The sequence below is a fragment of the Amblyomma maculatum genome, chromosome 6, assembly GCF_055883805.1.
Source record: "Amblyomma maculatum isolate TAMU_Amacu chromosome 6, ASM5588380v1, whole genome shotgun sequence".
NCBI classification, from domain to species: domain Eukaryota; kingdom Metazoa; phylum Arthropoda; class Arachnida; order Ixodida; family Ixodidae; genus Amblyomma; species Amblyomma maculatum.
Window position 1 is genome coordinate 92,965,973 of NC_139349.1, and position 61,083 is coordinate 93,027,055.

The following is a 61,083-nucleotide window of genomic DNA, read 5'->3' on the forward strand; positions in this document are numbered from 1 at the left end:
TCAAGCGCATCTGTTTGATGCATCTTCGCATATAGCACTGCCAATTACGCCATGAATTCTGCTTCTGGCTACATAAGATTTGTGCACTTCCTGAATAGCTCGACCTGGCTGGAACCAGAGTAAAAAGCTGACAGTAAATAAAGGGCCGAAAATTGCGCCAGAAATGTATTCTTAAGCAAACAAAAACTGCTTTTGGTTTGAGCTTCATTAGAAACAATGTCCTAGTCACTGAGCAGTTGCTACAATGATACGCGCAAGAGTTTGTACTGAACATTATTGGGCTTGGCATGTTAGCCAGCGGTGGAATAATGATTATTAGTGGCGCTACCTTCAGGATGCTGATAGTGGCTACGATGGATGCCGGAGCAGTGAAGCGCTCAGTTTATTGGCAACAAAAGTTCTCTTTTAGTTTTTTCTTTTCTTTTCGCTACAACAGCAGATTTTTGCAAGGATTGAAATACAAAAACTGCGTCAATGTCGGCCAAAAGATGTCACAGTACGGCCGGGACCGATCCAGAGAGTGCACGCGATGGTGGCCATATTTAACATACCCTAGAATGAGCTACACCGCGACCTTTCAAAGGATTTTATGCTGACAATTCTCAATATTAACTATGGTTTATAGCTAAAAAAAAAAAGGAAAAGAAATAGCATGTAACAAAACGTTTTGTTACTGGTTCTTAGTGGATGTAGCTACCGCATTAAGTCTTCCGGTAGCTTGTAGCTGTCATGTACTAACTGAGACTCTTCCTTCTTTTCATTATTTACTGAGCTCTGCAAAACGGTATTACGGCGAAGGAGCCAAGTGGTCAAAAAAAGTTGTAGTTCTGAAAACGGTGGAGTAGGGAGGGGGGACAGAGGAACCATTACTAACATGTCCAACATGCTTAAACTAAAACAACAGTTAGAAAGGTACCACAATAAGAGGCGAAGATGTTCGAGTCGTTTGAAAACAAAGTTCAACAAGCCGAGCGAGGAAATCGACATCTAGTTGCAAAGCGGAATACATTCCTCATTCCCGTGGCCGTCGACTTCTTGTGCAGTAGTTCACTTCCAGTTCAGACACGAGCACGTCTACGCTGAAAATCATGCTATGGAAAGATTGGTTAGTCTTATTCTCGCCTACTCGGCTTCGCGCTCTCGAAAAATCAGTTTAAATGCCACAAGACATGAACCAACTTTCTCCTCCATGCTAAGGTATGTTCACGGTGAGAAGAAATGCCCGTGAGTACATTGAGTCTCCTTGTTCGTTTATGTGATGACATGCACAAGAACTTGTTTCGAACAAAAAATATGCCTTATATACATGATGCTTCACTTATAGGCCATTAGCTTAACGCGGCGCCGTGCAAAGTAGTGATAAATCAGGTGAGGTGGCAAGTGCATGAATTAGGAACGTAGAAACCGCACAAAAAAATATATAATAATAACACTGATGGAAAGAAATCCCAGAGCATTCACTGCCATTCTGACCTACGTCATTCTAGTTCACAGGTCATGCAAGAGATCCCTACCGGGTGCCAATATGAAACACCATTTTTACTTTTACGTTTTCGTATTTGTTTTTCTAACTTTATGGTGGGCTAAAGCGTCGCTGTTCACTGAGCTCCAGACTTCCATTTGGTTCAGGCTCGAAGATGGCAGAAGCATTGTGTCGCTTGAATTGCTCGCACTATTAAAGGAGAACAAAAAGAATGCAAAGTGAACAGTCCACTCTATGGGCCATAATGTTGTTTCGCATTGCATGTCATGACCGTGCGAGCGTATGCTCAGAGCGGTAGCGCTTGGATTTCGAGCTATGCGACAAATATTGACAGAATATATACCTTCGTACAGCTTGCAGTTCCATCCCCAGAGATCGATCCCTCCAGGAAGTCGCTCTATAAAAATATAACACCAGCGGTGACGTGAAACCGTGAGTTGGCGTGTATGAGGTATTCAAGTGACGTCATGGCCCCATTTTGTGTTGGAGGGCACAGCTTCAGCAGGGCATGCCGGAGCAGGTGATGATAAGGCGATTAGATACGCTTGCAGCATTTCGCAGCGCTAGATGCGCGATAAAATGTCCGCCACTGTGACGTGGAGGCATACTCCCCATAGTGTACAAGCTATAGCAAGCAGGCGGAGACAGGAGCAGCCCATGCTTCCAAAGCAGTTACTTCAAATGTAGTAAGAAGAGTTTTCAAGTATACAGCGTCGCCCGCAAACAGCAGAGCTTCTAGCAGCTGCTCACGAGGAAAACATTCACCCTGCAATCATTCAAACATCACACATCACCGGCATGGGTTCGGTTTAAAAACCGCCTTCTGAAAATCCTTCGACAAAGCGGAGTTCTTGTGTGTTCTACTTGGTGAAATGTTCAGCACTCGCAATAGATATAATCAGAAACTGAAGAATGTACGCTTCAAAGAAAAGCAGCTTGCGCACAGTAAGAGCACATGTCCTCACCTCTGTTCAATTCAGAAGCTCCCATAATAATTCATAGGCCTCGTGATTATAGAAACGATATTCCAATAATTTTTGTCAGTACTGCTCGACACTTGCAATAAAACTTGCGGCCCCACTGTAAGTGCATATGCCTCCACGTTCGCAAGTTCCGCCATTTATAGAGTTTAAACCGATACAGAGTTTGCATTTCCCAGTACCCCCATCATGGCTAAATCGCCATTAAGAAGGCCGCCTTTTTCCCTCTAAACACGTATTTTCTCTTGGCCATATTCTTACACCATACTGTTACCTGTGGACACTAAAAAACTTATCGGGTTCTAATATTTCATGCTTACCTCTGCACTTATTTACACTAACCCGCAACTCTTGCTATTTGCTGCGACTGCGCTTGAAGAGTACCTTTTTACTTCTTTTTATGTTGTAGTGAACGTATCAGCGAACAAATGTGCCGCAATAGTCAGCCCCATTGCCAGTGTTTAATGAACCCGTGCCTTCCGTTTCTTCTTACAAGTTCCTTTTCCCTAACTCTTGCGTAGCCTCGTACGAATCGACAGCTTACATAACCGGAAACTCAAGATGAAGCCTTCGAGCCCCTAACGACGTTTTCCCGGACACAGGCAATCAACGAAACTGTACCTCGTGGTGTTTTTGTTTGTTTTTGTTTTTCTTCGCCAGCTGCGGGCTCTAAGAGAACTAAGGGTTACTCTCACACGAAAGAAGTCTACACTCAATGGAGTAAGCACTTAGCCAATCACCCCTTGTATTGTAAATGAGCTGGAACAGACTGCCGAAATTTCAGAGTTCCCGCGAGAAATTGCTTTACGTACTAACACCCTCTTGGGAGCATTTATTATTTCTTTTCTTTTCCCAATCTCATTTAGAGGCAACAATAGATGATCGTATACGTGTTAAGGGCCCTTTCTCAACAAAGGTCTGTGGAGAACTTGTCACATCTGGACCGAACGAACCTGACAAGGACTCCAGAATAGAGTGGTAGTTTTTTATGGGGCCCTCTTTTACTCGCAGCCCGTGGAACAATCGCGAACGGAAGGAAAACCTATAAAACACAGGCGATCCCCGATATCACCCAACTTTTGATTAGTACCAACCCGCTTCATGCCCAAGCGACACTTATCGGCGCTGTATAACATGCCAAAAAGCGCAGACGGCCTACGGATAAGTAATCTATCTTTAGAGGCATGAAACCAAAAACACCATGAGCAATTTGTCTTCGGGCCGCCTTCCTTCAGACAGTCTATCGTATTCTTTCAATTGTTGCCTACTGCTTAGTTGTACCTTTCTGTTTCTGCATCCCTTCGCAACCCAATGAACGCAGCACTGAGCACTCAAGCAACATTGGCAACAGCATAGTAGCGTGTAAACAATGGTCCGCAGTCATTTCATACGACGTGCCCTTGCTTTTCGATGGTCAGCGCGATATATGCAGGGAAGTCCGCTGGAAACTGCGTTTGGCTTGCGCCGACTACAAGGTCATAACAGAAGGCTTTGGGAAAATAAGCCTAGCCGCCATCTTCATCTGGATCACAGATGCGCGCGTCGATGGGCGACCGTACAGCAAAGCAAGACAGGAAACCTTCGGCGAGGTTCACCGAATCATTCGCGCCGGCCGGCACCCGAAAAACAGCACAAGCGGCGACATGGAAAATACAGCGAGTGAGATGAATGCAGACCTACACCGCGGCGGGTGCGGGCAATCGGATACGCTATTCGGGACCGACTCCATCGCTACCCTGTATAGAATATACGTACACACCACAAGGACGAGCGGGCCCTTTTGCTGGCCGTCAGCAGTACGACGCCGTTGCACTCGCCGGAGCAACACATAGGAGGGGGGACGCAATCTCCCTATTTTCCCCCGGACATGAGCCATCCTCCATTAGAGATAGCGATATCTTTTTATTAACAACAAAAGATAAGCAGGAAAAGGAGGCCGCCTCTTCTTCCTTTCGCAGCGCGCACAGGGCGCCCCGAAAAAAGGAGGGAAGCAGAAGTTCTCTATCGGCGGACAGTCGGGCTTCAGTGCAGCGTAACCGAGGACGACGAATCGTAAACATGCTTCTCCGTTGGGGCTGTCTCTTGCTCTGTTCGATGTTCGCTGTTTGCTGGACGGACAGTGCATTAGGAAGTGAGTACATTTGGGCGACATCTAATATGCCCTTCGCATAAATGCCGAGGTTCAGAAGAAATGCCATTTTCGTTTCTATCTTTTGTGCCCAGATATAGTGTTGGTGCCATGAGATTATTATTATTATTATTTCTTTTTTTTTTTTGAAGACGTGCTTGCTACATTTCATTTGTTTCACTCTTATGCGCTCCCTTGCTTTTTCGGCCCCTAACGCCGTGTGCGCTTTCTAGCACACGTTGCCTAAAAGGCAACTTGTCTTGTGCAAGCGCTGCTCGAGAGACGGCGCTTTACAGCAGTGTGACTTATAACAGACGTAATGCCGACCGCTGTGCAACGTCTTTCCGTTCGGCGAAAAAAGAGGAAATATTTATGCTGTGCCTAGGAAGTTGCTCTGGTACGGCGAGGTTTAATGAGCACATATGAACATCTCAAACTGCACGCAAAGGGGAGTCGCTATTGAGTTGCAATGCATTACAGCTTCAGACCATACCCGATGGCTCATATGCTATAGACTTCGCAAAAGTACATTTCCGAACTGCGTACCCTTAGAAAGGAGTAATTGCACAGGAGTACTGTTTATGGGTGTAGCCGACGCGCATTATATGGCCGTTTCTCGCAGCTGATGACGTCTTGAGAGTGCTACACGTCTCGCTATTGGTTCAAGTAGCAACCAGGAGACCAATTAACCAGCCAGCATGGGCTGACGCTCTAAAGTCTGACCATAGCAATTCTTCTTTCGTCGTAGCTTGTGATGTTAATTCGTGTTCATTACTTTCTTTTTTAATTATTTTGTTCATTCTCTTCTAAGTGCCCCAGGTTGGTATCAGAGAGTTCTGTTTTGGTTCGTAGCTATAGGTCCACGTCACAAAAAGGAGGTTAATGGAGTCGACAGTTGAACAGAAATCAAAAGAATCGTTGCAAACGACACCTCGGTGTGTGTGAGTACCTGTAAATAAATGTTACAAGTGCAGAATGCCATTGCTCCCAGACCAACTCATTTGCTTTTCTTCTCTCCCATAGATCAAGTGGAGGAGAATCTCTGCAAAGGAGTCTGCATCGCCGCTTTCGAGGCAACACAGCTCTGTGACATCGTCTCCACAGCTTCTCGATGCCAGGAGGACGGTCAGTTGTGTTGCTTCAGCTTCAGCGTACCCGACCTGACAACGGAACCCGGAGGTGCACAATCACCGGAGGTACATGGTCTGCGTCAAGAGAGTGGGCGGCAGTTCAGAAAAGTATACTTGGACATCCTGACCGTGATCGCGTCCGAAGCCCTGAGGGCCGCTGTCGCGTCCGAGTACGAAGCTTTCAAGGAGAAAGCTGCATTGTTAAACGCCACGAAACAGGCCAACCTATATTCGGCCCTGGTCACTGCTTCGCCGCAAAACACAGGCACCCCTTTAGACGACCTGAGCCAAAATTCCACTGAACGTTCGGTTTCAAACAACGCCACCTCTGAGTTCCTCCCTCCTTACAACCTAGCCAGTGACGCTACCACCGAAACTTTCGTGTCATATTCCAGCAATGATATAAACGTAACAGGTTCTACTTCAGCTGAAGGAGATCTGTCTTCCTCCTCTTCGGGAAGCCTGACAGCGGGCTCGGCATTTGATACCGCCCAACACTCCTCCTCGTCGACTGCTTATGAAGCCGTCAGCACTGCGGAAGAGCCGGAAATTCCTTGTCAGGGACACTGCATTTTCAGCTTCCTTTCCTGGTTCTGCGACCACCCCACGTCGGACTACAAGTGCCCTCAGGGCAGCACTTGCTGCGCCCCAATCACGACCACTCCGGAGCCCGAGGTTCCATCCTGTTCAGGAGCTTGCCTGCCCGCTGCACTCACAGGCCTCTGCCAGAGACCCGCCCGCCTCCTTCTCAAGACAACCACGTGTAGCCGAGAAACCATATGCTGCACCGACACCCCGAGGATTTGGTAGACTGTCCTCCATGTGATCTTAGAAGCGAGGAATCGGCATCGCCACTTCAGCTTTAATTTGCCTGTTGCAACACCGGCACGTAACAATAAAGTCTCAAGGGTCATTGTTAGTGATGACGAATTTCCAGTCGAGGCTACACTTTAGCCTGGTTGTCTGACGTCGGTGCGAGAGTTGCGCAGCATTCCTAGTATCTACTAGCTGCTTTTGACAAGCAAGCTTCGAATAAAAGCCTATTTTTAGCATCATCTTGTTTCGGACAATAAAATGCGTCTCCACTACTTTTCTTTGAGATGTTTGTGTTACGTAACGGTTTGTCTATCGCAAATTTGTAGCTGCTGGAAGCTGTAAGAGTGATATCTTGAGTCATTAACATTGAAATAGCAGAGCTAAAATAAATACAGTAAGCGTATTTGTGTTAAGTGTGTGTCGCAATATAAACTATTGCGCTGTTCAGCAGTGTAATGCACTTAAGCTAGTAGTGAATGTTTCCCTACTACCACGAATTTGTCACGTTGCGCGGAAAGCAAATTGCAGTCCCTTGCGATGGCAAAATAGACAATAATGTGCTCAGTTATCGCAAAATTTTATGTGGAGTGTTGTCGCGAAGCGTCCGCTTTGATTTTCTTTTTGATTGAACAATAAAGTCGGTTGTAGAAAAACGAAAATCACGGATGTAATGACAGCCTTCTGAATGCAAACGTCTTTTCTCTCGCAGATCGAGCTGAGACAAGTTAGGGATGAGTTTATGACCCTACCGGCTCAGATATTATAAATTTTACACACGCATAAATATTCTGTTAATGTGTATTGCACGCATTTCGTACCTTCTGAGACGCAAAACGAGTCCAACGAAGACTTGTCAAAGACAGTCCAACGTTCGCCAATCGGCACGTATAGGACATGGTAGAAGAACAAATGGTAGCGTAACTCCCATAGAAGCCTGCGTGTCGACTCTGAGCGAGGCTTTAGTTTCCCAGTGCCCCCTGCGAACTGTGAGGCACAACAAACACGTGACGTTGCTTGTGACGTCACAGTAACGTACTTTTGGCGGGGAATTTGATGGTCTTTTTACTTATGAACGAAAAACAAGGCCAACAACGACGGAGGCAGAACGATGCTCAGATAAGGCAGAAAAATGGACACCGTAACTGTTCAGCCAACTTGACATGGATTTCTACAGTCAAGTTTTACGTTAACTGAAATGTTACGGCATCTTTAACCACCTTATCATAGCATCGTTCTGCCTCCGTCGTCGTTAGCCTAGTCTTTCGTCGCGCGTCATGTAAACGCATTCTGGGGCTTCGGCAAGCACATGGATAGAATCACATGGCTTGAGGCATTTCACTAAGGGCATAAATGAGTGAAGCTGTGCTGCATAGAAAGCCAGGCTTTATTAATTCACGATTACTTACATGGACGATTCACGACAATGAAATCTTTAAGTGTAGGAAAGCGACCACCGCTCATTCGTCACGGTCTTCATGAAATCCTCGTGATAACAAAATGACCTCAGCGTAGGTCTCCTAACGAGACGCGGTGAGATTATAAAAGGGTAAAAAATCTTGCTAACAAATTACATATCAGTGTCAAAGAACAACAAAAACAAACAAACGGAATAACTAACGCTAGCGCTAGAACGCCAACCTGTAAGAGCTTAGGTAAGCAATTCAAATTGGGATTACTAGTATTTAGAAGTTAATGCGGCTGAGAAGTCAAAATATCTACGATATAGCTTTTCTCCAATAAATCTCGCCCTGTTCATGATTCCCATATTTTACTCGCGCTTCATTTGCCACTGAGAGGAGTCAATGTGAGGTTACAAATTTACAACTTAAGCATTTAACATGTTCATGAGAAAGATGCCATTGACAATAGGAACATCACTGTAATAACAGCTAAAGCACGTTCAGCGAACGTTGGTGCGGTAATACGACGCAGTAAGCAAAACACGCAGCAAAGGGAGCGGAACGGAAGGCTTTGAGCAATGCGACACGCATCTTGGGGGCAATGAAATCTCACCTTCACCGTTCAATTAAAACATGCAGCGATACGCCGCTCATGCAGACGTGTATCCGTAAAACAATTAAGCCACCTCTTTTGCGACATGCCTGGGAGGCCGAGCCGAACCGCCGAGCTGTGACGCAGCATTGTCCCATCGTCCGGAAATGCGCACATGCAGCGGCAATCAGTTTCTCATCGAGCACACACAGTCTTCGCCTTGCTGTAAAGCTCTACCACAACCAGCATAATAAAATACTGACTGTTTGTTACAGATAACCCACTCTGTACGCAGCGCGCAACGATGAACGTTGAACCGGGGCCGATGACGCACCCATCCCGCGGATGAAAAAAGCCTACTACAGTAGGTCGTGGTCTGAGCTTTGGGCAACTACGCAGCGGATAATAAGTGGCCGAGAGAGGCCGTTAGAAACAAGTTAAAATATTATTAAAAATGTGACACGTTTTTTCTTACGCAAGAAACAAAAACTGCATTCATTCCTGAGTGAGAATATTATGTTTACTTTCTAGTTCTTTGGAGTTCTGGCTGATCTTATTTTCTGTGCGTTAGTAATTTGCCTCACAGTTCGCAGGAGCCCTCATCATCGAGTTGATGCCGCTGGCAGCAGGCAGCTGCACGCGTTTTCTTCCAAGTTGCGCGACCAGTTGTACATTGACCTTGTATAGGACGAGGCAGGCAAAATTCAATGTTGCCTAAATTTAAAGATGTTTTTAACCTTGATAACAGAGAGTTTGAACATGCCTTATCGTTTTCTTTTTTGGCGGCGATTGGTACGTATACGTTGTGTTCCTACGGTGTAAGCGCTATAGGCTTGCCATCCATTGCCAAAAGAAGCATCTTAAACTGCAGTCTGATGAGTTGAAAGTGCACTGCAGAGTCGATGCTAAATTGTGCTCCAGATGGCCTTGTCAATGAAGTACCTCCTAACCACGTGACCTTGCAGGGGACAGAGGTCCAATAGAGTGTCTGATGAATACGGCTATCGTTGCTACTTCCTGGCGCTAATGAAATGAAAAAGAACTGAAATATTTCTTTTTATATAAAGAAAGGGTGTTCAATTCCTTGAGTCCGTATTTCCGTTCCCTGACTTCTGATTCCAATCTATGTCAGAAGTGAGAAGAAAGCATGGCATCGAGTCTACAAATCTTGACAGGTGAGAGAAGATTTAACCATGAGCTTTCTGAATCCAACAAAGACTAAATGTGTTCACGCAGCGCAGGAGCCTTGATAATAAATTCATGTAATGAGGTTCACCGGGATTAGCCATGAGACCAATGCGATTCCCGGTTTGCCCTATTCTGTCTGGTCCCAGGAAGTATGAAGACACTCTTTTTCTGTTTCCTCCATACAACGATTTAAAGCGACAGTCGATGCACTCTGCGTCGATCTGACGACTGCCCAGTGAAGCTTTTTTTTTTTTTTTTTTTTTCGGCAATGCGTGTCCATTCTCAGTCTTCGCTCCTCTTGAAACGAGAAGCTAGTGTCCTGGGACATAAATCACGCAGCAAGGGAAACAGGCTGCATTAAAGGCTGCCAAACTTACGGGTGAAGAATGGGCGTACACCACTAATTGTGTCCACCGATCACTGCGCGCTTTTCCCTCGCCACGGCCAATGCAGCGGCGTGCGCTCCCTCGCCCGTGTTTTTTTTTTTTTTTTTTTTTTCGCGCACGCAGAGTATAACGCCCCACCTCCCACCAAACGCGGAGGAGAAAGGGAAATTTGTCTTGCGGAGGCTAGACCACCGGGCAGAAGAGTGAGAAACCTTTGCGAGGGAACGGGAGGAGAGAAATACGATAGAATCGGGTGATTGCAGCGGCTGTAACTGCGTTATTAATTACTCTTTTCAAAAACATTTCGCGCCCTTGCGTTCTGAGGGCGAAGTCTCACAGTCACCGGGGAAGAAAATATTTTCGACCGGAGGGTGGACAGTGGGCCTTTAAGACCACATTTTCCTGCTTCCTCTCACTCGGGGTTTATATAGAGAATGAGCATAAAATAAAAGCATCACCGTTAAAGAAACTGTAAGTAATACTTTATTTATCCCAAAGAGAGGCCCTGTATAGTTACAGACAGAAAAGGGGGAGAGCGGCAATTATCGATCACCGCAGAGGAAGGAAATTCGTGAGCTTCAAGATCGATGCGCGCCGCCACAAAGAGACACAATTCCTGTCTGGCCGGAGCCTGCGCCTCCCGTTCTTTCGGTGGCTTTCCTCCGGGGAGTTGCCACCTGGTTACCGCAGTCATCAGCAAGAAGCAAAGCGGGGCAGACAGAAAAGAAAAAGAGACATGGAAAGTGGCGATTCGATGAACAGAAAGGCGCTCGCCAAATCGGAGTTGCAGCTGGCCCGATTTCCTTATCTCCTTCGCTCGGACACTTTTCCGCCCCGATAGGCAACGATCTGCTGCCTTGGGCGACAACGAGGTGTCTGCGGCGAGAGCTGGTCATTGGAAGACCTCGATTCTGCCACGATAGCGATGATGTGGGCTTGGCTTCGATGTCATTATCCATGCAGTTCCCCTGCCCCGCGTCCTGTCACAATGCGGCCTGATGGATTCTTTCTTTTCGAGTCTTTTAGCTTGGTTGGTGTAATTTTCCTTTTTGTACACATCGGCAAAGCCGTTGTTCCCCTTTTTATTTTCTTAGTTTCTGCTGCATCAATTCCAAACTGGGAGGAAGGAAATAATTAAATAATAAGGCTGAATGACCGATGGTGTACAGAGAGAGAACTGTAATTAAACAGGGAATCTATTCGGCCCGACTGTTACTTGCAACTGACTCACCATGAAAATCGTTTATTTGTGCATTTTTGTACATGTTCGAGTTTGCGTGTAAGACGTTTCCGTTCTCTGTTCTCTTCCTTATGTTTTTCCCCCATCTCTTTTCTCGTCTGTGTGAGATAACAAATCAGACGTAAGTATCCGTTCACCTCCATGTCTTTCCAACTATGTTCACATCTGGCTACCGCGCAGGTCTCGGGATGAACACAGAAATGCTAGTGACCAAGCGCTGATTACAAAGACACAATACTTGCGTGACTATAATGCATGAGGATATTTTCTGAGTTTCGAACAACTTAACGCAAAAACTGAAACATCCACCAATCAACTTCTACTTGTAGCCGGGCAGTTTCCGCTGCTCCGCGTTCTTTCACAGTGCGACCTGATGGGTTCTTTCTTTTCGACTCTTTCAACTTGGTTGAGGGTAATTTCCTATTTGGTACCTATTGGCAAAGCCGTCGTTCCTCGTTTCTTTTCTTAGTTTTTGCTGCATCAATTGCAAATTGGCAGGAAGGAAACTATTAAATAATAAGACTGAATTAGCGACGATGTACACAGAACGAACTGTAATTAAATAAGGAATGTATTCGCCTCGACGGTAGCCTGTCTCTGACTCTCCCTGAAGATAGTGTATTTGTGCATTTTTGTGCATGTAAGCTTTGCGTGAACGACGTGTCCGTTCTTTGTTCTCTTTTCCTTATGTTTCTTTCTCCATCCCTGTTCTCGTGTATGAGAGTTAACAAATCGTAGGTAAGCATTAGTTCACCTGTGTGCCTTTAACTATTTGCACATTTAGCTGCCGCAGGTCTCATAATGAACGCAGAAATGTTGGTAACCAAACGCTGCAGGACCACGAAGACACAATACTTGTGTGACCACACTGTATGATCATTTTTTTCCGAGTTTCGAGCAACTTAACGTAAAAACTGAAACATCCACCTATCAACCTCTACTCCAAAAGAGTCTGAATTCAACATATCACCGGCTGGTGCAAAGATAGTCTAAGACGTCGCAGTTACCTCAAAACCGCCTAAAGCTGAGGCGAACTCTCTCTCACCGTAACTTGTTGACCGAGACGTAAAACGCACAATAACAACAGCGATAAATAATTATGAGTAAGGTTTGCGGCCTCGCCGTGGCACAAAAAGATGGAATGTATACCGGAGTATTGGCAAAAACCTTATCTTTATACGACCTCGCGTTCTAGATCAGTGCCCATATATACGACGAATGATGAGGCATCGGTTGCCAACGTAGCATTGTTTTTCTTTTTCTTTTGCTTCAATTAGTGGATAATGAGCCTGCAGCAAAAATTGTAAATCAAAATAACTACAACTGTTATCAATCTCTTCGTACAAGACTGAGTCCACGATGCCTGTCAGGGCAGTCTCTGTCTTGAAAGTTCTATGAGGCTATGGGTTGCTTCTTGAGTGTTATGCCAGTGTGCATCGTTTCGTCCTTACAACGGTCATCAGAAGAAGTCTGACGGTTCACATTTATAAACAGGGTAACATTTCTAGTTGTTTTCTATCAAAGTGTACTTCCTCCTCACTGGTGCGCGGAATTTCCATGGGTTCACCAAACAATCCTTGAAAATGAGGTTTCTTTTATCCCAAGCCTAAAAAACTGGATATTAGAACGTATAGAACGTGAAAGTGGAATCTCGTTTAAATTTTCAAGCTATGCCCGCAACGTCTAATGGGGTCGTTGCATTGTTCTCTGAATGCGAAATAAAAGAAAATCCCATCGCGGATGCCCTATCTGCTTCAAGCAGCGCCGATTCCAGGCACACAATACGAATTTCCATGTACCCATGCGGACAAAAGTAAACGGAGCACGCCTTTTCTTTCTAATATTTTTCACGCTTTGCATAATTGAAATTCGCAATCGTGGTTTGTGTGAGCCGGTACTAGACGCCAGTGTCTTTTCACTAGGATAAATATTGTTTTCTTGTCTCAAGTGTAGAAGGCGTGATTCAATTTGAACAAAAAAGCGTACTCCGTTTACTTATGCCCGCAACTGTACTTCACAGCTTATTATTTTCCAGCTATGTCTGGTTTGTAATGGGTGAGCAATTATTAATTATTGCATTTGTTCTCTGAATTCAGAACTATGCCTTCGCCCACGCAGACTTCGAGCAAGCAGCGCATATACTGTTTGTTCTCTTATAGGGCCAAAATTGTATTAAAAGCGGAACTTGCTTGAAATTTACTTTAGCCCCAGGGTTGTACTGAAAGCGACGCGGGAACATGCAATAGGCAATAGGCTTTGATTAGTTTACTACATAACTAAGCATGTTAATTAATCTTAACCTTTCGTTTTCTAGGACATATTGTGATTCCAGAGTTGAGACGCATCTTCCAAATATATACGGTGTAAAAACACAATTCTAGCGGATGTTACCAGGAGGATAAGGTTTCCTTGATAGGCGGTTTCACATGGTAACACAGCGGCAGGAAGTGCGTTTGACGTCGATTGCTCCGCCCAGCGCTGTGGGTCTATTGAGGTTCAAACATGAGAGCGTCCGTGTTGTGTTATCAGTATGGCTTCACCCGCGGCCTCTTTCCTTTGAGTCCGGATTGCAAACGCAGTTACTGCGGGCGTTAGGCAGCCACGCTACTTTGGGTACTGATACAGCGGCGGTCAGCGTGGCAGCTGGCGAAGGAAAATGAGACATCTACTAACGCATTACGCGCACTAACCGCCGACACTCGCACATATGCTAGGGCTCGATGTGCTGGTGTTTTGGCAGATGATGGGCACGTGGAGCGTCAGATCTTTGTGCCTTGCAGCGCGCTAGAATTTTTAGATGAAATTTTTTCTTGGGTTGTAATACTCCGGAATTCCGCCAATGCAGTATACCCCAAAACAAGAGTTGTAGAAAATAATTAATGCATTTAGTTAATATCAAAGCAACTACTGTATTCATTCAGTATTTACCGGGCTCTATATCTGATACCATACCTAAACGGCAATAAAGAAAACGATGTTGTGTTTTTGTGTCGTGTTGGGTTTTTTGGCGCATAAGCAACTAAGGCTATCATGCGCCAAGAGCAAGAAATGATGGATCATAACACAAGGAAAGGCGGGGGGGGGGGGGGGGGGGGGAATAGCAGCTGTACAAAAACACGAATTATTCTGTGCATAGGCAAATGTTTATATCCGCAAAAAGAATGGAAGAATTGACGAGTTGTTGACCCGCAAGCTGCCCCATACTTCGGTTTATACGTAAGCATAATACTGCGGGTTGCAACTAGTCTTTGAAAATAGAGTTGAGCATGAAATGGCTGAATATCTGAAACCTTTCTAAGCCTGCGTTGAGCTTACAGGTATTCTGCCTACTCGTAACGGGCATCGTGAATCTAACTGCCAATTCAGATCTCTCACTCTTTTTCTCTCTCTCTTTTTGCCCACAATCTCCAACTGGTGCTCAGCCAGCGTCACCACCACGTTTGATCCGATCGTCAAAGCAAAAACTATTCAACGCAAAGTAAGATTTGTTCGTAATCTAAACTGTTAAGTCATCGGGGAAACCACATGACAGACTGTCATGTGCAGTTGCTGCATTTGACGAGGTCTCGTTTCAGAAAATGGCGTGCACTCGTTGTGTATATGCGGCTCGTAGTCAGCCTCCCATAATGTCGCATCCTGAGCATGTGTATATATCCTGTAGAACACGAGCTACAAGAAAAAGAGAGCTATAGTTGGCATGATGACGCATTCGAAACCTGTCCTATCAATTTCTAACGCCTCTACTATCTCCTGTGTGATTTGCAAGGGCTGACGTCAGCACGCCATCTTTCCCAAAAAGAGATGCAGTATCTGTGCCACGCGACGTTACTTTAGTTACAATCAACGTTTTGTTTGCAACAAGAGAGCTTCGGCTTCTGGCACGAGTTATCCCTACGCCAAAATGAACTTCACCCATTCCAACCTGTCAGCTCCATACTCTTGACCTTTTGTTTTTTTTCAAGAGTACCTACGTGTTTAAGAAAGGAGAGGGGGGGAGGGAGGTAGGTACGGCTTTCCTCGAAAGACGGCAATGGCCCTTGCCGCTTCCCGGAAGAGTCAAGGATCCATGATACCACCATTTCAATCACCAATGCACACGTGCAGCTTATTGGTTGCATTTATGTATGCGCACAGATAGCGTGGCAGCGACTGGCGAAAGACAGACATAATTGGACGTGGACTAAATTCGGCTGCATGAGGAACCCTCTCATATTATTAGCATGGCAGAGCTCGGCGTGCGACTGTTCATTCTAGGGTGAGACAATCCCGCCCATCATCTGCCTTAGTTTTCGATGCCACGCACAATGCTTGGTCCTGATTGACTTCTTTAGGCCACCCAGACAGCAGACTGTCTACGCCCGGTAACTTTCTTGTACCATTCCCTTCCTGTTTGATGGCGCGCAAAGGCATTCGATTGGTGCTGCAGTACCCGAAGACAGCAGCTTTTATAAGATAGGTACAGGCACGAGTAGCAGAGATGAGCGCAATGATGCGACAGACGATCCAAAGGCCGGAATCACATATAACGCGGTGATTCTTCGGTTCGCGAGCATGCTGGTATAGCGACATTACCAGGCTTTTCCCGCGTTTCCAGCAAGGGAAGAAACTTTTTTCGAGCGCTTAGCTTTCGAAGTCTTGTAGTGCCTTTTGCTGAGTTAGGTGTTGCTAGACCATGCCTCACTCTGCACGTAGCCTTCCTTTTAAGTTTTGTCCTCGTGATGCGCTTAGTCTTCGTTTCTATTAAGGTCTTATTATGTTTTAGCTTCCCGCGTTACTTGCGTGTAGCAGAGAGTCCTCCTCTTAAGTATTTCCTCAAAACAAAGGAGAAAAAAAAAAAAAAGAATTCTTCACAGGTGGTGGCTGAACTCCCCAACTGAAAAATTGAGAATGGCTTGACACTGTTTATCGTCCTGTCTTCGATCGCAGCGCCGCGCGTGGATATTCCGCTCCTCCAGTGGTCCGTCATTTATGCTAATCTTTTCTAACTCGGCCCTGTGCACCTTCATATCTTCGTGAATTTCATTTCTCCTTCGCCCTCCGCCTATCGGCCATTGCTTTCGTTACACTGTTACCTCTAGCAGAGAAGCCCGCAGGATGGTAGTCTTGCTAACAAGTTCTTCTTTATCCGACTGTTTCCTCCCTCGAGATTTGAAGGCCCTACTTGGTTCACAATATCAAAATTTTAGGTATGGCTACGCAAGGAACAAGAAGCCTAGCGCGCACGCTAAACATGCTAAACGAATATTTTTTCAGGTAGCGGTCGAAGTAAAAAAAAAAAAAGATGTCATTGTGGCACAATTCGCAGAAAATGGATTCTAAAGTCGCGATGCTTCGATATTTCACTTCACCTGAGGAGCATGGTTTTACTGCGAAAGGGTTACGAGTGCCATGGAGGCAAAGTGTCCACTGTGTGCCTGAAGCCTCTTCCGCCTGGCAGTTGACCGCCTGTCGCCTGCACGCTTGGCAGGCGGCAGAATAGAGAGGGAGGTAACCCTTATCATATTCTAGGGAAAGGTGGGAGAGACTACTGACTCGGATATAACACATACCCAGAAAATTTGGACATTTTATGAGAAGAGTTCGTGAATGCAGTTTGTTTGTTTTTTTCACTTACTATATAGTTTGACGATTACAATCGATATCTTCACAAGTATTCCCTCGACATGCTAACAGATTTTTTGCCATGAATTTGCAAGGTGCTTCTATGACTTTCTATGGCAGGCTCAATACTCGTTGTGAACGCACGAGGAGATTAAGAATTAAAAGTTTGCGATGCATCTAAATATCATACCATATTTATCAGTATGTACGTAAATGTACTTTTGCAATGCTCCACAGTTGACTGAAAAGTGTTTAAGGGTACACCTCCATGGTTTGTTACGGCAAGTTTAATTACCCGTCGTCAGCGCAAAACCAATTTAAAAAATAAGACCTTGCGATGCATTGGAAGCTTAAACTATTTCCATTAATATGTTCGTAAAAATGTCTTACAATATTTCCCAGTCTCCTCACAACTATTTTCGAAAACGCATTCGTTTCCTTTTCCATGGGAAATCCAACTACTCGATGCGAGCGCAAAAAAAAAAAAAATACATTAAAGGCATATTTTCTTCATGCATGGGAAGCTTTAGACCATTGTCATCAACATATGCAACGTGCCACAGTTCCCTGAGAATTAAAGTTTTCAGACCTGAAAGAAATCCTGCACTTGGAAAGTACTTAATGTGTTCCAAATTGCTACATCAACGGAGTCGAAAAACGCAGACTTTCGATTTTATGCCCTCTTATCAACCAAATTTATAGCCCTAATATTTTTTTTTTTTTATTTTTTTTTTTTTTGCGCAGCACAGCCAGGAGGGTAGAGGTTCTTGTACGGAGCTCGGTGATAAGTGCGATGAAGCCTCTAGACATTTTGCAACTGCGGTATCTGTTTGGACGGGTTCCAGGAACGGTTCACCGATCGGTTGAGTAACGGAAATGTTTGGGGTTCTCAGCTGTAAAAAAAAAAAAAAAAAGAGGAACGGAAAGAAGTACAGTGCTGCAGCCCCACCGTCAGTGCCAATGTCAATTCGCCGTCGAAATCTAGGCCTTATCGCATTTGCGTAAATCAGTATTTGAAATGCAAAAAAAAAACGAGACACTCGAGAAAAGAACAAAAGCATTATTCCTGTATTAAACCGTCGTCATTATCGCAATAACAGATGCAAAAAATTGTTAGTTACAAAGAACAATTCTGTAATGATTGGTTTGAGCATAAATCTCGCTGCTTAAGGTTTGCTGGCTGCAATTTTTGCGAACTGGACGAACTGGAGATAGCATACTACTGTTTCTCAGCATGGGTGGAAAAATGAAGCCCGACGTACCACCTGATAAACCTGATCCAATGACTTTAGCTCCCTATGACTTCGACTGGTTAAATATATGTTTGTTGAATTAAAAGTCAGATAGGTCGGCCAGAAAGTTATGCATATGACCTGACTCAGCACCAGGTGAGGGGAAAATGAGAAGAAAGAGGGTCGTGACGGGTGACGATGAGATGAGAAGAGGTATAACGTAAATATACAGGCACAGTAATTTGTCTCACAAGCGCGAGTCTAGTCCCAGGGTCGCTCAAGAAACGGCAGAAAGTCCGCATTGTCTGTACAGCTTTTAACTTGTCCGGCCAAGCGCCCACTAGTAAATATCCTCCGAGAGAGGCCTGCTGTTCAAACGCTTAAAGGAAGTAGCTGGCCTTATCCTAGGGGCCGCATACACTGGGCACACCACTAATATATGCTCCACGGTCTCCGTAATATCACAATATGAACCTTCTGAATTTGCTGCCTAATGGTTTTAAATATACAGAGGTTTTTAAGTCCAGCTTTGAATTCGGTTGCTTGAGTTCTAGTATTCTGCTCCCTTCTCTCTTCAAATGTCCTTTTTCCAAGGATAGTGCCCTACAGCATATGACTTCGTTGCCATAGACAGTAAGTCTTACAAGCCTCACTTCTCTTCCTAAGAGAATATGTACAAAAGTATTCTCGCTTAGACGCCCCAACAGGTCACCGGTGAAATATATATATATATATATATATATATATATATATATATATATATATATATATATATATATATATATATATATATATATATATATATATATATATATATATATATATATATATATATATATTTTTTTTTTTTTTCAATCTCTGCCACCCGCGTCTGAGAATGAAAGCGGACAGCTTCACAATTGTTTTACGATAACCACAGGTCAAGACGCGAGAGGCCCCGAACGCTCGACACGCTGAAGGATTAAAACGTAAGCTTGCCTTAATCTGTAGGCGACAGTGTCCTAAGGTTAAAAAAAAATACAGGGGTACATTTAAGTCTGCTTACTTGCAGAATTGCGAAATCATTTAAGTTTCGTGCCTAGTCCCATTGTGAACACTGCGTCTCGTAGGCCAGTACTGCTGCTTAGTTACCTTTTCTATTGGAATAAGTGAAATTACGGGTCTCAAGGGACCATATTTTGGGGATGACCCACCCAAATGTGAACGACTCCATTGAGATGACTATACTAAAATTACGTTAGACACCAATTTTGGCCAAATTCGGACGAAGTGAAATTTCGGGAGTCCAAGAAGGCCGAATTTCGATGTGGCCCATCAAAGTATAGAGGTCGCCGCTGAACTAGCCATATTGGAATTAGGTTAGACATCGATTTTGGTCGAATCCTGATGAGGTCGAGATTTGAGGATCCAAAAGGATCAATTTTAGGGGTGGCCCATTGCCGATTTTGAGGTCACCACATAAACTGGTCATACTCAAATTAGGTTCAATATCAATTTTTGTCCAATTCCTGCGAGGTAAAAAATTAGTGGCCAAGAGGCCAAAGCTTGGAGGTGGCTCATCCCAATTTCGAGGACACCAATGAAGTGGCGTAGTAGAATTAGGTTGGACATCGAGTTTGGTCAAATTTTTAGGAGGCGCGGCGATACTGGTGAAACTTTATTAGCAGCAGACCCAGAAGAGCGACCCCAGTCCCCCCTCCCCTTTCCCCCCGCTTAGACGACGGTGAAATGTTAGGGGTCCAGGGACCAAATTTTGGGGGTGGCCGGCTAATGAAAATTTGGAGGCCTCCCTAAATTGGCCATATTCGAAAAGAGTAGAAATCAATTTTAGTGCGATTCTGACGAAGTCCAATTTTGGGAGTCCGGGGGGTCAAAATTTGGGGGAGGAACATCAAAATTTCGAGGTCACCACTGAGTTCGCCAGAACCTAATTGAACTGCATACAAAAACTGGAACTATTATATTAACTGCACATGCTATGTATTATTGGCAGTTTGTGCCGACACACTCTGACAGACTGAAAAGCTTTATTGAGATATAAGGTAGGGGATATGTGGTTGGAGCCCCTACTGCGCAGCGGCAGCCGTTGCTATCCGCGCGCGTGTCGCTAGCTATACCGGCCCGCTCGGCCGACGCGCTCTGGTGACGGCATTCGTAAGCCAAGAAATGCTCTACGCATTAAGGTTATAGGGACACTAAAGCTCCGTCTAGAGGGTATGCCTCAATAGCGGCCTGTAACCATGTGCGCTGTTTCCGCAATGAGAAATTGATGTAGACGTTGAGGTGGCACTGAGAAAACAGCTGTTAAACTCTGTATGGGGAGGCCGGCGCTACTGTCATGGCAACGACGTATCAGGTCTCGATGTAGTTCCAGTGGCTGCCGCATGTCGGCGCACGAGGATTTTTTTCCGGCACATTTTTAAAGCGATATCTAAATTACGGGGTATACAGCGACAAATTTTCTCACCTTTGAGCCCAATAAGCTATCGAGTAAAAGTGCCGATCGAGCTATGCGATGAAATATAGGAGTTATTTTCATTGCTTTTTCAGTATTCGTGTTAGAGCTTTTGTAGAAAGGCAAGGCCGACGTGAAGTGCTGACTTTAGGGCATTTTTATAATGCTACTTGCTTACTATAATACTCTTTTTCTTGCCAAGTGTAAGACGTTACACCTGTACTCCCTCTCTCCCCTCCAGACTCACCACCCGGCATTTTTTTTTTGTTTATGTCGCTTTTCCCTTTTTCTTAATCTGAGTGTTAAGAAAACTCGCATATATTCTCCCGAGACATGGAGAATGAATGGTGCTGCACAATTGCCCACAGGAATAAGACAACTATTTTGTTCCAGAAACATCTGGCCCCGAAACAAGAACTTTCACTGCGTGCTAAGAAATGTCCAACACCAACAAAATTTGTGAAAATTTCCAAAGCAGAGCAAAATTAGTGCTACTATCTGGTATGTGTATACACAGGGTGTTAGGCTAATAGTATTTATATAGGTGCGTAAAGTGCTTCCCCACGTATGCAAACACTCGTGAATCCGCTTTTTTTTTTTTTGATAATGGAGGCAAAAAACGTCTCGATTGACTCCTACCTTTTCTAGAGTTGCTGGAAAGGAGGGAAACGATTAGGCTATAACCATATTCACAAGACCGTGCGCAGGTCAAAAGGGGTTGTTAATGCAGTGAAACTGCTTGCACTAACACGGCGTCTGCTATATGCATGAGTGGTGTTTTCTAAGTCGTATAACCACTACCAACTTAGCCATCATGGCCTTTTCACTATAGCTGACATAATAGGAAAACAATTCCTTCAGCTGACAGTGAAAATCGTTTATTTGGGTTATGGTTGGTTCCACAACGCATGAAAAATTAGCTGTGAATTGATTTTGTTGCTTGGGGTTCAATCAGGTCACAGCCCAATTACCTTCTCTTAAGTGATGTTAGTCAAGAACAATCTGACTTTTTAAAAAACTCATAAGAAATGGGTTGCAAATGTATTTCTGCTGTTTGAATTTTATTTAAGTTGTAGCTAATTAACTTTCTATTGGTCATATCAGTCAATAAATGTAAACAATTTTTCTTGTTTTAGTTTGAATAAAGCAAAGTTTGTTGACTTTATTATTTATTTGTTTGTTTATTTATTTACCCTCAAGGACGAAGGACATTACAGAGGGGAGTGGTGGGAAAACAAAACAGTAAAATACCAGACATCAAAAGATAACTAAATTATAAACGCTCATTATACGATAAATATTCCCCAATGAGCAACAAGGTATCAATGTGGAAAATTATCAGCAAGGAAGCAAGGTAGTACATATGTTAAAGGAAAAAAAAATGAACAAGAAGAAAAATCATAGCAGAGATACATTGTTAAAGACAGGGGCAGAAGAGGTTGATGACAACAGCACGAAGAGCAATGACGCTCGAAATTTTAGCAATGGCACAAAGAAGGTAATTTTAACTGTTGGAAGTGCTGGGAATCTAGGATTCATGACAACATTTGATGCGACATTATACAGTTCCTACTTTGTTTCTAGTATGGCGTATCAATCAAGCACATATTCGCGTTTTATAGACTAAATTGGAATATGGCTCTGAGTATTTATGGACTATTTGTAGACTCAATAAGTACTAAATAAAGAGTTAACTGCACATAAATGTGTATTTTTGTACGGAGTATTAGACAAATGTCCCCTAGTCGGACCTCTGCAGGACGCGTACTCAAACGTTGCTTCACCTATGTTGCGTTACGGATATCTATAAAAAACAGAATTGTCGCATTCTCAATAAATGCTACATCGGTTTATCCGCCATAGCCCTTTCTTTCTGTGGGATATCGCATCCCCAAGCAGGCACAAATCTACGAGAACCAACAATCATTCTACACAAAACACAATTTCTTTTACTTATCAAGAGTTTGGTCCAACTGCACAAGAAGAGCCCTGGAGCTGCACGGAGGATGGAAATTCGGAGCTCTAAAAGACTCTCGGCGTTTGTCCTTCGCGTCATTCCCTCCTGCCTTTTTTCCGCATGAAATGATTTTTATGGGGATAGCAGTCCCAATGTCAAATTTGGCCGGTCATTTTTCTTTCCCCAATTTTTTTTTCTTGCTTGTGTCTCTCTCGAATGGGTGCCTCCTTTTAGTGACTCTAGCTCCCGCACCGATGCGCCCCATGAATTTCCAGCGTTTCAATCAGGGCCTGAACTTCAATTACTCCGACAAATCCTCGAAGTGGACGCACGCTATCTCCCGTCTCGGTCGTAAACTTTACAAAACCAGCAGCCACCGCCGATGCCCGCAATTCTAATCCCTTCGCCGCCAGAGAACGCCACAAATCACGGCGGAAGCGATGGGGATTTTCGTTTTTGCGTAAACAGTATACGGGGACAAACTAATGAATGTGTAGAAGAGGGCTGTGGAGAAGGACAGAACCGGATGCACTGTTACGGTCTTTGACATTTGCTTATGTCACTGTGTACCATGTAGAGAAATAGGTGGCCCGCCCACTGGAAATCTGAGCCATTTTATTCTAATATGAGTTATTTTTGTTTTCTTTAATCTTGACTAACGGTGTACGGCTTCATTGTACTTTCCAACAGTCGCTGAAAATGACGGCTGTTGTGCGTTCTCGAAAACAAGCCTCTGTGCAGAAGTATTTATATTGCACTATGCCTGCATATACATCTCTGTTTTACAGCAAAGCTCAGAGTGGTACGTTCGAGTGGCGCTGCTTGGTTTATCTCCGGTGCAATTTCCTAAGTGGCTCTAGAAGCGCCCGTTTGCATTCATGAGGTCGCTGAGCGGAGAGCCCGGCAATATTTCATTTTTTTCGTGAACGCGACTCCTACGCACACTGCTCTTTTTCGATTCGGCCAAACGGAGTACGTGGTATAGGCCTAACTTGTTTATCCCATCGCGGTCTCCAGCTAGCGTACACCGCCTTGGCTCGGTACGTTTCTAAAGAATTATTCTTTAATTTAGCGGCCAAATTACACAATAACGATACAAATGATATGCATTGAACTTTTGTTCCAATAGCATGAATGGTATGGGGACCAGAGATACAAGTCATCATTATCATCAGCAGCAGCCTGACTACAACCACTGTAGGGCGAATGCCTCCCTCATATCCATCCAGTTAAGACGGTCTTGTGCCAGCTGTGTCCATGTAATCACTGCAAACACCTTAACCTCATCCGTCAACCTATTTTTACCGCACTTTCTTACGCTTACCTTCCCTTAAGATACAGTCTGTTAGCGTTAGCGACCATCGGTTATATTGTGTTTGCATTGTACTCCCTGACGATGCCCATTCCGTCTTGATTTCGACAAATTGTCACTAGCTCCCGTTCGCTCTCTGGTCCACTTTGCACACGGGCTTCTAGTCTCTAACGTTACATAGATCATTCAGAGCTCCACTGCTCACTGCGTTTTACTCAGTTGAACCTTTGAACCATTTTGTTACTCTCCTCATTCCGGCCTCATAGGTTTATACCACTAATATACAGCTGTTATACATTCCCTTATGAGGGATGCTGGATATCTTCCATTTATAATCTGAGGGCTAGTACTTGCCAAACGCGCTTCATTCCAATCTTATTCTTCTAGCCATTTTCGTTTTGTGATGTGGATCTTGAAGCTTGAATTTATACTTCTTAATATGCTTAATTACGCTGCATGTCCTCTTATCGTTAATGCCATTGAGCCTCTTGTGGGATACCAGCTATACCTTATCGATTAGAAATCATGCATCTATTCTCATTACTTCCTAGCAGCAGTGTGGAAGCTACCTCTTCAGCCCATCACAGGACGCTTTAAACGTGTTCCTCCGCACCCCGTCGTCTGTGCGTCGACTGCTCGCGGCGCATGCAAATATTCTTTGAAAATAGTATAAATAGAAGCTGACTACGTATGAAATCTTGAAAGAACATTTGGGAGTGTTAGAACAGCGTTTTGAGTAATGTTACGCTGTTTCCCACATCTGCGCTCTTAGTTCAACGTACGCAAATGAAGCTGTGGCTGCAACTTCGACCTAGTGGCGCCATCTTGTTTTTCGGAGTGATATAACCCTTGCTAACCAACCCACTTCTTCTTCTTTAGGCATAGAAGAGACAAAATAATCACCGAAAAATGAAAAACAAAGCAAATTTAGACGCATATGGATGTTGTAGGTGAGATGAGGTCAAAAGAACGCCGATGCGCCGGTGAACATACTCAAAGGCCCAGTAACAACGACGATTTGACTCCGAAACGAGGCATTCTGCTTCGTAGCGCGACGCCATGTTAGCAACGCGATTTCAGCATCCACAAGCGTCGTGAACGTAAACTCGGAAAATAGCGTAAGTAACGCGAGGATGAAGCCGGTTATCTCACATGCTGTTGTGGCCATTTTATACTGGCACTACATTCCGCAGCGTGGGAACGTCGATTCTGCACTTATAGCACCTTAGTGTTATCGAAGGTGCTGCTGGTGGGTGGTCTTACGCGGTAACCTAAAAGCGATTTCGCAGTTTTAGTGCGCTAGAGCAAGGGCTGCCACTTAGCCATTCAGCCATTGTTTGATGTCTGACACACCTGCTTCACTTTTGAAATGGACATCGCACCAACCGGGAATATTGGATTCCGAGTCTAACGTACTGCTTCTATAATATGCAGGCGCGTTCATACGGCTTGGTTTAATGCGGTTGTATGTATGCCGCGTGGTGTTTTACACAATGCGGCAGATTATGACAGTATTTTAATTGATATATTTGACCTGAAAAAAAAAAAAAGCGAGATGAGTACCAAAGTGCAATTAAGTGCACCTAATTGGTATGGGGCCTAACTACGCTAAATCATCCGTCATTGGCCTTCTTCGCAGCGTTGTTGAGGCTACCGCTTAGTGTGGAAGGCTATGGTATAAGGCCGTAATCAACTGCGTCAATATCAGTCAGTTTCAAAGGACAGTCATGCATGCCTCCGCAAAACCTAAATAAAAATCCTGGGCCAGTTAGTCTTCTTCAAGTCCGCAGCATATCGTTGCGCGTATCAGAAGGCCAGAGGATGGAGGAAATCACAATGACCACCCACAGAAGAAAAACCCGCTCATGGGTAAAACGCCTGGCGGTATGCAGTCTAGTAGCGAGCTGCCGCGATAAATGTGGTTCGTGGTGAAAAGAAGCGGTGTTTTATGTGCCATATGATCCCTTGTTGGGCATCGCTTTTTCCCTCTTCCTCTCGGTTTCCTTTTCTCGTGCTGTTCTTTCTGTGACTTATTTCGATGGAGGCGAAACGAAGAGGCGTCCGTGTGCTGTGAGATGTCAGTGCACGTTAAAGATCCCCAGGTGGTCGAAATTACTCCGTAGCCCTCCACTACGGCTCCTTTTTCTCTCTTTCCACTTTCACTCCCACCTTCGTCCCTTCCCTTACGGCGCGGTTGCGGTGTCCACAGAAAACAAGTGAGACAGTTACCGAGCCTTTCCCTTCCTCTAAATAAATAAATTAGTTTCTGTGACTTAGACACAGAATAATAATAATAATAATAATAATAATAATAATAATAATAATAATAATAAGAATAATAATAATAATAATAATAATAATAATAATAATAATAATAATAATAATAATAATAATAATAATAATAATAATAACAATAATACTAATATTAATAATAACAATAATAATTTGTTAACGGGAAGGGCAAGGCGCAGTATCTGTCACACTTGCTCTGTGAACACCTGAACCGTGCCGTAAGGGAAGGGAGGAAAGTGGGAATGAAAGTGGAAAGAGAGAGCGATAGAGGAGCCGTAGTGGAGGGCTACGGAGTAATTTCGACCACCTGGGGATCTTTAACGTGCTCTGACACCACACAGCACACGAAGTGGCGTCCGTGTTTGTCTCCGCAAGGAACCCACCCACGAGTCAGGACGAACTCTGGAAACATACACTAAAATATGTTGAAAATTATAGACTAGCGAGAAAGTAGCTGCCACCACCGCACAGAATTCTAAACAAGTATACGCTGTCGCCTACTGGCACCTAGTAAAGCATAGACTGGGTGGCAAATGTAAAAACTGCGGAGAGAGCGGAATTCTTGTCACATGTTCAGGTACTTTGGGAGCTAGGGAAAATATCAATAGTAGAGAAGAAGCCTGCTGCGGAGCGAGGCCCCCACCGGCCAGCAGCAAGTCGTCCTCCTTGCGGCAGAAGCCGCGAAGCAGCAATGTCTATTTGCCAGCCTTTAATCGCGAAGAACGCCGGTCTCCACTCCCTAAGCCTGCGTCCCGGAGCTGGGAAGTAGGGGATATCCTGTATTGGTGGGAAATAGTCTTTACCTACCACAGTGCACGCGGGACAGACTACATGGCGTTGCACTTTCACCATTGATTGAGGGTGCGGAGATGCTTACAGATTGGGTTTTCTAAAGTGGGCCAGATATTCGAGATGGGCAAAATTAGAGCCACAGCTCCGAGAGTAATCGCGGTTTCGAGACTATAAAAACCGGTTTTTCTGTGAATGCTACCGCCTGCAAATCTCTAATTACAACTATAGTTGGAAACCTAATTGCAACTAAAGCACTACGGTAAATGTAAATTACCGTGAATAATTTACCAGTTTATTTAATGAAATTACTTCCCTGTTTTCTGACGTCCGCCAACACCGGTATATTTGTGCTGCAGAAGCTGTACTCATATCTTAAAAAGCTTATAATTAAAAATTAGAGGTCGGCTTCCTTGAAAGAACTGATACATTGGAGCACATATATGGTACCCCTAAAGAGCAATGTGCTTTTGAAGGCCAGATTTTAGAATCTCAATTTAGAACTTAAGAGGTGGGTCAAGTGCATTAATGAATGGCAGAGAAGGGCAGGCACTACACGGATTGAGTTTATTTTGTATAACTGCCTGTAAGTACGTGCGCGTAACGTTTAGACTCAGGATCGAGCGTTTGTGACCGCTTAAGAATTTCGACGACCTGGGGATAGAAAACGAGCGCGCTCCAGAGAAGAACACTGTTCGAGAATAACTTTACCAAATTTCAAGATAGGCAGAGGGGAAGTTGTTTAAATCTGGACTACCGCACAGTTAAGGAGGTGGGGCTGACCATCGTTAAAGCGCATTCACTCTCATGCTTTTAATGGTTTGCGCTGCCTCCGTTCAATTTTAATGCGCATTATACAAGCCTGCTCTTGTACTCTTCGATGTCAAAGCATGTCAAAGACCCACAGGTGGTCACATTTCCGTAACCCTCCACTACAACGTCGCTCATTTCCTGAATTGTGGCCAGTCCGTAAGTCTAACTATTACGTCTGGATAACCAAACGTAATACTTAAACTTGAAGACTGGCCGCGACTGTTCACTTAGTGCAAATGAGGAATGGTACCAATGCGCTCCTCGCTGCAAGATACTAAGGGAGAGTGAAGACCCATAACAGCCGATTTCGCTTTAGTACTGCGGAGTGGTGGCGTCTTCAGTTATGCTTAGCAAGCTATGAGAATCTAAACCATGATTTGAAGAGTAGTCGGTGAAGCCTCATTCAGATGGCGAAGAGTTAAGTGCCTTAAGAAACTACAATAGCATGAAATACAATGGCATAAAACGCGACAGCAGTGTGTGCCACGGCTAGCATAGATAGAAAAAGAAAAACGTATGAGTAACAATAACCTCATACAAATTTCTCATACTGAACTCATACAAATCTCATATGTTTGTGATGACATGAGATTGGTACGAGCATAGTATGAGTTTAGTATGAGAAGTTTGTATGAGATTATTTTGACTGTTTTTTTCACGTGCTGACATGTGAACATTGGACATTATTCGGCGTCTGTTAGATAATCTGCCGTTGCCACCCTTTGTATGTCTATTTGCTACGCTACAGGAGAGCGAAGATAGTGGCATTTTCCGCTTACTAGCATAACAGCGGTTTTTAGTGGTGAGACTGTGCGTAGTCCCTATATTTTCACCTAAAAAATATATACGACACGAAGGAGTTTGGACACCCGCTTTTTTTTTTCCTATTTTCCCTCGAAGCACCAGCTCTACACGCATGGCACAAATGTGCACATGTGCACGCATGTTCCTTCGCTAGCGCGTGGTTCTTCAACGCGTGAGCGGTGGGCATGCCTTGTTGCGGTGCATAGGCGAGCTTGAGGGACAGCGCCAAGCGTCTTGGAAGGCGGCGTGGTTGGCCAGCGTGACGTCCACGCGCAGGCTCGTGGGCACCTCTTTGAAGCGTCGCATTCTTTTCTGTATCTGTGAAGCCCTGCACAGAGTCATGGCCCAGTGTATGAAGAAGTACTGGCGCGCCGAGTAGCGGCCTAGCTCGGCGGGTGGTGGGCTACGTTCGAACAGCGTGAGCAGAACAGACGGCTGGATCAGTTCGCGCAGCCGATCCGGCATGTGGCTGTCGTATTGGGACGTGCCCAGGCGACGCGCCAGGCACCGCATCTGGACCGGCGGCATACGCAGCAACTCGTTCGGCTCGCCCGGTAACACGACGCGGAGGAGGGCATCGACCAATGGCGCAGCCGCTTGCACTTCCTCCAGCTTTTGCAGCGCCGTCGACAGCGCCGGTGACACGTACACCACGTTGGGTTCGGGGAAGTAGTCGGCGCGCATCGAGAATGGCTCGACCTGGTGGCGCGAGTCGAGGCCGTCATCGGGACTGGCCGCCAGCCAGAAGGCATTGGGCCGTGCCGACTGCACATGAAGGAGCGATTCGAGGAGGCCACCCTTGGCCGACCACAACGCCTTACACTTCGGAGGAGACAGCTGCGCTGCCAGTGAGCTCTGGCCCCGATCTAGGCGAGTCTCGAGCAACGACCGGGCCCGACGCATTGCGACCCCCTTTTCCCGCCAGGGCAAAGTTTCAACCACAGCGGCCGTGGCACGTTGCGCGGCAGCGAACAGCCTGTCTGCGCGGTCCTCTACTTTGGGTTTCAAGTATTGCTGTCCCGGCTCCAAGGCGGCGAAGAATCGCAGGGCGAACGGGTGCACGTGCGCCAGTAGCCGCAGGCAACCGGCAAGACGGGGAGGCGCTACGTCAGCCCACGGTGCCAACGGCAGTAGGAAATGAGCTGCGGGTGGTAGCAGCGGCGCCAAGTGCACGATGGTGCGGTAGCCCAAGTAGTTGAAAACCACTGCCGCGCTGGCGTTTCCCAACAGCTCTGTGGCTAGTGTCAGCTGTTCGGGCTCGTGTACCAGCAGGGTCAGGTTAGCCTGTGACAGCAGCGATGAGTCGTCGCGTACGACAGCCACGTACTCGGCCCATTTCCAGTGGCGCGATCGCGGCAGGTCTCCCAGCCGGATGAGCCGCGGTCCGTACACGAATGCGTCGCGGGGCTGCGCGCGCTCCAACGCCTGCTCCAGCTCGACTATGGAGGCGGCTGCAGCCCCCCACGGTTCTTCACCACCTGCGGGTTGAAGGAGACCCAGCGCCCGCTCGACGGTACGCACGTAACTGTTCAGGTCGCGCAACGGCAGCGACAACTGATGCTGTCGCAATGGCAGTGGGGTGCGGTCCAGTTGCATTGTGACACGGCCGTAATGACGTCGCAGTGAGAGGCGTGCTATCGGGAACACTCCAAGGCGTAAGTCCAGCATGCCGGCCAAGTCCCATGGTGAGCGATCCAATGGCTGGGCTCGCGTCAGCGGCCATCCGGCAAGTCCCAGGTGTTGCAGGAGGGCGCCGACCTGGTCCCAATTAGCGCCCTGGCCCATGCATGCGCGGTATAGGTCGAGACCCAGCAGGGCGTAGTGTCCCGGACACGAACCGCGCAGCAGGACCTCGGGGAGCGACGGGAAGCCAGAGATTGACGCGTTCAGGTGCGTCGCGAGCGCCAGGGCGGCTTGGTGATGTGGCAAAGGTTGGAGATGGCGGTGGCGCGCGCACACGAATTCGTAGAACCCACGGCACTCTGCGCCAGCGGCATCCTGGTGGCCAGCCTCTGTCTGGCAGGTCGTCGAATTGCAGCTGGCAGGCGAATGCGACGATTGCTGCCGACTGTGTCTCACACTGAGCGAGAAGAGCACAGTGCCTACGCACGACATGGCTCCGATAACACCGATGGTCACTGCGGTCCGGTAGCGCTTCGGGATCATGGCCGACAGCAGCGGGTAGGTTCTTCTTCTGGAGCCGCGGTGCCTGGGTCACGCGCTATAGTGCGTGCCCGGGTGATCGCGCGGGCTCGCTCGCTTGGCTCGCTTGATGACGATGATGGTGCAGCCTTGCCTTTCACAGTAAGAGCATCTAATTTATTTCTGTCCGCCAAGGTAAGAATAACATGAGCGGGAGGGCATCTCTGTGACAGCCCACTTCTGTCGTGCTTGGTAGGACTCAACAGCACCGGGCGTAAGTAGGAAGTCATTTCTTCTTTCGGAGTGCTCTGTCTACGAGGCACGGGAATCTATAGATAGGCATCACTTTGATCAAAGCGAAAAACGAAGCCAGCGAGCTTCATGCAACGCCCAGTTTTAATTTCAGCCTCATCGGGGCAAAAAAACAAAAACATAAAAGGCGACGTCAAGCATGTGCCGCCATCATCATAAAAATCACTGATTGGTGGCGGGAGCGCAATGTCATAAGATAAGTTTACTTGGCCGAGGTTGCAGGTATCCAGGTCACGTGACCGGAGTGAGTGCGATGACAGGCTCGGTGTGGGTTAGCAACTGCGCTTCGTTGTGTGCAGACTTGTCCAGTCTGCAACTGCGTGTGCAAGGTGATGTTGCTACTGTCGGGCCTTTAAATAATGTTACATACCCACTAGGAAGACTGCCAACACATGAATCCTGCACAAATGCTGGATTCATGCCTGCTGAATTATGGAGCACGAAGGAAGAAAAAGTGCTTATCCACCTAACACCTCTGTTTCTAGCAGTGCATGTCGCACCGACATCAGCATTTCAGATTTTGAAATGTGCCCTACGCAGAAGCGCCGTGCAAGGACCGCCCAAACTTCTCCCCCAAACTAATATCTTCAAAGAGGCGGGTTCTGCGTCGTACCCACAAATGTGGCGCAACAAACACAATCACATGAGAAAAAAACACAGCACAGGCGCACCATCAACTCCCCCCTCAAGCTGTTATTTTCGGTTCTGCGCCTTAAATTGGACAATAACCATGGCAGGTATCACGCTCTTACAATAACATTCCCGCTCCGTATACCCTTCTCCATCGGCTTTAGAACTACATTCTTTGTCATGGTTCCACATACATGTAAAAAAATTTCCAGTTAAACTGGAACTTCTACTTGTAAAGTTCCACTTCTAACTGGACATTATTAACGCGCATGTGGAACCAGATTAAGAGTGCACTCATTCACAAACGTAACCCTGATATTGTGTTTTTACAAGGAACAACAATCGTAAATAATTTCTATGATACAATGAGAATTTTTTAATGCGAGATCTTCAAGTCTTCAGAGCGGATCGAAATACTGGCAGCGCAGACGGATTAGTAGTCATGGTATTTAAAAATATATGTCATCAGGCACCTATCTCTACAAACATTCTGCTCGCTGCCTGTGAACTTTTAGCGACGGATATTTCATCTCCGTAGCGTACTGATATAACAGTACCTAATGTCTATTTTCATTTAGCCATACAAAAAGCAGACTGTTTAGTTAGCTTAGTGGCTGGCGCGAGCAGTGCAGTAATCGCAGGAAACTCCAACTCTTATCATAGCGACTAGAGAAGTCGTGCTGATTCCTCTGGCCAGCTACTTTGGTCGTGGCTGTCTGCAAATGATGTACTGTGCTGCTATCCAAGAGAGATTACCTTTATAAGAGGAGTCGCTCGCTCATGAAATCACTGACTTAACATCATCAACGGGTAGGCTAGAGGCCGCTGATTGGTCTACAGATGACCACTTTGCTATATTCTTCACTATCCTGTTACCCCTGCTCACAAAACGTGGTTTAAGCCATAAATTTGTACCACATTGTTTATAAAAATTTAATGTCCGCCTCATTTTCCTTTATAGCTAGTACAAAAAGGGAAACGGGCGCAGTAGACAGTTTCACATTTGCAAAATGCAGTAGACCACTCAAAGTTCACTACACGTGTAGCAGCCTCTGATAAACTGCGGTCTCCTTGGTGGACACAAGAATGTAAAAAGGCGTATCGTCTCGAAAACGAGAAATCTGGAAGAGGCTATCCTGCAACCAGAGTCCAACTAATTGGTAAAATTACAAATGTTTTTCTGCATCTTTCAAAAAAAAAATTCAAAAGCTGAGGAGGAGCAAAACCAAAATTTAAACATGTTTCGAATCCTTGTGATCCGAAGGCTCTATAGATTCATGGCTGTTGTTCCGATTTCTGTGTAATTCATTTTTGTTTTGTTTGTGTGTGCATTCAGAGACAATTTTTGATTGACTATTGATTTTCATCGTGTTCTATATTGCTCATTTTTCGTTTTGTATTTTCCACTCCTGTTACAGCCCCTTATGGTGTGTCACAAAAGTGGCCGCATTTATATTTCATAATATGGCAATTAACCATATGTAGTATTCTAGAAGAGTTTATTGATATATTTCAGCGTATTCTGTGTGCCTCTGCCTTGTCGGTAATGTCAAGAGCACGCGTACGTGCGCGTTCTCCTCGCGGGGTAGTTTCCGCGCAGTTAGAGAAACCCCCTCGCAGTGCGCGAGCGGAGGTGTCCTCCCAGCTTGTTTTGCAATGTGACCCCTAGCAGGGCCGAAGTTGTTGGCGTACGTGCATCCTTTTTTGGTTGTTTTGTTTGTGACTTACGTTTTTTTCATCCGCAACATGGCGGCCATGCAGTGTGGAAGTTGCGGGGCCTACGTGCCCCTTCCTGCGTGTGCACTTGTGCGTGTTTGTTCTACGGACCCTGACTTGGGGAGGGAACTGTTGTGTGGGCGTGTCTTACGCATTGTCAACCGAAGGCTAGAAAAGAAGCCGACTCGGACCCAACGGCAGTGCGCCTCTCGCCTCCAAGCACTCCGGGCTCCCCGAACCGCCGCCGCATCGCACCACGAAGACTTCGCCCCAGGGCTCCGGAAGGACCATCGCCTTCGAGAGCTCCCCATCTGCGTCGTCTTTGTGAGTGGAGTGCCGCCGCGCTCGTCGGACAATATGCCCGTTTCCTAGTTTCTTCTGAACTTTCTCTACGCTCGTCTTATCTTGTTTTAAACATCTGTGTTCAATTTGCATGTATCTTGATAGTGAGAATTTTGACTGATGTATTTGAATGGCTAGTTTTTTTTCATGTATGCTACCTTAACTGTGTTGTTTTAAATGCTTGTAAATGCTTGCGTCGTATCCTCCTGTGTATAATACTGTGAATATATAGTTGTTTTTCCATCATTGACTTCGTGGCTCTGTTCTCATTCACAACGCTGAACATAACCGGCTAACGCTGGGCGTCAAAGTTCCAACTACCTTTGCCTCGGTTCGAGAAGGCGTCTCGCACCCCTTCCGGAGCCGTGACAAATTCTGGCGTCCGCGACAGGTACTTTGACGTAACAAGTAAGCGTTGTGGAAGGAGACCGAGCCTCGAACCATGAAGTGATCTCGAAGGGTGACATTTGAGAAGTGTGCATTGCTGATAGATAGTTTTCGGTTTTTTGGTAGTTTTTATGCACTTGTGACATGGATCTAGAGAAATTAGTATCCATAGGTGGACAGTTAGGTCTCTCAGGAGTGGAACTGAGAAAATGGATAGAGGAAGAGCAAGCTAGGCAGAGGGACGAAAGGTCTCTCGCTAGACAAACCGCGGAACAGGAACGCGCGGCAGCAAAAGAGGCTGGTGAACTCGAAGCCAGGCTTCTTCAGCTAAGGTTAGAGCTGCGACAGGCGGGAGATGAGTCCGTAGTTAGAGCTGATGGTCGCGACGTGGTAGCGGAACCCAGTTTCCGACTCAACCCCAGCAGATTCCTTGTTTCATTTGACGAGAGAAAGGACGACCTAGATGCTTACATCAGGCGGTTTGAGGGCATAGCCCGTAGCCAGAAGTGGCCTGAAGATCAATGGGCGACGGCATTAAGCACATGCCTAAGCGGGGAGGCGCTGAACGTTTTCGGGCGACTCACGCCGGAAGACGCCTCCGATTACAAGAAGGTGAAGGCGGCGCTCTTGAAGCGTTTCAGGTTTACAGTCGAGGGTTTCCGTGAGAAATTCCGGGGTGGCAAACCAGCCGACGGCGAGACAGCCGCACAATATGCAGCGCGTCTAAGCCATTACTTAGACCGCTGGGTGGAGCTGTCCGAAATCCCCCTAGAGTACAAGTCGCTGCGTGAGCTATTCATTAAAGAGCAATTTCTGAGCAGTTGTCACGCCAGCATGTCGTTGTACTTAAAAGAACGGAAGGCTGAAAAATTGCAAGACATGATCAACCTCGCTGATCAATTCCTGGACGCGCAAGGCGGTGTCAACTTAGCGAGGGGAAGGAAAGAAAGCCAGGAGGAAGCGAACAAAGCAGGAGGCGCCGAAAGGAAGGCCGTCGAGAGGGGAGCGTTGAGATGTTATCTCTGCGGCCGGGCGGGACACAATGCCGCGCACTGCCGGAGCAGCGACTCTGCCAACCATATCCCCCACTGCTTCAAATGTGGCCGAAGAGGGCACAGAGCGAATGTGTGTCGGCAAGGGGCGCCTGACAAAACCCAGGCAGCCTGTTTGTATTCCCCTCCGAGGGAAGTAGAAGAAAACATTTGCGACGGCTACGTTCAACTGAAGAATGGTAGCCGTATTCCCGTTGTCAGCGCGGTGCGAACGGCGCGACAGAAGTTTTTAGTAGAAGGGCTGCCCGTGGTTGCGGGAAGTTTGGACGGGAAAACAATTACTGTGTTGCGTGACACCGGTTGCAACACCGTGATTATCCGGAGAGATTTGGTAGCGGAGGACCAGCTAACGGGGACGAGTAATCCCGTATACCTCGTCGACGGAACAGTGAAGATGCTTCCCGAAGCGCAGGTGCAGGTCCAGACCCCTTATTACAGCGGAAATCTTGTAGCACTGTGCATGCAGGATCCAATATATGACCTGATCCTGGGTAATATAGAGGGTGCCAGGGCTCCTGATGATCCCGTTGAAATAGTCGAAAATACTACTATTGAAACGGATCTGGTCGTTGAAACCACCGCTGCCGTAGTGACTCGTGCTCAGGCCGCAAAGAGGCCTCAGAAGTTCCAGAAACTTTGCACTCCGGACGCGGAAAGGCAATTAGGGGATGGAGAAAGCTATGCGGCCGATCAAGAAAAGGATCAATCATTGCGCTCATGCTTCACACAAATTGGCAAGAATTTAAAGTGTCGAGATGGGGAGAGCGGCATCTTGTTCAAGAAGGAAGGCGGTCTTTTGTACCGATGCTACACAGAGAAGGACGGACGGCAGGTGCGACAGCTAGTCGTTCCCGAACGACACCGAGAAACGGTACTGAAGATGGCGCATGACAGCGTAATGGCAGGACATCTGGGTGCTCAGAAAACAAAAGAGCGGATTTTAGAAGAGTTTTTCTGGCCTGGCATCACGGCGGATGTTAAGAGATTTGTGGCATCATGCGATATCTGTCAGCGTACCACGCCGAATGGGAGAGTGCCACGCGTGCCCCTTGGGAAGACACCAGTCATTGACACCCCCTTCAAACGGGTGGCCATTGATATCGTCGGGCCAATCTACCCCCCGTCTAAACAGGGCAACAGGTACATCTTGACACTGATTGACTATGCCACACGTTACCCGGATGCAGTAGCCTTGCCAAGCATAGAATCTGAGCGTGTTGCCGAAGCTCTGGTGGCGATGTTTTCGCGATTCGGTGTCCCTCACGAGGTACTCAGCGATCGTGGCACAAACTTCACCTCAGAATTGATGAAGGAAGTGGCACGATTGCTCTCCATTCGCCAGCTGCACACCACTCCATACCATCCCATGGCTAACGGGCTGGTGGAGAAATTCAACGGCACGTTGAAGCTAATGCTGAAGCGAATGTGCGCTGAGAAGCCGAAAGACTGGGATCGGTACCTAGCCCCTCTTCTTTTTGCCTACCGGGAGGTTCCCCAATGCAGCCTCGGTTTTTCGCCGTTTGAGCTCCTGTACGGTCGACACGTGCGTGGGCCATTGGCCATCCTAAGGGAGGTGTGGACGAACGAGAGCTTAGATGAAGAGGCAAAGACCACTTACGAGCACGTACTCGATCTCAGAAACAGATTGGAAGAAACATGTCGTTTGGCGCATGAAGAACTTGAAAAGGCAGGAACCCGTTACAGGAAGTTCTATGACCGCAAGGCGAAGGACCGAAACTTCGAACCTGGTCACAAGGTGTTAGTTCTGCTGCCAACTGATAGCAACAAGCTGTTGCTGCAATGGAAGGGCCCATTCGAGGTCACCGCCAGGAAAGGGGACGCCGATTACGTCATCGACACGGCAAGCGGGTCAAAGATTTTTCACGCAAACATGCTGAAAAGATACGAAGAGAGGGGAGACGCACCCGCCAACAGACAGTGCCTGGTGATCAGCAGCATGGCTGAAACTGAGGAGGACAGTAAGCTGCCTGTTCCAGAGTTTGAAAAAACGGAGGGAGTAGCAGATGTGAAGCTATCGCCGCACCTCGATGCCGCGAAGAAACAGCTCCTTTTATCCACGATAGAGAGGCACGCAGCTATTTTTTCCAATGTCCCTGGCAAAACAGAATGGATGGAATGCAATCTACCGCTCACGACAACCGCACCCGTTCACGTTAAACAGTATCCTCTACCGTTCGCAACACGGCAAGGTATCGAGAGCGAAGTGCAAGAAATGGAGAGGCTGGGAATTGTTGAAAAGTCAGTCTCCCCATATAACTCTCCCGTACTTCTGGTGAAAAAGCTGGATGGAAGTAATCGCCTTTGTATCGACTTTCGGAGGCTGAATGATGTTCTGATCGGAGACTCGGAGCCCATGCCCAGAGCCGATGCTGTTTTTGCCACAGCGGGAGACAAGAGATATTTTTCAAAGGTGGACTTCGTGAAGGGATATTGGCAGATCCCGCTGTCTCACGACGACAAGGCTAAAACGGCTTTTTCCACTACGTCCGGACTCTACCAGTTCCGCTTCATGCCGTTCGGCATCAAGACAGCGCCCGCAGTTTTCGCCAAACTGATGCGCAAGGTGGTAGGCGGCATTCACGGAGTAGAGCACTACTACGACGACGTACTCGTCGCCAGCGCAACCTGGGAGGAACACGTTGCTACACTGCAACAGCTATTTGCAAGAATCGAAGCGGCCGGGCTTACAGTGCGACCCAGCAAGTGTGAACTCGGGATGACGGAAATTGATTTCCTCGGTCACCGAATCGGGGCAGGCAAGCTGGCACCCCTGGGAAAAACTCTGGATAAAATACAAGCGGCCGAGCCACCAAGGACCAAGCGCCAGGTGCGAGCTTTCTTGGGATTGACCGGCTATTACAGAGAGTTTATACCCAACTATGCGGAGATAAGCGCACCCCTCACCCAGCTGACCCGGAAGGGCGGAAGTAATTCAGTGAAGTGGGACCCCATACATGAGGAAGCCTTCCGCAAGCTCAAGCATTGTGTATCCAATCCCCCTATTTTGCGGCTGCCGAACTTCAACGAGTCCTTCGTTCTGCGCACCGACGCTTCCGACACTAGCTTGGGTGCTGTGCTCCTGCAGCCATACGAGGGAACGCTGCACCCTGTCGCGTATGCGAGCCGAAAGTTGCTCGCTAGGGAGGTCGCCTACAGCACGATTGAACGAGAGTGTCTCGCTTTGGTCTGGGGCGTCCAAAAGTTCTCGACTTATCTATATGGTGTCGAATTTCTTGTTCAGACCGATCATCAGCCGCTAGCATATATACAGAAGAGTAGGCAACTGAACAGCCGAGTTCTGCGCTGGAGCTTGCTCCTCCAGGAGTATAGTTTCCGCGTGCAACACATTAAGGGTAGTCAGAACGTCGGGGCGGACTACCTTAGCCGACTGTAGTGTTCATAGGATTTTGCATGCATTATGGATTAATGGTTATGTTCCTCTATGTTACCTGAACTTCATTCTTGTTATGTGTTACTTATTGTATAGTGCATGTCCATGAGTTGTATCGGCCTGCGTGCCATGTCAGTGCACGTTAAAGAACCCCAGGTGGTCGAAATTTCCGGAGTCCTCCACTACGGCGTCTCTCATAGCCTGAGTCGCTTTGGGACGTTAAACCCCACAAACCAACCAACCAACGTTTTGTTTGTTTTTAGAATATTATTCTATAATATTCTGAAAGTGGGGGGCCGTGTCACAAAAGTGGCCGCATTTATATTTCATAATATGGCAATTAACCATATGTAGTATTCTAGAAGAGTTTATTGATATATTTCAGCGTATTCTGTGTGCCTCTGCCTTGTCGGTAATGTCAAGAGCACGCGTACGTGCGCGTTCTCCTCGCGGGGTAGTTTCCGCGCAGTTAGAGAAACCCCCTCGCAGTGCGCGAGCGGAGGTGTCCTCCCAGCTTGTTTTGCAATGTGACCCCTAGCAGGGCCGAAGTTGTTGGCGTACGTGCATCCTTTTTTGGTTGTTTTGTTTGTGACTTACGTTTTTTTCATCCGCAACATGGCGGCCATGCAGTGTGGAAGTTGCGGGGCCTACGTGCCCCTTCCTGCGTGTGCACTTGTGCGTGTTTGTTCTACGGACCCTGACTTGGGGAGGGAACTGTTGTGTGGGCGTGTCTTACGCATTGTCAACCGAAGGCTAGAAAAGAAGCCGACTCGGACCCAACGGCAGTGCGCCTCTCGCCTCCAAGCACTCCGGGCTCCCCGAACCGCCGCCGCATCGCACCACGAAGACTTCGCCCCAGGGCTCCGGAAGGACCATCGCCTTCGAGAGCTCCCCATCTGCGTCGTCTTTGTGAGTGGAGTGCCGCCGCGCTCGTCGGACAATATGCCCGTTTCCTAGTTTCTTCTGAACTTTCTCTACGCTCGTCTTATCTTGTTTTAAACATCTGTGTTCAATTTGCATGTATCTTGATAGTGAGAATTTTGACTGATGTATTTGAATGGCTAGTTTTTTTTCATGTATGCTACCTTAACTGTGTTGTTTTAAATGCTTGTAAATGCTTGCGTCGTATCCTCCTGTGTATAATACTGTGAATATATAGTTGTTTTTCCATCATTGACTTCGTGGCTCTGTTCTCATTCACAACGCTGAACATAACCGGCTAACGCTGGGCGTCAAAGTTCCAACTACCTTTGCCTCGGTTCGAGAAGGCGTCTCGCACCCCTTCCGGAGCCGTGACATGGTGGCTGACAGTATTAATAAATGAAAAGAAATGAAATGAAATGAAGAGGTCTACAGTCTCCCACCTCACTAAATCTACAGTGTTATCGCCGCAAAAGGCTAAGGAAACCTCGGAGCGCGCCGCTACAGTGCCTAGAATAGTGGCTTAGTGAGCCGTGCGTCGGCAGTTTCCCATAGGGCGGGGTGGCGTCGTTTGCAATGACTGCCACCAGACGCCGCTTAGGAGTGCTCGCAAAGTAGGTGTGCGGAAGCACACGCTAGCAGACGATTTCACTTTGAAGGCGGCCGCGCTAAGTAAGCGCAGCTGCCATTGCCGTCTGCATGGTGTGTAACTTTTTGGCGCGTGTTCTTTGGTGCGTGCGTATCGAGATGGTCGTTCTTCATGGTAATATTGAAGAGGAAGCATATTCACGGTAAAGCGGCCTTGTAAAGAACAAACATGCTTTGTGCCGATGTGTGGCAGTGGACATCGCTCAAGCAACAATAACGTGTCTCTATTCTCGGCGCCGGCGGACCCTGCACGACTTGCAGAGTATGAGAAGAGCATCGACGAACAGATAGAAGGCTGTGATCGAAGGCGGTAGTCTGCGAAAAACATTTCGAAAGCAGCGCTGCATTGAACGCACATTCGAGGTGACCGTAAATGGCGTCTTTAACGAGATTCCTCCGCGAGAGACCTCGCCTGATGCATGACGCCGTGCCTACGATATTTGATAGCAGCTCAAATAACCGTGTGCTTCCCAGAACAATGAAAAGAGAAAAAAGAGTTCATGTGAGCAAGAGGAAGCAGTACCAGCAAAAATACACAAGGAACATGCCGAGCAAGCCGACTCTATCGAGGGCGCGGTCGACAACGTCGCGGACGATGCCGGCGCATCTGAAAACCAGGTGGATACCACATGTCCTGTTCATACAGCAGAATCTGGAGATATCATGGCGCGTTCTGTTGTGTGATGCCTGCCTTTTAAAACATTTTACTCAGCCGAATCCAAAGCTGCAATACAGACATCGGGGATTCAGGGTGTAGACGAGTCTTATCCCTTACAAAAATGCATGTTGGGTGTCTATAGAAATTCGGACCAGATGTATCAACATACGCTTTTGAAACTCTATCGATAATCATCGACATCTTTGAAGGTGCCGTGGTGACCCCACGTTGAGGTCTTTTGGAATAGTGGCCCATGTGTTTCTTAAGAGCACTTTTCGAATTCGCGCCACTGAAATTCTGTTGATTTCAGGGTCAAATGCTTCAGAAACTCTGCAAGTGACGCTTTTTGATTTTCTGCTACCTTTCCACTCCTGAACAACAGAAAATAGTACACGACCATATCGGTTTGCCAGGAGCAGACACGAGGTGATTTTCATTAATGCATAAGTAGTACAGTACATCTCCTAGCTGCAATAAGTCACCACATTCTATGTTCTGTCCGACCAATCAACAATCCTGTCTGATCAGTGCTGGTTAATGATAAGCATAGTGAGGCTTAAAAGAACAAAACAGATCTTGATCTTTTAAGCCCCATTATACTTACTCACTCATTAACCTACACTAAACTGACTAAATTGTTGATTGGTCGAGCAGAACATAGAATGTGTTGACTGACCGCAGCAAGGATATGTGCTGTGCTACTTTTGCATTAATGTAAACCACCTCGTGCCTGCTCCTGGCTAACCGTTGATCACACAGCATTATCTGTTAATCCGCAGCAGAAAGGGAACACAGAATAAAAAATGCGCGTTAATGAGAAAGAAAAAATATGCATCTTTGGTGAACCCATACCATGAGCTGGGTTGTTTATTTGCTTTATTTCAATTCATGTGCAAGGTATGACGCCAGGCTGTTCTTTGCGTAAAACGCTGATACGTCCGGGAACTCCTCGCATGTGATGCTGAAATAAACAATATAAATCATAATTAAGTTGCGGTATATACTAACCTAAAAATAAAGCAAAGGCATTTGTGCGCTGCTCCACGTCATAGTTCAAGAAATGTCTTGTCTAAAATGAGTTGTCACTGTCTTTCACTGCTAAGACGGCATCGACCGCTGCCTCCACAGCTCGGCAGCACTACCACATCGTTCATTTCTCCCTGATAAACAATATATGCTGCCACCAAGGATCCCATTGTGAATATAAATAGCAAAGCGCAGGTCACAAGCATTACTATCCAGAAACCTTGAAGCAAAATTACCAACTATAGGTACTAAAATGATGGAAACAAACAAAAAAAAAACACTGCAAAAATGGTGGACCTGCACAGATTCAATAATCCACAATGTGTGACTGAGGCATATTATGACCTCGATAATGTGTCCGTCTCAGCACGAGTACCGTATCGAAAGAGTACAGCACTGTGCCGAACAATCCGTCAAAAACGGTCACCGGTTAAAAAAAAGAAAGAAAATGCCGCCACCCCAGCTGGCGTTCCATCGGCCCCGGCGTCCGCGTAGAGACAAGCCTCCTTCTCTCTCTCTCCCCCTCTTTTTTTTTCCGACGAGGCTGGCTTGCCTGCTAGAAATATTTACATGCGTGCTTCACCTTGTCGCACAGACTGTACAAGACTGGCACAAACACGAATAGGAAAAAGTAAAATACTCACCAAAGTGCAGACGCTCCCTCCGCCCGGGCCGGCTTTTCGCCTAGAATCCAAAACGCCTGCGACTGTTCAACTTCTAAAACACGTCCTCCTTGCGCAGAAGCTGCCGCCCAAGAGCGGATTCCTCCGAAGACTTGAATGTGTATGTTCGCGCTCCAATTTAAACAAAACGATCTTCGTGATAATCACCAGCGAAAAACCTACATACGGTGCTTCGCTCACAGTGCAAGATGCGACCACGGTGGCGGGAAAACGCCAACTGAACTGGCACATCACCGCACTCAGCGTACCTGCGTCTGCGTGCAAAGAAAACGGGGCGCAGAAGAACAGCTTCGGTGAAAAGGGGGAGCCGCCGCCCCCGCTGCGCGACTCCGGCTATGCTGCAGCCAAGGTCATCTCCGTGAAGATAAACCACGGAGAAGGCAGAGAGCAGAGACCCAGCGGGAGCAACCTCTTCCCCCCCCCCCCCCCCCATTTTTCCCCTCAACCGACAGGAAGTAACGCTCGACCCTCCGGACATGCTGGCGCCGTTCGAGGGCATGGGGGGAAGATGGGTATTATCGTGAATCACGGGTAGCGTGGTGTCGGAGTGGGGAGCCGCAGTCAAGTTGAGGATAGAATACGGAATTATGAGGAACAAAGTAAAAGAGCTTTATACATCTATTTACAACATGAACAAAGGGCACTCGGAGAGCAGGACGGCAGCCTGCCTCCGTCGACAGCTTCTCGAGCAAGTCTCTCGTCGCTTCTCAACCTTTTCGTCCGGAAACATCCCCGCATTCCTTCTCCTCTGGCCCCGCCCACACAGTCACATTCCACTGTCAGGCCGCAGGTGGTCAGGGTGCAGCTGCAGGTCTCAAGGTCGCAGCCGCAGATCCCGGGACCCATCTTGACGTCGATGGTAACAAGCTGCGCACACTGAAGCAGTCAGGCTGGTTTCCTCTCCCCCGCTTGCCGAGGTCGCGTTCCTCCCGAAACCGCAAACGCAGGGGGAGAAGAACAAAGGCCATCCCGCGACACGGCGGCGCCACACAGCCCGATGACGCGGTGAAGCTTGGTCGGGCCAAATGCCCGAGGGCTTCAGCCTGCCTGGCACAACAGCACCCCCGCCGCCAGACAATGCGCCGGAAGATGACCTGCTCACACGCAGCTCAGCTGGCCAGGCGCGCCAAGAAAATCCTCTCCCTTGCAGGATTCCGCTCCCGTAACGCCGATGAAGTGCAGCCACTGGTCACCAACGGGAGATGTTCGTTCGGCCTCCGAATTTTCTTTGAGGATAGCTTGACGGGACAACAGGCCTCAAGCCACACTCAACGAGAACAAGTGCCATTCGAAAACCACTCATCCCGCCAGACCAAGATATTTAAAACTGCAAGTGTAACAAAAATCCGCGTACATCTGATATCAAAATAAAATTTTGCGAACAAACACAAGGTGTACACCAGGTAAGAAGTTCTGGTCAATAGCCTTCTAGGGCGTTTGACCACGCTCGTAATTCACTAAGAGCCAAGAATGCACTGTTCTCTGCATCTCGGAAGGTATCGGGTAAGGAAGGGACGACCGATATTGCCGAAGCAGGGTTTGAATTTGGCCCCAATAATACACTGAATAAACCAATATACCGTCAAGACGCGCCGTTCTGTCTCCTTGGCCAAGATGAAATAAACTGGAGTTAAGCAGCTCACACATAAAAGTCACTCAACTGAATAAAAGATCACCTCAACTTGAGGAAAGAACTAACATTCAAGCTCTAAAGTAATGCGAAAGAAAACAAAGCAGCCTTTCGATGAAGCGCTTTTCACAAAACATACTTTCAACTCGTTGCCAATCAGCCAGTTTCTTAAAAAGTGCTAAGGCAATGTCGACAAAATGCAAGTCCATTTTTTTTGTTTAGCTGAAAATACAATTGCGATGTAATATATCTACAACTAATTTTACACTGACTCTCGCAGAGAAAATCTAACAACTTTCATGGACTTGGCATTGCGCTTCGCTTAGGTTTCCCTCAGTCGCGCCCGTCTGGGTCGCGTTACGAGTGCCTCTACTAGATTCCCGAGGAGGTAACGAACAGTGGAGGTAGTCCTGCTTTTGCCTTTCGGATACTCTCGGCTCTTCGCTGAAACGTCGCGACAGCCTAGACTGGACAGGTGCCGACAGCATCTGCCACATGAAAACGAGCCCTGAATTAAGCGATAAGCTGTTCTTTGCTCTCGTCGCAAAATTGCTTTTACAGCCCTCCGAAACGAACGTGTCCCGAAAGATAACCCCTTTAGTCTATGGCGTACCTTTCTTTTCGCCAGTCGGAGAGAACTTCGCCTAGATGGCCGGCCCTTACCAACGGATCCCCGCGCATGCAGACGCGAAATGTAGCATGATCTGGCACCTCCTGATCTCCAAGGCAGCCCTGTCATTTTTCTTTTGGACATGGTGCCCAGACGGCGCCCTCTGGTTTTTGTCGCAAGATGATCCTTGTTCAGGAATTTCCCATTGCGATCAATAGCCGATGCATCCGCGTAGGTCATCTGAGCGGAAACAGCACCCGTTTGTTTTCTAAGCTCTCCGCGGTAAGGCTTTTCCTTTGGCCCGCAATTCACCACTTTGTTATTTCCGAAAAACAACCATTCTTGATCACCGATCTTAGTCGATTCCGTTACCGTAACAGTTGGGCATCTGCCCTCAAGCGTCCCACTTCGGTCGCCTTCCTCCTCAACCCGCTGCTCTAGCCTGTGCGGATTAATTATATTTGGCTTCTCGCCCTCCGCATCTGCGCGGTTCAACAGCGATTTGCTGTTTATCTCTACATATCCGGCAGTATCAGACCGACAATGTTCAACGTCTGCAAACTCATTGCCTTGCATGCCATTTGCATTGTTCTCGAAGCAGAGCGTCAACTTTACCGAATCCAGAGCATCTGACGACTCAGTTTGCACAATAAGCTGCTTCTCGTCAGTTTGCGTTCGGTCTTCTACCTCCACAACAAATTGCTCTAGCACTGGAAGCCGCTCGTGTGAGCGTCCCTTTGCATCACAGTGCTTCAAGCAAGATGAAATAGGGGTTAGCGCTGAGCTGTCCGCATTAATCTGCTGCTCTCTCTTCTCCGCGTTAACGGATGCTGGTTGGATTTTAGGAGTCGCAGCTGGTTCACTGTTTTCGGGGCTCGGCTGTTCGGGTCCGCAAGATGCCCCTGATTGATCGAGGGAACGGCTCGATGTCTGCTCATTCACTCGAGCACATTCACGTTTTTGCGACAGCTCTAGTGCTCTGGAGTTCGTAAGTGCAGTACTAACCGAACCTGTAGCGAATGAGAGACCTTTCTCGCTCAACAGCTGCTCTGATTGATTCGAGAAAAGGTATGGCAAGTTTCTCGGTAAGTTAGCGCTGACAGCTGCTTCTGTGCGTAGTTGGCCAAATGGTCCTTCTACAGTTACCTTCGCGATAGGTAAGCGCACGCTTTTGTCCTCTGCAACTTGCCTAATCCACGCGCATTCGCCTGTGTAGTCAGTGGGGGAAACACAGGAAGGGTGCGCAATGTCCATGGTTGCGGCGGTATCGCGCAGAGCTTTATATTTCTTCCCGTTTAACAACACTTCCTGCATGTACGGCTCTAGAAGTTTCATGTTTCCATCTGACTCTCGTATGCTATAATAAATAAATAAATTGGTTCACAAGAAGGGAAAGGCGCAGTAACTGTCACACTTGCTTTGTGGACACCCGAACCGCGCCGTAGGGGAAGGGAGGAAGGTGGGAATGAAAGTGGAAAGAGAGAAAGAGGAGCCGTAGTGGAGGGCTACGGAGTAATTTCGACCACCTGGGGATCTTTAACGTGCGCTGACATCGCACAGCACACGGACGCCACTTCGTTTCGCCTCCATCGAAACGCAGCCGCCTTTCGCTGCTTACAGTTGGAAGAGATGTGACCCTGTCTATTGCAGTTATAACATACTATGGGCCGCCGCCTTTCGAACACGCGAGCCGCATCGTCCTTTGGCTCCCGTGGTTCGTTAGATTTTGGTGACTCCGGTTCGTCTTCCATATCTGTGCGCTTCTGACCCGTATCCTCCTTCCGGTAATTTCTGCCTGGTAGCGGCAATCTTTGCTTGGGTACATTCTTTGAAAGGAAATCTTTTCCTGACAGCTCACCACAAGCTACCTTGCTCTGCAGATTCCTACGAACGTAGTACTCCTCAGCGAGCTGCGCTGCTTTGTCCAGGCTGGTTTCCGTGAGCCTGTCCAGCAACCATAGCCTCAAGTCTTCTGGGATCACGCTGTAATATTGTTCCAACGCAATGCACTCTACAACCTTGTCGTGATTGTTGTACACCTCAGCACTTTTGAGCCACTCCGTTAGGTTGGCTTTGAGCCTGTACGCGAAGTCGGTGTGGGACTCTTCACTTTTCTTACCCTGGCGGAACCGCTGTCGAAATGCTTCAGCAGAGAGCCGGTATTTCCGAAGCAGCGCACTCTTTACTTTGTCATAGTCGTCGCAATCACTGTCCGAGAGACGCGCTATGACTTCAGCTGCCTCGCCGGGAAGGAAAGGAAGCAACCTCTCTGCCCAACCACACTTATCGATATGCGACTTTCCGCATGCACGCTCGAAATTTACAAGGAAAAGTGCGATATCGTCCCCTATTCTGTACATTGGGACAGAATCCTTCAGTGTGTGTCTCTCCTGTTCTCCGGCCAAGGATACAGGGCTGGAACGCGCCGTGTCCGTATGGCTTGAAGCGTTTTCAAGCTCCTTCATTTTGAGAGCATGCTCACGGGCCTCTCGTTTTTCCTGTGCCTCGCGCTGCTCTTGTCTTCTCTGCTCCTCGCGGAGCTCTTGCTTTTCCCGCTCTTTTTCCTGTCGGCGTTCTACAATTGTTCCCCAAGCCTCTCCGGCCTCCTCAATCGTCACTGCCTCCCGACTCATAACCTCCAAAATGTCTTTCTTCCGTTTTGCAGAACACAGCGAAATTCCCAACTCGTCGCAAATTTCGAGCAACTCCTGCACCTTGAACTTCTCCATCGTGGTCTTACACCCTGTGTTGTCAAACCGCCTATGCACTTTGGCGAAACACAACAAACTCAAAATCCCCTGAAACTCATTTACCGAAAATCACAATCCCTCCTAACGATTTACTTTGCTAGAGAGGTCTGGCGAAATGCGAGGTGAATCTCAGGCACTCACCCTGTCGAAGTAGCTAGTAGCCGTCAGTCCCGTTGCTGCCGAGGTCCTTTGGAGCCGTTGACTGAGTTGTTCATCCCTAGCTGCCATCCAGTTATCGTGAATCACGGGTAGCGTGGTGTCGGAGTGGGGAGCCGCAGTCAAGTTGACGATAGAATACGGAATTATGAGGAACAAAGTAAAAGAGCTTTATACATCTATTTACAACATGAACAAAGGGCACTCGGAGAGCAGGACGGCAGCCTGCCTCCGTCGACAGCTTCTCGAGCAAGTCTCTCGTCGCTTCTCAACCTTTTCGTCCGGAAACATCCCCGCATTCCTTCTCCTCTGGCCCCGCCCACACAGTCACATTCCACTGTCAGGCCGCAGGTGGTCAGGGTGCAGCTGCAGGTCTCAAGGTCGCAGCCGCAGATCCCCGGACCCATCTTGACGTCGATGGTAACAAGCTGCGCACACTGAAGCAGTCAGGCTGGTTTCCTCTCCCCCGCTTGCCGAGGTCGCGTTCCTCCCGAAACCGCAAACGCAGGGGGAGAAGAACAAAGGCCATCCCGCGACACGGCGGCGCCACACAGCCCGATGACGCGGTGAAGCTTGGTCGGGCCAAATGCCCGAGGGCTTCAGCCTGCCTGGCACAACAGTATGAACAGGAGCAAGGCAGTGGCCGAATGCTTCTTTGAAAAGAAGGGTCGCCGATAGAAGACGCGTGCAATCCAGTTTTTTTTTTATTTCATACGCGAATGTTTTTGCTATGCGTGTTAACGCTATAGTATGCGTGGGATCAATCCGTGATTATTAGAACCCCTCAATGATTAAAGTGACTTCATTTTAGCATGGTGTCCACTTTAAGAAAGGAAGGAAAAGAAAAAAATAACAGTAAAATTCTCCAAAGACATACAGCGGTGGAGGATTCCAATACAGACTGCACCTCATTTTGCGACAATAAGCTACGGGCAAAAATACCTAGGCTTGGGCAGAATGTCAGACCCTGAAGCATATATATAGTGAACTTTGCAACTGGTTTAAAAAAGCTCTGTCCTGTCCTACATGGTAGGCTCAATCTAGGATCCTGTTTCTTAGTATGATGACTCACTGAACTTGTTTTATGATAAATATAAAATATGTCCTACCACTAACGTTGCCTTCTGCGACATACAGAAGCTGATCCATTACGGATTCTGATTGACATTCAACGATTTATTTGCATGATTAGTCGAGGATTTGCCATCATGAAGTTTTTAGGGCATATTTTCACTGTGTTGCGAAGCTTGAGCTAAATGTGCACCGTTAATATGTACTTTTATATAACATGAACGAACACGCAACTGCATGCTGCTCTTATATTTCCCTTTGCAGAATGTGGCCAATAGTTGATTACAAGTGAGACCAAAAATTCATAACGAAATTGTTACATCATGTTCTTATCAATGGTGCCTAAAACTACTTAAAAACATGGGTCAGCATGAACAGTATACGTTAATTGTTCGTGAACGTTGAAAACTGACAACAAAAAATAGCAACAAAAAGTCTATTGGGTAGAACACAATGAAAATTCTTTTGGCCCTGTAAAGATTGCACTCAGCTGGGGTTGAATGTCTATCGAAATTCAGTAAATTCAAAAGGCAGTCAATAGTACGACAATAGAGTTTCAAAACTCATTTTTGTAAGGGATGTGTGAAAGTAGTGGAAGATATCTGTAGTTACTGCACGCAAGCCATTGTCCTCCATAAAAAGCAATAAAAAAGTTTCAAGCCATTTGAGGGTGCTGATTATGGATATCAAGCATTACCTCATGAAACACGATGAAACACCAGTGCTTCATCTGTCGGTTTCATTTATGGTTATTTTATTGTTATTTTTAAATTTTATCATTTTTATGATGTAATCACGAAGTATACATGGTGTCACTTGGTAGGCACACTGTTCCAACGCTGAGGCAAACATCTGTTATAACGGAAGTGCCAAGGGCCGATTGCAACATCATCCCAAACTCGCTACTAGTGTGCAGTAAAGCTAGCGCTCTATCCTCCATAAGTAAAAATATTAGGCAGGGAGACACGATCTCTCGAATATTATCCACCATTTGCTTAGAGGAAGCATTCAAAGATCTGAACTGAGAACAGTTAGGGAGTTTAAAGTAACGTTCAAATTCTTCTGAAGAGAACAGTTTACGACAGGTATTTCAGGTGACTGGAAGTGGTATATATACGTCTGCTTAAGAGTGGTACTAACCTGTGATTCACACCGGGAAATAGGTAGAAGAATAAGATTAGAATGCAGCGCGTTTAGCATGTACTAGCTCTCAGATCATAAATTGAAGATTACCAGCGTCCTTCAAAAGGAAATTGTATAACAGCTGTATATTAACGGTGTAAACATATAAGGGAGAAATGAGGAGAATAATAAAAAAGCTTAATTGAAAACAGTGCAGTGAGCTGTGGAGCGGTAAATGATAGATGTAAATTTACGAGTCTGGAAGCGTGTGTGACAAGCAGGCCAGAGAGCAAACGAAAGTTAGTGACATTTGGTCGAAATTAAAAAGAAATCGGCATCGGCAGGGCACGCAACGCAAGCGCAGAATAACCGATGTTCTCTAGAACTAACAGGCTGGATCCTAAGGGAAGGCAAGCGTAAGAAAGTGGGGTAGTAAATAGGTTGGAGGATGAGGCTAAGATGCTTTCGGTTATTACTTGGACGCAGCTGGCACAGGACCGGCTTAACTGGACGCATATGAGGGAGGCATTTGCTCTACAGTGGTTTTAGTCAGGCTGCTGATGATGATAATGATGGCTTGTATCTCTGGTCCCCATCAGCATGCTGATGGGACGAAAGTTGAATGCGTATCGTTTGTATAGTAAATGCGAAATTTTGCCGTTAATTTAATGAATAACTCTGTAGTAACGTACCGAGCTCGCAGGCGGTGTACGCTAGCTGGAGACCATGCACGGTGGGATCAACAAGTTAGGCCTACCACGTACTCCGTTTGGCCGAATCGAAAAAGAGCAGTGTGCGTAGGAGTCGCGTTCACGAAAAATGAAATATTACCGGGCTCTTCGCTCAGCGACCTCATGAATGCAAACGGGTGCTTCGCGAGCCACTTAGGAAATTGCACCGCCAGATAAACCAAGCAGCGGCGCTTGAACGTACCCCTAAGAGCTTTGCTGTAAACCAGAGATATATACTCGTATGCAGACATACAGCAATATAAGTACTGTTTCTGTCCAGAGGCTTGTTTTCGAGAGCGCACAGCAGCCGTCGTTTTAGGCGACTGTTGGAAACAAGACGAAGTAAAATGGAAATGAACACCGTTATTAAAGGTTAAAGAAAAAACAACTCATGGTAGCATATAATGTCTCAGATTTTCAGTGCGCGGGCCGGCTATTTCTGTACATGGTACACAGGGACATAAACAAATGTCAAAGACCGTAACAGCGCAACCGGTTCCGTCCTTCTCCGCAGCACTCTTCCACACATTCATTACTTTGGCCCCGTATAATGTTTGCGCAAAAAGGAAAATCCCCATCGCTTCCGCCGCTATTCCGCCGTGATTTGTGGCGCTCCCTGGCGGCGAACGAATTAGAATTGCGGGCATCGGCGGTGGCTGTTCGCATTGCAAAGTTTACGACCGAGACGGGTGATAGCGTGCGTCCACTTCGAGGATTTGTCGGAGTAATTGAAGTTCAGACCCTGATTGAAACGCTGAAAATTCATGGGGCGCATCGGTGCGGGTGCTAAAGTCACTAAAAGGAGGCATCCATTCGAGAGAGAAAGAAGCAAGAAAAAAAAGGGAGGAAAGAAAAATGACCGGACACATTTGTGATTGGGACTGCTATTCCCATAAAAATCATTTCATGCGGAAAAAAGGCAGGAGGGAACGACGCAAAGGACAAACGCCGAGAGCCTTTTATGGCACCGAATTTCCGTCCTCAGTGCAACTGTAGGGCTCTTCTTGTGCAATTGAACCGAAATCTTGATGAGTAAACGAAATTGTGTTTTGTGTAGAATGAGGTTAGTTCTGGTAGCTTTGTGTCTTCTTGAGAATGCGATGTCCTATAGAAATAAACGTCTATGACGATAAACTCAATGTAGCAATTATTGAGACTGCGGCGGTGCGGTTTTAGTATAGAATTCAGTAACGCAACATAGGTGAAGCAGCGTTGAGTATACGCTCTGCTGAGGCCTGACTAGAGAACATTTGTCGAATCATTACCCGCGCAAAAATACTCCTTTATGTGTATAGTTAACTTATTATTCAGTATTTATCAAGTCTATAAACAGTCTATAAATACTCAAAGCTTATGCAATTTAGTCTATAAAACATTAATATGTTCTTGATAGATATGTCGGATTAGAACATTATTTGCCTGTTTTTTAAATACCGTCATAAAGTATAAATTCTTTCATGTCGCACCAAATACTCCCATGACTCCTATTTGCCAGAACTTCTAATAGTTAGAATTACCTTCCTTGTGCCGTTGCCAAAATGTCGGATGTCATTGGTATTCGTGCTGCTGTCACGGACCTCTTCGTCCCCTATCTTTTACAATGTATCTCTGTTGCAGTATTTCTTGCCTGCTCGTTTCTTTTTTTTTTTTTTTTTGTCAAATGTACTGCCTTGCTTTCTTGCAGTTGATTTTCTACATTGATATCTCGATTCTCACTGGTGAGTATTTATTGTGTAATGAGTGTTTAGTATTTTGTTATCTTTTCATGTCTTGTATATTACTGTTTTCCTTCATCCCCATTCCCATCTGTAATGCCCTCGGTCCCTAAGGGTAAATAAAAAAATAAATAAATTCTGCTTTGTTCGAATTCAAGCAAGAAAGAATTGTTTGCAGCTAATTTCTCACTGAATCAATATAAGTTCATATGTTATTGATTGAGATGACCAATAGAAAGTGAATTAGCTACAGTTTAATTAAAAATCAAACAGCAAAAACAATGTAGAGCCAATTTCTTATCAATCATTAAAATGTCAAGATGTTTTTCATTAATATGACTTAATATAAAGTTAATCCACTGTGACCTGAATAAACCCCGAGCAACAAAATCAATTCACAGCTAATTTTTCACTGCTAGTGGAACCAAGCACAATCAAAATAAATAATTTCAGTATCAGCTGAAGAAATTTTATTCCTATTATGTCAGCTTTAATGGAAAGACCATGATGGCGAAGTTGGTCGTAGTTATACGACTTGGAAAGTATTGGTTATGTACATAGCCGACGCTGCGATAGTTTCACTACATTAACACCACCTTTCTGAGCTCTTTTGAACCTCTGCTGATGTGAATACGGTTACAGCTGTATCAAAGCAATTCTAAAAAAAAAAAAAAAATGGGCGTCGATTGAGACGTATTTTGCCTGCACTCTAAAAAAATATATAAAGAAGAAACAAACGTGTTCACGAGTGTTTGCATAGGTGGTGAAGCCCTTTATGCACCTATATCGATACTATTATCAGTACTACCCATACCTTGTTTATGTACATACCAGATGGTAGTTCTAATATTGTTCTACTTTAGAAGGTTTTGAATTGAAGAATTATCGCGCTTTGAAGAATTACCATGTTTAGGTAGTTAATAAACAAATTAAAGCACACTGTCTCTTACGTGAGCCCGCGTCGCTCCCAGTGCAGCCCCAGGGCTGAAGTAAATTTCAAGCAAGTTGCGCATTCATTACAATTTTGAACCATATAGAAGAACAACAGGTGTGTCCGCTACCTGCTTGAAGTCTTCGTAGATACAAGGTGGGCGAAAGCATAGTTCTGAATTAGGAGAACAAATTCAATAATTCATAATTGCTCACCCAACATAGGCCAGATATAGCTGAAAAATAATAAGCTGTGAAGTAGTGAAGTACATAGAAATTCGTACTGTGTGCTTGGAACCAGCGCTGCTTGAGGCAGGCAGGGCATTGGAGGGGGAATTTATTTTTTTTTTTTTGGTTCCGAGAACACAGCAACGACCCCTTTAGATGCCGCGGTGAATAGCCTTAAATTTAAACGAGATTCCACTTTCATGTTCTATACGTTCTAGTATCCAGTCTTTTACGCTTGATAAAAGAAACCACATCTTTTATAAGCTCCTCAGAAAATTCCGCGCACGATAAGGAAGACGCACACTTCGTTAAAAAAAACTAGAATGTTACCTTGTTAATAAATGTGAAGGACACCGTCAGACTACTCCTGATAAAAATTATGAGTTCGAAGGGAAGCGCACTAGCATAACGCTTACGCACAAAGCCGTAGTCTCATAGGATTTTCAAGGCAGAGGCTGCCTTGACAGATACCGTGGATTAAGTGTTGTACTAAGAGATTGATAATATTGTTATTATTTCTACTTAAAAATATTGCTGCAGACTCATTATCCGCTATTTTATTCAAAAAGAAAAAGAACACAAAGCTAAGTTGGCAAGCAATGCCTCATCAGTCTTCGCATATATGTGCACTGATCTAGAACGCAAGGTCACATACAGATAATGTTTTTGCCAATATTCTGCTATACTTTGTATCTTTTTGGGCCACGGCGCAGTCATAAATTTTACACAAGATTATTTATCGCTGGTCTTATCGCACGTTTCAATCCCCGGTCAACACGTTACGGTGAGAGAGAGTTCGCGGCAGCTTTACGCGGTTTTGTGATAACGGTGATGTCTTGGACTATCTTTGCACCACCAAGTGATATTTCGAATTCAGACTCCTTTGAAGTAGATGTTGATTGGTGGATGTTTCAGTTTTTGTGTTAAGTTGCTCGAAACTCAAAAAAAAAAATCATCATACATTACGGTCACGCAAGTATTGTGCCTTTGTGGTCAGCGCATGGTCACCAGCATTTCCGCGTTCATCCCGAGAGCTGCGCGGTAGCCAGAAGGGAAAATGGTTGGAAAGGCATGGAGGTAAACGGATGCTTACCTCTGATTTGTTATCTCACACAGACGAGAACAGGGATGGAGGAAAAACATAAGCAAGATAACAAAGAACGGACACGTCTTGCACGCAATCGCGAACGTGTAAAAAATGCACAAATAAACTATTTTCAGAGTGAGTCAGTTACAAGCAACAGTCGGGGCGAATAGATTCCCTTTTTAATTACATTTCGTTCTCTGTACACCGTCAATCATTCAGCCTAGTTTCCTTCCTCCCAGTTTGCAATTGATGCAGCAGAAACTAAGAAAGCAAAAGGGGGAACAACGGCTTTGTCGATGGGTACCAAAAGGAAAATTGCATCAACCAAGCTGAAAGACTCGAAAAGAAAGAATCCAACAGCACGCAATGTGACAAGACGCGGGGAGCGGAAACTGCATGGATAATTACATCAAAGCCAAGCCCACATCATCGCTATCGTGGCAGAATCGATTCTTCCACTGACCAGCTGTCGCCGCAGACACCTCGTTGTCGCCCCAGCCAGTAGATCGTTACCTATCGGGGCGGAAAAGGGTCTGAGCGGAGAAGATAAGGAAACGGGGCCAGCTGCAAACCCGATTCGGCGAACGCCTTCCTGTTCATCGAATCGCCACTTTCCATGTCTTTTTTTCTCTTCTGTCTGCCTCGCTTTGCTTCGTGATGATGACTGCGGTAACCAGGTGGCAACTCCCCGGAGGAAAGACGCCGAAAGAACGGGAGGCGAAGGCTCCGGCCAGACAGGAATTGTGTCTCTTTGTGGCGGCGCGCATCGATCTTGAAGCTCGCGAACCTCCTTCCTGTATGGTGATCGATAATTGCCGCTCTCCCCTTTTCTGTCTGTAACTACAGTGCGTCTGTTTAGGATCCCTATAGCATTACTTACGCTTTTATGTTATCGCTGTACCCTTATTTTGTGCTGAGCTTTATTTCTCTATATAAACCCCCAGTGAGAGAAAGCAGGGAAATCTGGTCTTAATGCAACTTGTTTCACTTGCTGCGTAGTTGATGTCCCTGGACGCTAGATTTGCGTTTTAAGCGGAGAATTGTCGGACCAAAAGAAAGAAAAAAAAAAACAAAACTGGGCAGCCTTCAGACGGACGCAGAGTACATCGATTGCCGATTTAAATTTTAGTAAGGAGCAAACAGGACAAAAGTGTCGTCATACTTCCAGAGACCATGTCAGAACAGAGCAAGTCGGGAACCGCATTGGTCTCATGGCAAACATCGGTGCCCCTCAATACATAGATTTATTTTCAAGGCTCCTGCCGTATGAACACATTTTTTTTTGAGGGGGGGGGGGGGGGATGATTTAGAAAGGTCATATTTAAATATTATCTCAATTGTCAAGATATGTAGACTTAATGCCGTGCCCTTTTCTGACCTCTGGCAAAGGACTGAAATCAGATGTAAGGGGACGGAAATCTGGACTCAAGGAATCGAACCCTTTTTTAAATATAAAGAAATATTTCAATTCGTTTCTTCGTTCAGTGGGGTCTGGAAGTAGCAACGATAGACGCATTCATTGGTCACTCTATTCGACCTCTCTCCCCTGGAATGGCAAACGATCAGAAGACACTTGCATGGCAATGCCATAGGGGCACAATTTAACACCGACTCTGCATGCAGTCCACTCTCAACTAATCAGACTGGAGTGAAGGATGCTTCTTTTGATGATGGACGGCAAGTCTATAGCGCTCACTCCGTAGAATTGTAGCGTATACGTACCCATTGCTGCCAGAAATGAACGCGATAAGGCATGTGCAAGCTAATTAATATCAAGGTTCAAAATTCTCTTTATATTTAAGCAAAATTGGATTTTGCTTCCTCGTCTTACGCTTGCAGATTCCGAACGTTGGACTGCCTTTGACCAGCCTTCGTTAGACTGTGCATTGCGCCTCAGAAGGTTTGAAATCCGTGTATACATTGACAGAATACTTAATTTGACTGACATTTGTAATATCCTAGCAGGGAGGCTCATAATCTCAACCCTAACTCGTCTCAGCTCGATGCCAAACGTATCAAAGAGAGAGAAAAGACGTTTACACTCGCAAGGTTGGCATTATATTCGTGATTTTCTTTTTCTTATAAGCGACATTATTGCTCAGTCAAAAAGAAATCCAAAGCGGGCGGTCCGTGGCAACACTGACATAACATTTTGCAGACTAGTAAGGCCAACATTTCATAATTCGCCTATCGCAAACGACTCTAATTTGCTTTACGTTCAACGTCAAAAATTCGTGGTAGTAGAGAATCGCTCAATACTGCCTGTAGCGCATTACACTGCTGAACAGCGCTACACTTTATATTTAGACACCCCTTTAGTACAAAGAGGCTCAGTGTGTTTAATTTTAGCGCAGCTATTTCAATGCTTATGGCTCAGAGTCGCAAAGACTCAAGTTATCACTGTTACCGCTTTAAGCAGCTACAAATTTGCGTTAAACAAATGTTTACGAAACACAAACATTTCAAAGAGAAGTATTGGAGACGTATACTATGGTCTGACAAAATTTTATAGAAGAATAGGTTTTTATTCGAAGCTTGCTTGTCAAAAATAGCCAGAAGATTCTGGGAGCGCTGCGCAACTCTCGCAACGAGATCAGACATACAGGCTAACGTGTAGCGTCGACTGGAAATCCGTCATAACTAATATCGATCCTTGTGACCTTCTGGTTAGGTGCCGCTGTTGCAACAAGCAAATTAAAGCTGAAGGGGCGATGCCGATTCCCCACTTTTCAGGTCACACGGAGGACAGTCTACCAAATCCTCGGGGTGTCGGTGCAACAGATGGTCTCTCGGCTACACGTGGTTGTCTTGAGAAGGAGGCGAGCGGGTCTCTTGCAGAGGCCCGTGAGTGGAGCTGGCAGGCAAGCTCCGGAACAGGACGGAACTTCGGGCTCCGGAGTGGTCGTGGTTGGGGCGCAGCAAGTGCTGCCCTCAGGGCACTCGTAGTCCGACTTTGGGCTGGTGCAGAACCAGGAAATGAAGCTAGGAATGCAGTTCCCCGGACACGGAGTTCCTGGCTCTTCCGTTGTGCTGATGGCTCCATCAGTAGTCGGCAAAGATGAGGAGTGCTGGGCGGTCTCAGACGCCGAGCCTGCTGTCAGGCTTCCCGAAGAGGAGGAAGACAAACCTTCTTCAGCTGACGTAGACGCCGTCACATTTATGTCATTGCTGGAGTATGACACGAAAGTTTCTGTGGTGGCTTCACTGTCGAGGTCGTAAGGAATAAGGAACTCAGAGGTGCCATAGTTTGAAGCCGAACGTTCAGTGGAATTTTGGCTTTGATCATCTGAAGGTGGCCTTGTGGTTGGCGGCGAAGCCGTGAGGGGGATCGAAGAGAGATTGGGCTGTTTTGTGCTCTTGAATGAAGAGGATTTCTGCTTGAAAGCTTCGTACTCGGACGCGACAGCGGCCCTCAGAGCTTCGGATGCGATCACGCCCAGAATGTTCAGGTATATGTTTCTGAACTGGCGCCCGCTCTCTTCAAGTAGACCCTCTACATCCCGTGATTGAGCACCTCCGGCTTCCGTTGTCAGGTCGGATACGCTGTAATTTAAGCAACACAACTGGCCGTCCTCCTGGCATCTAGAAGCTGGGGAGACGATGTCACAGAGATATATTGCCTCGGTACTGGCGATGCAGATTCCGTTGCAAAGGTTTTCCTCCACCTGATCTGCGGGAGAGAAAAAACGCAAATGAGTTGTCTGGGAGAAAGTGCATTCTGCACTCATAACTTTTATTTGCAGGCACTCGGACACATCGAGGTGTTGGTTGCAGCGATTCTTTTGATTACTGCAGGTTAAACTCTCGACTTTATATAATCTCCTTTCTGTAACGCGGGCCTACAGCTACGAAACAATACAGACCTCTCTGAAACCGACCTGGAGCTCTTAATAGATAATGAACAAAATAATTTGTAAAGGAATAAATAGCGAGCACAAATGGACATTCCAAACTAGGACGAAAAAGGAATTGCTATGGTCAGGCGCTAAAGCGTCAGCCCTTGCTGGCTGGTTAATAGGTCTCCTGGTTGCTACTTGAACCAATAGCGAGACGAGTAGCACTCTCAAGACGTCATCAACTGCAAGCGACGCCCATAATGCGCGTCGGCTACACCCATCAACAGTGCTTGTGAGCATTTACTGCTTTCTAAGGGTACACAGTTCGGAAATGTACTTTTGCAAAGTCTATAACATGAGTCATCGGGTATGGGCTGAGCTATAATACGTATCAAATTCATAGCTACTCCTATTTAGTTGGAGATAGAGATGTTCATATGTGCTCATGCACACTCCCCGTACCAGAGCAACTTCGTAGGCACAGCACAGATCCTTCCTGTTTTTTCGCCGAACGGAAAGACGTTGCACAGCGGTCGGCATTACGTCTGTTAAAAGTCACACTGCTGTAAAGCGCCGTCTCGCGTGCAGCGCGTGCTTAAGACCTTTTAGGCAATGTGCTCCGGAAAGCGTGAACAGCATGTGGGGCAGAAAAGGCAAGGGAGCGCATAAGAGCGAAACAGATGAAATTTAGCCAGCACGTCTACAAAAAAAAAAAAAAAAAAAAAAAAAAAAAAAAAAAAAAAAAAAACAATTCCACGGCACCATCACTATATCTGGGCATAGAAAATAGAAACGAAAAAGGTATTTCTTCAGAACCTCGGCATTTATGAGAAGGGCATATTAGATGTCGCCCAAATGTACTCACTTCGTAATGTACTCTCCGTCCAGCAAACAGCAAACATCGAACAGAGCAAGAGGCAGCCCCACCGGAGAAGCATGTTTACGATTCGTCGTCCTCTACTACGCTGCGCTAAAGCCCGACTGTTCGCCAAGAGAGAACTTCTGCTTCCCTCATTTTTTTAGGGCGCCCTGTGTGCGCGCTGCCAAAGGAACGAGCGGCGGCGACCTCCTTTCTCCCGCTTATCGTTTGTTGTTTATAAAAAGATATCGCTATCTCTAATGGAAGACGGCTCATATCCGGGAGGAAAATGGGATGCCTCGTCCCCCCTCCTATGTGTTGCTTCCAGAGAGTGCAACGGCGTCGTACTGCAGGCGGCCAGCAAAAGGGCCCGCTTGTCCGTGCGGTGCGTGCGTATATTCTATACGGGGTAGCGACGGAGTCGGCTCCGGGTGGCGTATCCGATTCCCCGCACCCGCGGCCTGCGGCGGTGTAGGCCTGCATTCATCTCGCTCACTCTATTTTGCTTAGCGTCGTTTGTATTGTTTCTCGGGTACCGGCCGGCGTGGCTGATTCGCTGAACCTCGCCGAAGATTTTCTGTCTTGCTTTGCTGTGCGGTCGCCCATCGACGCGCGCATCTAACTAAGGTCCGGATGAAGATGGCGGCTAGGCTTATTTTCCCAACGCCTTCTGCGATGACCTTGGAGTCGGCGCAAGCCAAACGCAGTTTCCAGCTGACTTCCCTGCATATGCCGCGCTGACACTCAAAAATCAAGGGCCTGTCATATGAAATGACAGCGGACCATTGTTTACACATCACTACGCTGTTGCCAATGTTGCTTGAATGCTCATTGCTGCGGTCATTGGGTTGCGAAGGGATGTAGAAACAGAAAGGCACAACTAAACCACAGGCAACGATCGAAAGAATACGATAGGTTGCCTTAAGGCAGGCGGCCCGAAGACAAATTGCTGTGAACGAGTAAAAGTACGCGAAAAAGATGGACGTAAGAAACACACAGGCACAAACAATTGGCGCAGACAAGGTACCTTTTTTTCGCGCAGTTTTACTCGTTCGCTTAGTATAAACCAAGTAGCCCTTCCGAGTGTATTACAAACTGCTAGCAGTATTTGTGGTTACATGCCTCTCAACAAAGATTACTTATCTGTGGGCCATCTCCTCTTTTTGGCATGTTATATTGCGCTGATATGTGTCGCTCGGACATGAAGCGGGTTAGTACTAATCAAAAATTGGGTGCTATCGGAGATCGCCTGTATTTTATAGGTTTTTCTTCCATTTGCGATTGTTCCACGGGCTGTGAGTAAAAGAGGGCTCTATAAAAAAAAAAAAAAAAAAAAAACTACTACTCTAATCTTGGGTCCTTGTCACATTCGTTCGGTCCAGATGGGACAAGTTCTCGGCAGACCTTTGTTTAGAAAGGGCTCTTAACACGTATACGATCATCTATTGTTGCCTCTAAATGAGATTCGGAAAAAAAAGAAGTAAAAAATGCTCCCAAGAGGGCGTTAGTATACGCAAAGCAATCTTTTTCGGGAACACAGAGATTTCGGCTGTCTGTTGCAGCTCATTTGCAATGGAAAGGGTGATTTGCTAAGGGCTTACTCTATGGAGTCTATTCGTCTTTCTTGTTAGAGTAGCTCTTAGTTCTTCTAGCACCCGCAGCTGGCGAAGAAAAACAAACAAAAAACACGACGACATAAAGTACGTCGACTGCCTGTGCCCGAAAAAAAGCCATTAAGGTCTGCAAGGCTTCATCTTGAGTTTCCGGTTATGTAAACTGTCGATTCGCGCGTGGCTACGCAAGAGTTAGGGAACAGGAACTTGTACGAAGA

The 61,083-nt window shown here is 46.4% G+C and overlaps 2 protein-coding genes across 2 annotated transcripts; both read left to right on the forward strand.

Moving 5' to 3' along the window:
• Positions 1-5,550: 5,550 nt before the first annotated feature.
• LOC146186246 (uncharacterized) lies at positions 5,551-6,799 on the forward strand. The gene has a single exon (XM_084608013.1). It carries the CDS (start codon positions 5,551-5,553, stop codon positions 6,529-6,531), a length of 981 nt encoding a protein of 326 aa, XP_084464139.1. The 3' UTR covers positions 6,532-6,799.
• Positions 6,800-34,271: 27,472 nt separating this feature from the next.
• Positions 34,272-40,474, forward strand: LOC146186247 (uncharacterized). Its single transcript, XM_084608014.1, has 2 exons — positions 34,272-38,314; positions 40,354-40,474. Exons 1-2 carry the CDS (start codon positions 34,272-34,274, stop codon positions 40,472-40,474), a joined length of 4,164 nt encoding a protein of 1,387 aa, XP_084464140.1.
• Positions 40,475-61,083: the final 20,609 nt, after the last annotated feature.

Coding starts and splice junctions, on each gene's coding strand:
- LOC146186246 (XM_084608013.1), top strand. CDS start 5,551: ATGTTACAAGTGCAGAATGCCATTGCTCCCAGACCAACTCATTTGCTT.
- LOC146186247 (XM_084608014.1), top strand. CDS start 34,272: ATGGATCTAGAGAAATTAGTATCCATAGGTGGACAGTTAGGTCTCTCA. Junction 38,315..40,353: donor GGAACGCTGCACCCTGTCGC/GTATGCGAGCCG, acceptor GATGTGTGGCAG/TGGACATCGCTCAAGCAACA.